This window comes from Leopardus geoffroyi, chromosome E2, assembly GCF_018350155.1.
Source record: "Leopardus geoffroyi isolate Oge1 chromosome E2, O.geoffroyi_Oge1_pat1.0, whole genome shotgun sequence".
NCBI lineage: Eukaryota > Metazoa > Chordata > Mammalia > Carnivora > Felidae > Leopardus > Leopardus geoffroyi.
This window is the reverse complement of record NC_059335.1, coordinates 36009451-36081539: the sequence shown is the minus strand read 5'-3', so window position 1 is coordinate 36081539 and position 72089 is coordinate 36009451. Positions and strand designations below refer to the sequence as shown.

The 72089-nt window shown below is 37.7% G+C and overlaps 1 long non-coding RNA gene across 1 annotated transcript; it reads left to right on the top strand.

The window, feature by feature from the left end:
- The first annotated feature begins 32220 nt into the window (after positions 1 to 32220).
- Positions 32221 to 45511, top strand: LOC123578414. Its single transcript, XR_006702379.1, has 2 exons — positions 32221 to 32345; positions 45362 to 45511. It is a non-coding gene; the product is annotated as an uncharacterized LOC123578414 (long non-coding RNA).
- The last annotated feature ends 26578 nt before the right edge of the window (positions 45512 to 72089 follow it).

Here is a 72089-nt window from a genome sequence, read left to right as displayed (position 1 = left end):
TGTCCTAATTACTGTTAAAAAGGTTTATTCAGGGGGTGGTGGCTGGGTGGCTCAATCACTTAATCATCCAGCTTTGCTCTTGAATTTGGGTCAGGTCACCATCTCACAGTTCATGGGATCAAACCCTGAATCAGGCTCTGTGCTGACAGTGATGAGCCTGCTTGGAATTCTCACTCTCCCTCTTTCTCTCCCTCCCCTATTGGCACTCTCTCTCTCTCTCTCTCTCTCTCTCTCTCTCTCTCTCAAAATACATAAATAAACTTATTTTAAAAAAGGTTTATTCAGGTATCTATGGGAACAGAGAAAAAAGGATCCAAATCTAGCCGAGTCAGGCGAGGTGTCAAGGAAGGTTTTTAGGAAACAGTGACAACCCTTGAGTTAGTTTTGAAATACAAGTGATCACTAGAGAGGAAACAAAAGAAGGGTCCCAGTGTTATGCAAAGGCACCTAGACTGGAGAGCTCAGGCTGTCTACTTGGCACTTCTCAGTGAAGAATGCAATATGCAAGCATGTCAGGGGGGAGCTGGCAGCAGTTGAAAGCTAAATATGAAAGAGTCTTGAACACTATGCTAAGATATCTGAACTTTACCTAGAAAGCAAGAGTCAGTCCCTGAAGGATTTGATGCAGGGAGACTGAATGATCAGATCTACACTCAGAGTCACACTGAAAGTGGCACTGGGAGGGAATAGAGGAGCACAGACTGAAAGGGAGGAACCACAGACCAGACCAGGCAGCCAGCCCTACTATTCGCCAACATCTTGCAATTTGAGAGTAACCAACACTCATGAAATGACACATAAATTACCACATATCCTGGGCCAAGTCTGAATGGGGGTGGGTAGGTGGGGAAAAGTGAAAGACAGTAAAGTGTGATTGGCAAAAACTTGCCATCTATTACCCTGCTGATTGACTCTCTGTGTATTGCTAGTTTTACGGACATTTCCCATTTGAGAATAAATCTAAGCCATGAGTCATCCCTCAATATCAGAGGGCAAGGAAAACAAACATAGGCCAAAGACCTCATTTGAATTGTTTATTTTTCTTAACTACCTAAGGATTATAGCCATGGGCTCTTCACTAACTTATAGGAAAGAAAATACAATAAGTAGACAGGTGAAGACTATTCCTTGAAGGGGTTCTGTGAAAGCAATCTAAAGCAAAGAGTGCTGTGGAGACATTTAATATGCATACCTATGTGCATATGTAACTAGAATAATGTGATCTGCTTCCAGAACTAAAGGCAAATTTCTGAAGCTCCCTCCCACGGTTCAGATTACAGACTACCATGAAGGCCCCCTCAACATGGGAGAGGGTCTTGTATAAAGGGGAGAAGGCTTTAGTATTTAAGGAATGTAATGTACGTATATGAGTGCTCAATATGTACTCTTAGGTAGTTAAAAAGCTACCGAAATATGCAATAATTATAATATTAATGACATGTATGTCCTGATTTTCTAAATTACCTAATGATGAGTGTTTACTATGTGCCAGGCATGGAGATAAGTACTTTCCACTCATTATATCATTTAATATTTAAAGTAGGTACTATTACAACTATTGTTGTATAGATGAGGAAACTAGAAGGTAGAGGAATTGTTGAAAGGCATCTTTGTTAACTGGAAAATAACAAAACATGGATTTGAATCCAGGTCTGTATGATGCCAGAAGCCATTCTGTTAACTGCCGCTTCACACTGCCTTATCATAGGGGAAGCTTTATAGTCTGGATCCTCCTAACTTGCCATTCATCCCCTTATGCAAACTTTCTCCCCTCAAGTAGGTCACACATTCTATGCCTTGACACTTGGATCCAAAAAAATTTCTTTCTAGGGTTCTTTGCTCCTTCTTCATTTATCTGGTGATCCTCCCTCAGATTCAGTTCAGGTATCATTAACCCCGAAACAGGAGTTCTTTACAAAACCAGTGAAACAAATAACCTAATTAATTAACCAAATTATTCCCTCCTCCACTTCTCATAGCATGAGTTAAATCATGGTTGGCATCAAGTCTAGGACATCTGAATAAACATGTATGGGTATAGAAATTAAATTTTTATATTGATTAACATAATAAAAATACTAACAGGTATCCCAGCCATACTGCTAAAATTAAAAATTTACAAGGAGTTTACAGCTGACAAATGTACTTCAAGAGTTTCATAGTTGTAGTCTGATTATTCAGAAATGTAAAAATCCACTGAAAAACCAAAGAAGAATGAAATTATCAAAATCACTCTTCTAGAGGAAACACTGGATTTATTGTACAATGTCCTTCAAAATCTGGAGATAACCATTTGAGTTTGCTGTATAAAGATGTAATGATCATTCATATGTTCTCAAGAATTGGTGAAAAAACATACCAGAAGATCCAAATACACTCAGACTGAAATGAGAACTGGAGATATTCTTCTCAAATCCCACTTTAAGAAAGAACTTGTTGCCTGGATACAAACACTGTGTTTAGCTGGCAGTCTCCAGCTTTCAGCTTCATCAAAGCCAGAAAAGTTCTAGGGTCAAGGTCTTACTCTTCGGGGAGCATCCCCCCTGGCAATGCCTGAGCAAAACAGTGGCATAATGGTCTAGCCATTCCTAATTTCTGCTCTAGATCTGTCTCCATGTAACTCCCCAATACACTTTTTGTCTTATTTCCCAGAGAATGCAACCTGTAAATATTACACAAACACACACATGTGTGTGCGCACACCACACACACACACACACACACACACACACCAGTAGACAGGAATGCCAAGGTAGAAATCCAGGCTCTCACAACACAATTGCTCTAGGGGGTTGAGAAACATTTTGAGAGTATCTCTCTTTGTAAAACCCTGCCCCACTCTAGACTCTAAAAAATAATGGAAATTTATTCTTCATTCTTTGCTCTCCTCCCCTCCACACAAGAGGCTACTTTTCTTGTCCTCATCATAGCTAGGGGTACAGATAAAAATATTTCACTTTGAAGTACTGTCCTGTGATGTGTTTAATTACTTTGCCCTCAGATTCCTTGTGTGTATTTAGAAAACAAAACTAAACTTAACTAAAGTAATGCCCAGTTCATGTAATAATATACCAAAATCTAGGCTGCCATCTAGTCTGCACTTAACACAAATTAGTTCCACTTTTTCCTTGAAGAATTACTGTCATATCATCACTTAATACTCAAATATTTCTGTTAATAATAATTTTCATAGTATTAAGGGTATCCTATTCTGAACCTCCTTCTCAGCTCTATATCTCTAATCTACGTTGATAATATCTGTGATTTATACAATTCATTAATGAAATTGACATAAGCAGATGCGATCTAGTTTGCGCATCAGAGCCCAATCCTGACTACTCACAAAAACCTCCCAGCTTTTCTCTCTATCCCCTAGCTGCTGGGCATTCAAAGTGATCCTTGAGCAGAAAGATGACTCTGCTCCTGCCCCAGGACAGCTCTTGTGTGTTCTGCAAAGAACACAGTGTAATCCTGTTGAAGTAGTGGGGCTATAAGCCTCCACTTACCTATTCACTTCTTTCCTTTCATTTGTTTGCTCCTTATTGCCATTCATTCAACAAAAAAATTTCTGAGACTCTGGGGCCCCTGGCTGGCTCAGTGAGTAGAGCCTGTAGCTCTTGATCTTGAGGTTGTGAGTTTGAACCCCACAGTGGGTGTAGAAACTACTTAAAAATAAAATCTTCAAAAAAATTTCTCAAGGGCACCTGGGTGGCTCAGTCGGTTGAGCATCTGACTTTAGCTTGGGTCATGATCTCACGGTTCATGGGTTCGAGCCCCGTGTCGGGCTCTGTGCTGACAGCTGGGAGCCTGGAGCCTGCTTTGGATTCTGTCTCCCTCTCTTTCTGCCCCGCCCCCACTTGCACTCTGTCTCTCTCTCAATAATAAAAAAAAAATGTAAAAAACAAATTTAAAAAAATTCTGAGACTCTAGACATGCCAGGCTAAGTGGGAATTCAGAATTTTTAAGGAGAATCCCTGCCTGCTGTGAGTTCACACTTGACAGATGATGACGAAGGTATTATTCTCCATTGTTGAACTAAGGAGAACTATTTTTTTTTTACATTTATTTATTTTTGAGAGACAGAGAGAGAGAGAGCATGAATGTGGGAGGGGCAGAGAGAGAAGGAGACGCAGAATCAGAAGCAGACTCCAGGCTCTGAACAAGCTGTCAGCACAGAGACTGATGCAGAGTTTGAACCCAACAACCTTGACTTAAGCCAAAGTCTGATGTCCAACCAAATGAGCCACCCAAGTGCCCCGAGAACTATTTCTTTTTAAATCAAGCAATCCTAAAATTTGTATGAAACCACAAAAGACCCCGAATAGCCAAATTAATATTGAAGAAGAAGACCAAAGCAGGAGGCATCACAATCCCAGACTTTAGCCTCTACTACAAAGCTATAATCATCAAGACAGTATGGTATTGGCACAAAAGCAGACACTCAGATCAATGGAATAGAGACCGACAACTGGACCCACAAATGTATAGCCAACTAGTATTTGACAAAGCAGGAAAGAATATCCAATGGAAAAAAGATAGTCTCTTTAACAAATGGTGCTGGGAGAACTGGACAGCAACATGCAGAAGGTTGAAACTAGACCACTTTCTTACACCATCCACAAAAATAAACTCAAAATGGATGAAGGCCCTGAATGTGAGACAGGAAACCATCAAAAACCCTAGAGGAGAAAGCAGGAAAAAACCTCTCTGATCGCAGCCACAGCAATTTCTTACTCAACACATCTCCAAAGGCAAGGGAATTAAAAGCAAAAATGAACTATTGGGACCTCATCAAGATAAAAAGCTTCTGCACTGCAAAGGAAACAATAATCAACAAACTAAAAGGTAACCAACGAAATGGGAAAAGGTATTTGCAAATGACATATCGGACAAAGGGCTAGTATCCAAAATCTATAAAAAACTGACCAAACTCCACACCCAAAAAACAAATAATCCAGTGAAGAAATGAACAAAAGACATGAATAAACACTTTTCTGAAGAAGACATCCAGATGGCCAACAGGCACATGAAAAGATGCTCAACGTCACTCCTCCTCAGGGAAATACAAATCAAAACCACACTGAGATACCATCTCATGCTGGTCAGAGTGGCTAAAATGAACAAATCAGGAGACCTTAGATGCTGGAGAGGATGTGGAGAAACGGGAACCGTCTTGCACTGTCGGAGGGAATACAAACTGGTGCAGCCACTCTTGAAAACAGTGTGGAGGTTCCTCAAAAAATTAAAAATAGATCTACCCAATGATCCAGGAATAGCACTGCTAGGAATTTACCCAAGAGATACAGGAGTGCTGATGCATAGGGGCGCTTGTGCCCCAATGTTTATAGCAGCACTCTCAACAATAGCCAAATTATGGAAAGAGCCGAAATGTCCATCAACTGATGAATGGATAAAGAAATTGTGGTTTATATACACAATGGAGTACTACATGGCAATGAGAAAGAACGAAATATGGCCCTTTGTAGCAACATGGATGGGATTGGAGAGTGTGATGCTAAGTGAAATAAGCCATACAGAGAAAGACAGATACCATATGTTTTCACTCTTATGTGGATCCTGAGAAACTTAACAGAAACCCATGGAGGAGGGGAAGGAAAAAAAAAAAAAAAAGGAGGTTAGAGTGGGAGAGAGCCAAAGCATAAGAGACTGTTAAAAACTGGGAACAAACTGAGGGTTGATGGGGTTGGGAGGGAGGGGAGGGTGGGTGATGGGTATTGAGGAGGGCACCTTTTGGGATGAGCACTGGGTGTTGTATGGAAACCAATTTGACAATAAATTTCATATATTGAAAAAAAAATAATAGCCAAATTATGGAAAGAGCCTAAATGTCCATCAACTGATGAATGGATAAAGAAGATGTGGTTTATGTATACAATGGAATACTACTTGTCAATGAGAAAGAATGAAATCTGGCCATTTGTAGCAACATGGATGGAACTGAAGGGTATTATGCTAAGTGAAATAAGTCAGGAAGAGAAAGAGAGATACCATATGCTTTCACTCATACGTGGATCCTAAGAAACTTAACAGAAGACCATGGAAGAGGGGAAGGTGGGGGAAAGTTGCAGAGAGGGAAGGAGGCAAACCATAAGAGACTCATAAATACTGAGAACAAACTGAAGGTGATGGGGGGGTGGGGAGAGGGGAAAGTGGGTGATGGGTGTTGAGTAGGGCACCTGTTAGGATGAGCACTGGGTGTTGTATGGAAACCAATTTTACAATAAATTATATTTAATGTAAAAAATAAATAAATAAAATACTTTTTGTCAAAAAAATAAATGAAATTATTTGCATTTTATTTCTTTTATAAATAAATAAATAAATAAATAAATAAATAAATAAATAAATAAATATGTTCCCAGTGTCCTCTCACATGCTGTATTTTAAAACTTTGCTAAGAAAGAAAGAAAGAAAGAAAGAAAGAAAGAAAGAAAGAAAGAAAGAGAAAAGAAAGCCTTTGCTCTACTGAAAATTTGGTATTTAAACAATGAACAAAATTGAAAACAACATAAGAAAAAGGAAGTTTGCCCCTCTACTCACCTCCTATCCTTGCTCCTCAGTTACAGTTACTGAAAGAAGTTGGTATATGCCTGTCAATAAATGTGTGTATATATATGTGCAAAAACATGTGCCCATTTACCTTTTACACACTCAAGAATATATTACAAGTGTCCTTTTGTAATATCTGTTTTGTATTAATCTATTAATATATATCCTATTGTATTATTAGATGTTTTCCTAATTTAATTGTACAGCAACATTTTGAGCTAGATTTTATTTCTCATCTCCATCCCCCAAACCTCTCCTCCCACTCAACTTGACACTTTCGTCTATAATAGTTTTTCCTCTGTATTAACCTTCTATTCCCCTTTGGCCAAAGAATCAAGTAATCATTACCTTAGGGGTAATTTTGGCAGAGAAAGAGAAAGAATATCAAATAGTCATCTTTGCTGTGTCCTTAGATTTTTCTTTTTAAAAACTGTGTCTGAAGTTCAACTTCTGTTTCTAGATTTTTCACTTCAATTGTACTCTTGGGGCAAGAAATCATAATGTCATCTCTCACAAGTACCTCATGATGACTTTCAGAGTGGTACAATTTGTCAAAAGGGCAAATTTGTATCCCCTGCTGACTCTCCACCTTTGCCCTGGCCACACTCCCACAATCCCTGTTCTGAGGGACACAGACATCGTCAGTCCTGAGCTGGCCAATTCATGCTACATCTTAAAATCTTTGCTTGTCCTTATTTCAGCTCCCTGAAAATAAGGCTTGTCCTCTAATGGAGCGCAGCAAAGAGTTTATAGTCCTAACCTCAGCTATAGCTCCACCTCCTTATCAACAAATAAAACAAAATGAGAAATAATGAAGAGAAAAGAACCTCTTTTCTTTTCTTTCCTGGGCCTTGGGAGCTGTGCAGAGCCATTAAATTAAAAAAAAAAAAAGTGGAAGTGTTACTTTTAACTCTGGAAATACTATTCACCTTTCAACACACAGACTCTGTCCTTGAACTTCAAAACTATGTCCTGCCTAAAAGACCAAAGGGTTTCTAAGGTAGACCTGGCCTCATGGTTCCTGAGCACTTTTCCTGTCGATTTACCATTCTCCTCTTTACATTTTTTTCTGTGTGATCTAAAGAAAGGATTGAACTAAAAGATAAGGAGCCCTTATAATAGATATTCAGAGGCATTTAAGAGGGAAACCCTCTGACACAGATCTGACATTCTCTCTCCATTTATACAATTGAGGAAACAAAGTATGTAAAGGTAAGAAGGATATATCAAGCTTGGTTTCCAGCCTGCCCACCAGGGGGATAAAACTCAGGCTTTCTAGTTAGTTACAGACATGTTAGTGTCTTCTTTTTTGGTTATTAGCATTCAGGTATATAGTAAGGTTACTGGAGACAAGATCAGACCATGTAACACATAAAGTTTTGTGAATAATTGATATCCTGGATATTAAATAAAAGATCATTACTAAACTAATGCAATAAAAACACTACCATTACTAGCCGCCCCCCCCAAATATATCTAAACAAAGAAGTATAATGGATGTTACCCGGCACCAGAAACGTAGTAGTTAACATAATTGAGGCCTGAAAACTACAGATGCACTATTGGTAGAATAATTGCAGATTGATGAATGGTAATTAACTACCCCTTTAAATCAAGGCATTCTAACAGTTGACTAACTATAGACACATCGCACTAGAACATCGTGCAGAACATATATTCATGTCTATTCGCCATGCCTGATGAAAATCCTAATAACCAAAAATGTTTGAGGATTTCTTAGACGTCCTTGGGGAATTCTGAGAATTTACCAGGTGGCATTGTTCTGACACATCCACATCCCAGCTTAGCTAAACCTATAATTCTATAATTTTATAATTCATAAAATTCTATAATTTTATGTATCTACATAAAATACAGTTATACAAAAGTATGTTATAAATACAAATACAACTTAATAACAATTATATTTATTGACTCTCTTCAGCACTGATAACACCTCTAGTACTTACCAGCTTTAGGCTCTTACAAGTTAATCATACACACTGTGGCCTACTCATCTATAAAATGGAGATGTCAGGGGCACCAGTCAGTTAAGCATCTGGCTCTTGATTTCAGCTCAGGTCATGATCTCACAGTTCATGGGATTGAGCCCTGCATCAGGCTCTGTGCTGACAGCATGGAGCCTACTTAGAATTCTCTCTTTTCTTCTTCCTCCACCCCTCCCCTGTTCCCTCTCTCTCTCTCAAAATTAAAAAATAAACTTTAAATACATGCATGTATATATATATATGTGTGTGTGTGTGTGTGTGTGTGTGTGTGTGTGTGTGTGTGTGTGTATGTATATGTATATATAATGGAGATGTTAGTTTCTACCTTTCAGACTTGGATTGAATGATGCTGTACTCTGGGCAATCAGACTTGCTATCTGGTACTCTCCAGCTCCATTCCATTTATGTGGAAGGAAGACCTTGTGAGGTTCTTCCACATGACCAGTGTCATCATGTGCAACAAGACACACAGTTATAAACTCTTCAAAGTTTAAGCTTCGAATGAGCAGGTAAGGAGAGACAGTCATACCTTCCACAATCACTATTAGCATAACCCATAATTATGGTATCAAACTATGGTACTCTTGTGCAACACTCTTGCATTGTATTCACCTTGAAAACTATGCTAGTGGAAAGTGTAACCAAAAGATCTGGAATATAAATCTTTGATACACACTAGCCTTGTGACCCAGAACAGTGATTTTTTTTTCTTACCTTCAATCTCCAATTATAGTAATAAGTGACATTATCTGCCTAGCGTAATGCCTGGGACAGGACAGGTGTTCACTTACGAAAATAAAAGGCAAAACACTAACCCTTTCAATTCCACATTGCCACAGTGCTTTAAATGTGTTGTCTTATCTTGCCTTCACAACAACCTTATGGGGTAGGCATGATCGCTTCCTGATTCATACAGTAGGGATACTGAGGCTCAGAGAGATTGCGTAATTTCCCCCAAGATCATGACAAAGGAGATTAAACTACACAGATTTAAAAAAAAATTTTTTTGAATGTTTATTCATTTTTGAGAGAGACAGAGCGTGAGCAGGGGAGGGACAGAGAGAGAGGGAGACACAGAATCTGAAGTAGGCTCCAGGCTCTGAGCTGTCAGCACAGAGCCGGACATGGGGCTCAAACTCACAAACTGAGAGATCATGACCTGAGCTGCAGTTGGACGCTAACCAAATGAGCCATCTAGATGCCCCTAAACTATGTAGATTTAAACTTCAGCTTCAAGAACTCCAAAATCTGAGCTTTTATCTACCATCATATACTTCTATGACTTACCTAATGAAAGAAATAAAATGAGCTCTCTCTCTACACAATAAGGCTTTTGTGTATATATTTTGTGTACATATATATGTAAATATATATATCTTTTATTAAGGAGAACTTCATAAATGAAAGGGATTATTATTATTACATGTCTGTGGGGACAAAAATATGAAAGCCTTTGGTGAGGGAGGTGAATTCCTACATTCTCTACAAAGTGTTGGATCTGCCAAGGCACCTCGGTGGCTAAGTAAGTTAAGTGTCCGACTCTTGATTTCGACTCAGGTCATGATGGTTCATGAAATTGACCCTGCTTGGGGCTCTGCACTGACAGCACTGAGCCTGCTTGTGACTCTCTCTCCCTCTGTCTCTGCCCCTCCCCACTGTGCGTGCTCGCTCTCTCTCTCTCTCAAAAATAAGTATTTAAAAAACAAAACAAAACAAAAAAGAAGTGTTGAATCAGCCTAAAACTCCTTAAGTTTTGGAAAAGGGTAACTTGTTGAGTCCCTGTCTGCTCCAATTTTTGAATGCAAAAATAAAGATAGTACATACTTCTCTGTCCCTTTAAACATCTCATACTATTTTCTTATAAGACTTAGGGAACAATTATATGACCTAGGTTATATATACTTTTTAATATTTAATCCTCATAGTTAAATTCAATATACTTCAATTAAAAATTAATTGAGCCTTTATTATTTAGCATTTGTGGTGTTATTTGTTCAAGACACACTGAATGACAAGAGTCATGTGCCTGCCCTCATGGAGTATCCATATTATAGATTAAAACCCCTCGCAGCAAAGCTTCAAGGTGGTATTATCAACTTACACATGAAACCAAAGCTAGAAACGTGTTTTTATAATCATAGGGCTGAAATATGTTGATATTAACTTTCAAAAACATTTGATTCCAATATGATTTTCACTACATACCCCTGTCTCATCAAGCTATTGGTTTGGAACAAAAGCAGGTAAGAGAATTTGGGGAGATGGCAGAGGGGCAAAAAAGAGTAAAGTAAAGCAGAAAATCTTTTATTGCAAGGCATCCTGAGCTCAGAAACACTGACTGTATGACCGATGGGTCATTTCTATTTGATGTCAGATGGAGGTGTTTAAATTCTCAGTTTCAAGATTGATTGAAAATCAGATCATATCATACTGTCTGCCCAATCTCAACTTTCAGGTATTAGTCTCCTCTTAACTTTTTTTTTTTAAACTTTCTCCTGCAACAAAAGAAAAGATCTATTCTCTTATTCTTCAAATTTCAATAGTTCTCTTTTGGGGATCGTAAGCAATTGACAGAAGAAACAAATGCATTTTTTTATAATGCACTTTCCTCTTAAAATGTGTGCTCTGTTGAGCAGTTCAGGACAAATCATAATACTGTCATCTCTCAAATATTTAACCAAAGCATTCGAGGAATTATTTTCAATGTTTTCCCAGATTACACAATTTCAGAAAACACTTACAAAAACTATGACTAGATAGTAAAAAACAGTAAATTTACTGACCACTTTTATCTATCTCCAGGGAAAGGACTCTAAGAAAAGTCCTTCATTTTTCCATTTTAGAAAATAACTATTTTATATGGCACTTGCCTTCACTCTAATTTTATACTGTCTTTTTATTGGTGATACTCACATCTTTTATTTGACTCCTCTCACAATTTCATCTTTACCCTGTTTTAACAATATGTGGGTGATGGGCAGTTTGCAGGGTGGGGATGGGGTTCTTCCCTATTTCAGAAGTTTTATTCAATGTATTGGGAACTCCTCTGGCTTCTCTCCTCTTACAACTGACTGGGTCCTTCTCTTGTGGATAAAGAGGACACACATGACTAGAGTTTGGAAGGATAAACTATGTGTGCATAATTTATCCCCTTGCTCCATTCTCTCTTCCTTCTGGGTTCAAGCTCTCTGCAGAAATCATATATTGTACTTTGCCCTTATGGGGTTGGGGTTTGTCCCAGACAAGTGTTGTGTGGGACTGGGTGATAAATTTATTTAATTTTCACTATTTGAAGGCCATTCTTCCCAGAGATAGTAGCTATATTCTTTAATATCAGCATGTTAAAGCATATTAAAGATGATATTTTTGTGCCTATATATCTTATTTCTTCATCTTATATAATTCATTTGGTGCCAAGCTATAATGGGGAAGAGCATTTCTATTTATTAGACCACTCATAAAACCTAAACAGAGAAAAACAGGCAAGAAGCATTCAGAAACAAAAAAAGGAGAATTTCCCCTTTGTATAAGCATCAAAATTCCAGAAAGAGTCCTATAGAAAAGGAAAATAGAGTTCATTAATCCCATCAGAAAAAACAAAAGAGTAAACATTTATTCCACTCTATTTTGTTTTGAGTTTCTTATTTTTATTTTTATTTTATTTTAGGGAGAGAGAGCACTAGTGGGAGAGATGGGCTGAGGAGAAGAGAGAGAGAGAGAAAGAGAGAGAGAGAGAGAGAGAGAGAGAGAGAGAATCCCAAGCAAGCTCCACACTCAGCGTGGAGCCCAACTTGGGGCAATCTCCCATGACCCTGGGATCATGACCTATCAAGAGTCAGACACAACTGACTGAGCCACCCAGGTCATCCCCAAAAATTGGGTTTCTAATGGTATGAGGCTGAGGATAGGGACTAGGAGAATAAAAGTATAACAAGCTAAAGGAAAAAAGATTATTCAAGTCCAAATTAGGGAGAAAACTGTTCAAAGTTGTCAGTAGATCACAACTGACAAGCAACGGTACAATAAATAAGAACATTTGCTCTGAAGCCATAACTCAAATCCTGGCTCTGCCACCAACTGTTTGGTCTTGGGCTTTTCATATTGCCTTTCTGAGCTTTAAGTTCCTCTCTTGGATAAACCATAGTATCCATTATATAGAGTAACTGAGAAAGTTTATTGAAGTAAATGCACTGAAACATCATGCATGAACATATTTAAATGTTGGATAGCATCACCGTTATATTAAGTAAGATTGGTTTGTTAGCAGTTATGTATCAAAAGCAGACGACTGATTGCTTTGGGCTTTCTTATCATTTGGATATGATAAATCCATAGCCAAAACCAAGAGGGAACTCAGTACATAAGACATATCAAAAAATATGGCCACAATGTTATAATTCCAATTTTTTTTTAATTTTTTTTTTCAACGTTTATTTATTTTTGGGACAGAGAGAGACAGAGCATGAACGGGGGAGGGGCAGAGAGAGAGGGAGACACAGAATCGGAAACAGGCTCCAGGCTCTGAGCCATCAGCCCAGAGCCTGATGCGGGGCTCGAACTCACGGACCGCGAGATCGTGACCTGGCTGAAGTCGGACGCTTAACCGACTGCGCCACCCAGGCGCCCCTATAATTCCAATTTTTAATGAAGTGATTATGTGTGAATTAAGACATTGTTTTATAAAATGTGGTGATATTTGGGGGCACCTGTGTGGCTTAGTCAGTTAAGCGTCTGACTCTCAGTTTTGGCTCAGGTCATGATCTCACAGTTCATGAGTTCAAGCCCTGCATCAATCTCTGTGCTGATGGTGCAGAGCCTGCTTGAGATTCTCTCTCTTGTCCTCTCTCTGCCCCTCCCCCACTCACGCTGTCTCTGTCTCTCTCAAAATAAGTAAACTTTTAAAAAAATATTTCATATCCCTAAGACTTTATCTGTCTTTTCCACATCTGCCTGAAAACTCTTTTCACATTGCAATCTTCTAGATAAGACCAAGTCCCAAAAAGCATGTATTTTCTGAAGCCTGACCCACTATCATTAGGGATTAAATTAGAAATTACTAAAGAAAACACAAATCAGAAAATAATAAGGACAACATGCATTAAAGAAGACTATCACATGTATCATCTTCAAATTTTTTCTTTTAATTCCTCCTTAGATTGGTTTGATACCACCATCAGCAGTATCCTTCTCCATAAATGATAGCAACTTTAGTGAATGCATTTGATAAAGACTTTGAAGCTAAAGTCTGACTGGAAAGCCAAATATGTGGAACATGTCATGCATGCTATTATCCATTTAGACAAGACCAAAAACATGCACTGGAAATGTCCAGGTTATGAAATAAATAAAACATTTTTTTTTTACTTTTCTAAAGTATATAGATTATTATAATACTGGGTATGTCTGTTCTTCTATCATGTTCCTTCTTTCTGACAGTAATTCTTCAGGTCTAAAGACCTATCTAACAAGTATAAAGGTACAATCTCCCTCAACAGACCTGCAAGATAAGCGCTTCATCCACCAACTCTTAGAAGATCCTTTAACTCCCAGTAGAAACCCTTCTAAGTAATTGTTAGACCCTAAAAATGCTTGAGAAAGCAAGTCATACTGAGAAAAGAAATTGGAGTAAATGACTTTATTTATTACACAACCAGGTAGGTAGCTAATGACTTTGACTAATTCCTGTATTTTGGGAGGCTCAGATCCCTAGACACTCAAAGATCCTCTAATACAGAGGAATTTTAACTAGGGGTCTGTAGATCCATAGAGAGTTGATAGATGAGCTTCAGATGAGCTATTATTCTTTCACATAATGTTTGATATTTTATATGTGTTTGCATGGTTTCCTTTATGAATGTTTCCAGGAATATTTTGTCGGCAATTTGGCACATGTTTCAAAATTAAACAAATGAATATAAAAATAAATCAAAAGGCTAAGTACCACTGAATTATAAGCTCACTGACCCCACTGTTACTAAGATCACTAGCTGTAAGTGATGAGGTCCTGCAAAATATTAAAAAACCCAAATTATTTCATAAATTATAGGAGATTAACTTCAGAATCACTGGTAGGAGAATTAATACTGAAAAACAAATACCTATGGTATTGATTTTTATCTATAAATAAAAACTACTAACTATAAATAAAAACTTTCTATGTTCATGAAAGTCCCCTGTTCTATCTACAAGGTGAGTTGAAAGTGTTTAACATAATTCCAAAACAGAATCACATGTTTCTCTTGATTCCATCAAGTAACTGGCTATGATTGAAAAATCAAATAGCAGCTACTATACACATCTTTGAATTATGGATATAAATCCTGACAGCTAAGAATCTGAAGTGTCTCAACTATGGATTGCAGAATTGCCATGTAAGTTCCTCCCATAGGTTTAAGGATTTGCTTGGGATAAAGGGAGAGTGAAATTTTCTGATATTCCAAGAATCTAAACTTGTAAAGGTAACTTTCTTCTCCCCTAGAAAAGCAGCATCTGGCATAACCACTGCTCTAAGCTTCAATGAGAAGAGAATTAAAAAGGAAGTGAGTTTCAAATACCCAGCTTCTGGTTGTAACAGCCATAACCACTTATTACATACTCTACTTTGCTTCCATAAATAACACTTCATGTAAAACATCAGGACTGTGTTTGGCACGGAGAACACAACCAATATCCAATAAATAGTAGCTTTTCTTGTCAACGATCTGTCATTCTCAAAATAATTCTATTGACTACAATATCCTCGTAGCTAAAGAAACTGCAATTTAGAAATCTTAGGTAACTTTAATTAAAGCACAAAGCAAAAAACAAAAAATTGCTATGCACCTAGACTGAAAGACAAGTTGCTTTAAGAAGAGAAGTGAAGACTAAGGTTTGAACACAGGAAGTTGGAGAAGGTGTTGGTCTTCTATATATGGGTATTGAGTAGATGTTCAGGCCTGAAATTTAGGAAATTAGGCTGGAGACAAAGACTTAGGAAATAGTTGCATGCAGGTTGTGGTGAAAGTAAAGGAAATGGTTAAAATCTAAAAAGGAGAATGGGGAGAAGATCACCAGTAACAGAGTATCAGCAGATATCAACATTTAAAAATGCTGGCAGAAGAGTATCTCATAAACTAGTTAAAGTAAGAAAAAACTCATAGAGGTGGGAGGGGGAAAAAGTGAACCTAGTATCAGAGATGCCAAAGGAAGTAATAGTTTCAAGAAGGAAATTCAACAGCATCCAATGCTACAGAAAAGTCCACTAAAAGAGAAATGGAGTCCCTTGAAGTTGGCAAACAGAAGATCATGCTCCAGACCAGTTCTAGTGGAATGGCTGTGAGGAAAAGCATATTGCAGTAGATTTAAAGTTTATGTATTTATCTTGAGTTAAAGAGAGAGAGAGAGAGAACAAGCAGGAAAGGGCTGAGAGAAAGAGAGAGAGAGAGACCGCCCATCACAAGCAGGATCTGCACTTTCAGCACAGAGGCTGATGCAGGGCGCAAACTCACAAATCATGAGACTATGACCTGAGCTGAAATCAAGAGTTGGATGCTTAACCAAGTGAGTCACTCAGAGCCCCCACACTGTAGTAGATTTAAATGAAAAATAGACAATGAAGTTGAGAATATTTTTTGTAGGAAGAGTTTGCTAATGACAGAAAAGAGAGAGATTGGGGGAGGGAGAGAGGATAGATGGGGAAAAAACCCCTCTCTGGTCTTATTTTTCTCTCATGCAAGAGGAGAAATGGACTGCAGTATATTGACAGGCTGTGGAGGAGAGGCAGATGAGAGAGAAAATTAAAAGGGCAAGTTCCTTTATGAGATACAAGAGATGAGTTCAACAGCATGGGAAGACAGATTAGCCTCTGTCCAGAGATAAAGGGCTTTTGATCTGAGCTGGAGAGTGAGGCTGCAGAAACATAAATGTCCACAACATGGTAGTGGGCATGTTCATGCCTTGTAGCCTCCATTTCTGAGAAGGAAGAAGCCAGAACATTGGCTGAGAGTACTATTCTAGAATAGCCAATCAGAAGGAAGCAATCAAAGCTTGGAACGGATGCTTTGGGACATATGGGAGGTACATGACCAGAGATATATGAAAGATTGTTGAATAGCCCTTAGGTACATCTGAAGATAAAGTAAACCTGAAAAACTGAGTAATTCCTTCTCAAAGCATAGCAATCAGTGTGTAAGAATTGAAAAGGCAGAGAGGTGTCAGACTGGTTATGTAAGGCTCAAAACTGTCCTGAAGGAAAGCATTATCATTTCTTTACACATGAAGAGACTGATGCCTTACCAAAGTAATGTAGATAGCAATAGGCAAAGTTGAGTTCTGATCTCATGTCCTCTGCTATGTCCACACTCCCTGCATGGGTGGTCATCCACGACATTAACCTGCACCAGTGGTTTTCAATAAGTATGCTCAGCTTGCATGGAAGACAAATATTTACCTTGAACAAGGGCTTTTAATACTTAAATGTTTCCAGAAAAAAAGTTGGCTCTAAGGACAATGGAAATGTCATGTACGTTATAAGGTTTGTCTGTGTGTGTCTATGCATGTGTGTATATGTGCTTGTGTGTGTATGTGTGTTTGTGTGTGTCTATGTCTGCATATGTGTTTAAATTCTTTTCTGTAAAATGTATCCAACATAGTGGACCCTACTTTACCTTCAACCAGAGGCTCCTTTTGTTAGATTTTATGGGGCACTAGCCATTTCCTTTTATTTACAAAGAATAAAGAATAAAATATCTTTGAATTTTAATCACCATTTTGTGGTTAAATCCCAACCCAATGGATTATGAGAACTTTGTCTCTCAAACCCCATCATTTTAAGATGATCTAAAAACTGTCATTTAATTAGGGGAAAAAAGATATTGTAATATACTTTTTAAGAGGAAGTTTTTAAAGTGATGACTTCTTCAAAAATCAGGTTTTTAGGGGCGGCTGTGTGGCTCAGTTGGTTAAGCATCTGGCTCTTCATTTTGGCTCAGATCATGGTCTCACAATTTGTGAGTTTGAGCCCCATGACATGCTCTGCACTGCCAGAGAGAATTCTCTCTCTCCCCCCCACCCTCTGCCCCTTCTGCACTCATATTCATTCTCTCTCTCTCTCTCTCTCTCTCTCTCTCTCTCTCTCTCTCTCTCAAAATAAACAAACTTTAAAAATAGAAACTCTAAAAAAATCAGATTTTTAGCTGATGTATTATTGGCTATAATGACCTCTGACATGCACAGGATTCATGTATTAGTCAAGATAAGGGATGTCTGCTATTAAAGTAAACAATCCCCCAATCTCAGTGGCTGAAGTTAATTTGTTGCCCACACAACAGGGAGTAGCTCTCCTGGTAGCTCTTCTCCAATGGTGATGGGAGGACCCAGGTTCTTCCTGTGTACCATGCATTACACGTGGTCTCCACAGTTGCTAAAGAATGGAACAAAATAGCATGGAAGCATGAATATCATATGCATGAGTTTATGACCAAGTCTATGAGAGGAATGCAGTCCTTGTTCCCCTCCATTTTGTTGGTCAGAACATAGTCATAGACCCCAATATAATTGCCAGGGAGCCTTGGAAATACGTCATTCTGTATGCTCAGGAGAATAAATAAGATTGATGAGCATCTAGTTAATCTCATCCACAAGTAGACTACTAGACATGGTAAACATGAGCAAATTTAAAGCTACACAAATATCTAACATTTCTGGATGATTATGTGTACTAAGAATGATTTTCAATGACATCTCTCTTACTTACAAATTATCACCTTCTATCTCTTTCAACATGGCCAGACTGAACAATAAAAAAAAAAGAGGCTAAAAGAAAATGAATTTACTGAGAATCAAAGTGAGGATACAAAATATCAGAAAGGTTAATGAAATATTCAAGACTATTAAGAAATAGAACTGATTTTCTGGATATGTCTCCTTTGGCAAGGGGAACAAAAGCAAAATTAAACTATTGGGGCTACACCAAGATAAAAAAAAATTGCACAGTGAAGGAAACTACCAACAAAACAAAATCTACTGAATGGAAGAAGATATTTGCAAATTAAATATCCAATAAGGGGGTAATATTCAAAATATATAAAGCATATATACAACTTAACACACACACACACAAAATACTCCAATTAAAAATGGAGACATGAATAGATGTCTCTACAAAGAAGAAATACAGATGGCCAACAGACATATGAAAAGATGCTCAACATCACTAAGCAACATGGTGCAATTGTAAATGGGATAAGTTCCTTGATTTCTCTTTCTGTTGCTTCATGATTGGTGTATAGAAATGCAACTGTGCAATTTCTGCACATTGATTTTATATCCTGTGACTTTGCTGAATTTCTGGATCAGTTCTAGCAGTTTTGGGTGGAATATTTGGGTTTTCTATATAGAATATCATGTTGTCTGCAAAAAGTGAAAGTTCGACTTCCTCCTTGCCAGAGAGGATGCATTTTATTCCTTTGTGTTGTCTTATTGCTGAGGCTAGGACTTCCAATACTATGTTGAATAACAGTGGCGAGAGTGGACATCCCTGTGTTATTCCTGACCGTAGGGGGAAAGCTCTCAGTTTTTCTCGATTGAGGATGATATTAGCATTGGGTCTTTCATATATGGCTTTTATGATCTTGAAGTATGATCCTTCTATCATCCTTACTTTCTTGAGGGCTTTTATAAGGAAAGGATGCTGTATTTTGTCAAATGCTTTCTCTGCATCTATTAAGAGGATCATGTGGTTCTTGTCCTTTATTTCATTGATGTGATATATCACATTGATTGTTTTGTGGATATTGAACCAGCTCTGCATCCCAGGTATAAATCTCATTTGATCATGGTGAATAATTCTTTTAGTGTATTGTTGGATCTGGTTGGCTAGTATCTTGAGAATTTTTGCATCCATGTTCATCAGAGAAATTGGTCTGTATTTGCCCTTTTTAGTGGGGTCTTTGTCTGGTTTTGGAATCAAGGAAATGCTGGCCTCATAGAATGAGTATGGAAGTTTTCATTCCATTTCTATTTTTGGGGACAGGTTCAAAAGAATAGGTGTCAACTCTTCTTTAAAGGCTTGGTAGAATTCCCCTGGAAATCCATCTGTCCCTGGACTCTTGTTTTTTGGCAGATTTTTGATGACTAATTTGATTTCTTTACTGGTTATGGGTCTGTTCAAACTTTCTATTTCTTCCTGTTTCAGTTTTGGTAGTGTATGTGTTTCTAGGAATTTGTCCAATTCTTCCAGATTGCCCAACTAGTTGGCATACAATTGCTCATAAATTTCTCTTATTATTATTTGTATTTCTGCAGTGTTGTTTGTGATCTCTCCTCTTTCATTCTTGATTTTATTTATTTGGGTCCTTTCCTTTTTCTTTTTGACCAAACTGGCTAGTGGTTTCTCAGTTTTGCTAATTCTTTCAAGGAACCAGCTTCTGGTTTCATTGATCTGTTCTACTGGGTTTGGGGCTTTTTTGGTTTTTGGGTTTTTTGGTTGTTGTTGTTTTTTTTTTTTTTTTTTTTTGAAAGCATTGATTTCTGCTCTAACCTTTATTATTTCCCATTTTCTATGATTTGGGGTTTTGTTTGCTGCTCTTTTTCCAGTTCTTTAAGGTATAAAGTTAGGTTGTGTATCTGAGATTTTTCTGCCTTCTTTAGGAAGGCCTGGACTGCTATGCTTCCCTCTTATGACCACCTTTGCGGCATCCCAGAGGTTTTGGGCTGTGGTGTTATCATTTTCATTGGCTTCCATGTACTTTCTAATTTTAACTTCTTGGTTAACCCATTCATTCTTTAGTAGGATGTTCTTTAGTCTCCAAGTATTTGTTGTCTTTCCTAATTTTTTCTTGTGGTTGATTTTAAGTTTCATAGCGTTGTGGTCTGAAAATATGCACAGTATGATTTCGATCTTTTTGTATTTGTTGAAGGCTGATTTGTGTCCCAGTATGTGATCTATTTTGGAGAATGTTCCATGTGCACTCAAGAAGGATGTGTATCCCACTGCTTTAGGATGAAATGCTCTGATTGTATCTGTTAAGTCCATCTGGTCCAGTGTGTCATTTAAAGTCATTGTTTCCTTATTGATTTTTTGCTTAGATGATCTATCCATTGTTGTAAGTGGGATGTTGAAGTCCCCTACTATTATGGTATTATTATCAATGAGTTTCTTTATGTATGTGATTAATTGATTTATATATTTGGGTTATTCCACATTGGGGGCATAAATGTTTACAATTGTTTGACCTTCTTGGTGGATAGACCCCTTAATTATGATGTAATGCCCTTCTTCATCTCTTGTTACAATCTTTATTTTAAAATCTAGATTGTCTGATATAAGTATGGCTACTCTGGCTTTCTTTCAGTGACCATTAGCATGATAGATGGTTCTCCATCTCCTCACTTTCAATTTGAAGGTGTCTTTAGGTCTAAAGTGGGTCTTTTGTAAACAGCATACAGACAGATCTTGTTTTCTTATCCATTCTGTTATGCTATGTCTTTTGATTGGAGTGTTTAGTCCAGTAACATTTACAGTGAGTACTGAAAAATATGAACATATTGCTATTGTGTTGCCTATAGAGTTGGAACTTCTGATACTGTTCTCTGGTCCTTTCTAGTCTTTGTTGTTTTTGATCTGTTTTGTTTTGTTTTGTCTTTTCTCCCCTCAGAGAGTCCCCCTTAACAGTTCTTTTAGTGCTGGTTTAGTGGTTACAAACCCCTTTAGTTTTTGTTTGTCTGGGAAACTCTTTATCTCTCCTTCTATTTTGAATGACAGCCTTGTTGGATAAAGAATTCTTGGCTGCATATTTTTCTGATTCAGCATATTGAATATATCCTGCCACTCTTTTCTGGCCTGCAAAGTTTCTGTGGATAGGTCTGCTACACACCTGATTGGTCTTCCCTTATAGGTTAAGGACTTTTTCTTTCCCTTGCTGCTTTCATAATTCTTTCCTTATCTGTGTATTTTGTGAATTTGACTATGATATGCCTTGTTGATGGTCAATTTTTGTTTAATCTAATTGGAGTTCTCTGAACTTCCTGGAATTTTATCTCTCTGTGTCCTTCCCCAGATTAGGAATGTTTCCTGCTATGATTTGCACACATTAAACTTCTACCCCTTTTTCTCTGTCTTCATCTTCTGGAACACCTATGATTCAGATGTTATTCCTTGTTAATGAGCCATTGAGTTCTCTAATTCTTATATCATGCTCTTTTGCCTTAGTTTCCCTCTTTTTTTTGTTTCATTATTCTCCATAAGTTTGTCTTCTGTATCACTGATTCTTTGTTCTGCTTCATCCATCCTTGCTGCCATGGCATCCATTCAAGATTGCAACTCAGTTATTGCATTTTTAATTTTGTTCTGACTAGCTTTTAATTCTTTTATCTCTGCAAAAAGGGATTCTATGCTTTTTATTTCAACCCCTGCTAGTATTCTTATTATCATGACTCTAAATTCTAGTTCAGACATCTTGCTTACATCTGTGTTAATTAAGTCCCTGGCTGTCATTTCTTCTTGTTCTTTCTTTTGGTGTGAATTCCTTCATTTTGTCATTTCGGAGGAAGGAAAAGAATTACTGCCGAGTTCTGTGGCTCAAGTTATGCAGACTATTGTGTTAGTCCTCAAATCAATTTTCTAGGTGTACAAAATGGTTTGGTGCTGATCTAGCTGCATTTTAGGGACCAAAGGAGCAGGGAACTTCCATGCTATTCCACCATCTTGGCCCATCCCCACTAAGCAATAGGGAAGTGCCCATTAAAATGCAAATTAAAACCACAAGATGTCACTTCATACCTGTCAAAATGGCTAAAATAAACACAAGAAAAACAAGTGTTGGTGAGGATGTGAAGAAAAAGGAGCTCTTGTGCACTGTTGATAATGCAAGCTGGTACAGCCCCTGTAGAAAACATTATGGAGGGTCCTCAAAAATTAAAAATAGAACTACCATATGATCCAGTAATTCCACTACTGGGTATTTACCCAAAAAAAAAATGAAAACTCTAATTTGGAAAGGTATATGCACCTCTATGTTTATTGTAGCATTATTTACAATAGCCAAGACATGATGGAAGCAACCCAAGTGCCCATCAACAGATGAATGGATAAAGATGTGATGATAATATGATATGTATATACAATGGAATACTATTCAGCCATAAAGGGAATGCAATCTTGCTATTTGCAACAACATAAATGGATCTAGAGGGTAAATGTTAAATGTAATAAGTGAGAGAAAGATGGATACCATGTGATTTCATTCATATGTGGAATTTAAGAACAAAACAAAGAAAAAGAAGAGAAAAAAACAGTCTCTTAAATATAGAAAACAAACTGGTGGTTGCCAGGGGGGTTGGGTGGGGACGATAGGTGAAATAGGTAAAGGCGGATTAAGAATATACTTATCATGATGAGCACTGAGTAATATATAGAATTGTGAATCATTGTATTGTACACCTAAAACTAATGTAACACTGTATGTTAATTATACTTGAATTTAAAAAAAGAAAGAAAGAAAAGAAATAAATAAAAAGCATAGATTCTCCCAATGCCTTTAGGAATCCAACAGCTTTACATGGAATCACAAGTATTAGAATGATTTCTCATGTTTAATTATCACCCACATTTGAAGGTTTACTTTAAGGAGTATTAGCACTTTCTTAGAGCTTTCACATATACTGTCCTCTATGTCCAGAATGTTCTTTGCTTAGCTGCATCTCATTCATCAAGTCCCAACTTAAACAAAGCTTCCCTAGAGAGGGGTCCTTTTTCAACCCTATTTAAATGCCTGTCTCACTTTATTTTCCCCCAGCATCTGTTTTGCATATTTACTATCAATATGCAATTTAAAACTGAGAAAGTACCAAAAAGGGGAATATCATGTATTCTCTACCTTTGTAAAAGTCAGGATGATGCCAATATCAGTCTTTCACTCCTTTACACCCAGGAATTCCCATAGGGGCTAGCATTTTGTAGTTGCTTGATAAATAAATGAATTAATGAATATATTGACAGGTTTAATACACAGTATTTCACAACAAATGTACTATAATTACCAATTAGGAAATAAAGGCCTAGAAAAGTAATGTAATTTGGCTGAAGTACACACCTAGTAAATGATGAATTTCTTACTTTGAAGCCCAGGATTTTCTGCTACATTACATGGACTAGAATATTCATTCTGGTGTTCATTACCTATTTACAAGAGTGTGCTAAATGAGGAGTCTTGGATCACTAATATGTTTGTTTATCAGCAGTAAATATGCCCAAGACAGAGATAGTTCTGTGTCCTACTTCAACCTTGCATTAATGCTAAAATTACACATACAATTTGATCTTTAAATTTCCTTTTAATTCCATGTGACCATTTTTGGAAACACAAGTTATCTGGCACATGGCTTGCTGTCACACATCAGACTGGGTTCCTTAGGTATCTTTGTAAATCCTTACAGTAGCCTTTGTGATAATTTTAAAGATGAAGAAACTAAGCCTCAAAGAATCTAACTGTGACATTTGAAAATGTACAAGTATGGTGGAGCTTAGATTCAAACTCGGTTCTGCATCCAGAAACCATGATTTTACGGTAAAGAAACACAGATTGTCTTTGGATCCAGGCAACCATCGCTGATACTCATAAAGATGAAGGTTTTGATTGTATTTGGTGATTTAAGTCTGACATGACACACACTATTATTACCTGCATTCACTACACTCCCACACTCACCACCTCCCAAATTTTGACATGCCTGAGGACAAATATTCTTTGAAGGCAGTGAAAGATTTATTTTCCATTTCATCTTTTGATATTCCTTCTCAGAAAACTTCTATTTGTGTTAAAACTATTAGATAAGCACAGGTAGGTGTGTGTGTTTTGATAGGTTTGTGTGGTGTTCATGAGCATATTTAACTCTTAAAGTTTAACAAGAATACACACCTTTCTGTTCCAAATATCATGAACCCAACTTTTAAAAGAAACAAAGAAAAACAGAAACACTGTCCATTTTCCTCTTGCATTTGGAGTTATATGTCAGACAGGTGTCTTAGCAACAAATGCATCATTCTTGTGACCAAGAACCTGAAAACCATGAGGAATTATAAGTCACAAGACTGCAGCTCATGTCCCAAGGAAAAGGGTTTGTGGAGTTGCCCAAGTACTTTTACTCAATGGCCTCTCCTTTTTAGCAGCAGCTTCTCTTGTAAAGTGATTATATACAAACACCACAGAAGTGAGACTCAGGATAAAGTGAATTAAAATAACTGAGGGGACTGTGGTCATAAAACCGCTTTTGTGTGTTTTTATTACATATTGAAAACAGATTAAAAGGGACTCATTGCAATGACTACAACTATAGTATCTTAAGTACAAATATTTTAAATCCTTCATTTTAGAGAACACTTGTATTATATTTTTAGGGTGAGACATCTAATGTATCTTTGCTTACCCATATGTTACTAGAAATCATTTATTACATTTATTTATTAAACTATTATTTCATTAGCACCTAGTTCATAGAGTTCCTCTATAAATGCTATGCTTGAGGTGGGCTCTAAGAATAAAATAAAGTTTCCACTTTGAGGATTTCACTACTTAATGGCACAAGAACAGGCACAAGAATGGATCATTGTTATTTTTTTAAATAGAAACCACTTTAAGCTAAATTAAGACAACATAGTGTAGCACTGTGTGTTAATCTTGGATCTGGCATTTACTTCAATGTGACCTTGGGCAAGCAATTAAAACTTGCTGTGGCTCTGAAGTATCCTCCACAGGATAGGCAAAAGATATTTTCCATTGATGTTAGGCTTCGTTACCCGACTGCTTTGGGTAAAGGGCCATTAGGAATCATAACATGAGCAGAGGCTTTATATGAGCTGTGTGCCTGGCTTGGACTCTCTCACTTCTGCCATCTGTCCTGAAGACAACATGTCTCAGGTGGTTCCAGACCCAAGGTGAATGAACAAAAAGGTAGAATAGATCTGAACCCCACACATACCCTGGAGCCAAGCTCAGCAGAGCATCAGGAGATATGCAGATTCTTAAACAACAAAATATATGCTTATGCCATGAGCCACTGAGATCCTGGGGTTGGTTGTTACCCATCAGAAGATGATGAATACATTATCAATCACTCTAAGGGAAAAAAAAAAGGTATTTTCAAATGAATAGAGGAGATTGGCTCTCTTTTCTTTCTATTAGCTTTCTGATGCTTGCATGTTTAGAAAGTGACATTTTTATAGCCTTTACTTAATATCAGTGTAAGATCTTACTTATGCTGAGATGCCTAAAATATGAAATTCACCATGTGCAAGGTAGATCATTACCTAGAACACCCAAAATTGCCACAGCAAATTTAGGAGAGAATATTCCAAAGAAACTTTTGAAAATCTACACTTGGATCATTAATATCTTATAAATAAATTTGAGTCCAATGTGGGGACTATTGGAGATGAAGATCTTTATGTGAATGTGGGTGTTGGATTAATTAATTGCCTCTATGGAGCTCTTCCTTGCTTATTTGAAATATTTTCATAAAATCAGGAAGAAACAGATAAAGCACCAGTACTGATCCCTCTGGAGAAGGCTATCTGCCTGGAAATAATGATTTGTGTTTGTTGGTTTAAAATTTTTACATTTTGAAACCTAATATTACTGAAAGGTCCTTGGCATATGCCAGTCAAAAACCAGGGACATTGTGTCCTTTATCTATCCCTCAGTTTCACTGCCTTCCTCCTCACGTTATCCATGCACATAATAAAACATTAGGAGAATTTTTAAAAAGGAGAGAGAGTGAGAGAGATTAAATATCCCAAAAGGTCAAAAATCAATGATCCTTTTACAGATGGGACTCTTGGGAAACCTTCATACTTTGCTTTTAGCCAGGGTTTCAGACTGCTTCTTGAATACTTGGTTTTTGATGATATAAATCAATAATTTCTTCAAGGGAGGTCCTCTAGGGACCAAGGGATGCTACCTTTGAAATATCAAATAATCTCTGCCAGTGCAGGAAGGGATTCTAAGCATATTCTGTGGTTACGCATTGCTATGTAACAGGCAAGAATTAAATTTCAAGAATAATGATTTTCACTTTAAGACACACAACCTCCTCCAGGTTGGCAAGTGGGTGGGAAATGGGAGCCCTTACATATTGCTGGTGAAAGGAAACCTTGATATTCTCTTAGCATACAATGTGAAAATTCAAACCATGAATGAAGAAAAACAAATTACATACACTTCAACCATTGGTAACCTAAGCAAATTATCTTTGGTGTAGTGAAAAATGGAATCTTATGAGCCTTCATTGCAATATCACTTATTTGGAAATAATCAAAAGTCCAACCATGGTAGATGGACTAAATTATCTGTACAAATTCATAAATCAGAAGACTACATTCCAAACGATTTTTGCAGAAACTATTGATACTGACTTGCATTTAAGACACAATAATATAGCCAGCTTCAAAATATGTTACCCAACATGCACGTAACAATCCCCTTTTTAAAAAGTATAATCAAACATGATAGGGGTGAGTAAAATGGAAAAAAATATTAACAGAGGTTATCTCTGGGTGTGGGATTGTGAATGATTTTCATTTCCTGCCTTGTGTTCTCATTTTGTTTCTCATCAAATGTTCTAAAATGAATATGCATATATTCATAATTAGATAGTATAATAATTGCTACTTTAAAAAAAATCCCTAAAGAAAGGTTTCTAAACCTCATCACTTGACATTGGGGGCTGGATATTTCTTTGTTGTAAGGGATAACCTGTATACTGTAGGATGTTTAGCAGCATCTCTGTCCTCCACTCACACTATGTATCAGTAGAACGCTGTCACACAAATACACAGTTGTGACATCCAGAAATGTCACCAAACATCACCAAATATCCACTGGGAGAGGGGAGCAGAATCACTCCATATTGAGAAATCACTATGTTAAAGTAGCCATGTAGGCATGAAATTGAGAAGTCCTTAAAGGTTGAATCTAAAATAAAGAACTGTTGGGGCGCCTGAGTGTCTCAGTCGGTTAAGCGTCCGACTTCAGCTCAGGTCACGATCTCGCGGTCGGTGAGCTCGAGCCCCGCATCGGGCTCTGGGCTGATGGCTCAGAGCCTGGAGGCTGCTTCCGATTCTGTGTCTCCCTCTCTCTCTGCCCCTCCCCCGTTCATGCTCTGTCTCTGTCTCAAAAATAAATAAAACGTTAAAAAAAATGTTTAAAAAAAATAAAATAAAATAAAGAACTGTTACTAATGATAATTTCTCATGTTCTTATTTGGTATCTAACAAAAGGCAGGAGGTAAGGTAGGAAGTGAGGGATTATGCAGTTCATTTAGTTCTGTCTCCTAGCTGATAGTGAGACGGAGTTAGACCTCAACAGGTGAAAACCAGCCTTGATAGCTCCAGTTTTCTACCCATTCGCTCACTGTTGTACTGCAGAGACCATGTGATAGTGTAAGGCCTCGCAAAGATACTCCCACAGGGCAGTGAGGCCTGAGGATGTGGGGCTGAAGAGCCCTAGCACCTAAACAACCAAGCCCTTCTCCTTAAGTGTTTTAATTACCTATAAAATGCAGCTCCTATGTCCCAGGGAGTTAAGGTGACTTGTCCAATATTACACAGCTAGATCTGAATTCTGACTCCAACTTATCAAGACGATTTAACCATATCAGGCTATCTCCTCAACTTCCTTCTCCTCATATGAAAAACGTGTATATGACATGGTAAGATACCCATTGCACAGGAGTGCTATGAGATGTACACAATCAAGTGCAAAGAACACTTTCTGGAAAACTCAAAGCACTGAAGAAATACCAGGAGGTATTCTGAATAATGTCACTATTTTCACTCTGTGATAGAGGTATTTCTAAATACTGCTAAAGCTGGGGAAATACATAGAACTTGATTGCCTATATAGAATAAAGAAGTTGGGTAAGAGAACAGTTTTTAGTGAGTGCCAGCCATTGTTCTGGATAAATCTACATGTGTTGTTTAAAAAATTGTTAGTGTCAAATGTCCAAAATGAACAACTTTTCCTTAGTGGTATCTTTTGCAAATAAATGAGAATGTGGGGAAATGTGTGTTAGGAACCTAGAAACTGAAAGACACAGGAATTCTACTAGCTAACAGTGGTGGTGGGAGGCTGAGGTTCTAAAACTAGACATCATTATGAGACACTTCCATTATTACTTCCTTTCTGCTCTAGAAATGTATTAATATAATATGTTTGACCAATCAAGATGGTGTTATTACCCAATTAAATTATAGTTATAATATCACCTTGCATTCTAAGTCTTTAGATCGGTGCTTTGTGCCCTTCACAGTATTTCTACATCCTTAAAACAGTACTGTGAAGTACTCAGGGCAATCTGGTTGCCAGAATTTCAGTGCTTATTCATGATAGACACATATCAGGGAAACATTCATCTGACATCTATACCCTTCTGCACTACATTTCCCTCTGCAATTGCCATTGGCCAGGAAAGGACACTCAAACATGAGTATATAATACCCCAGGGCTTACTACTTATCTAAAGTGGTGTTACAAATCTCCCAGCACAGTGAGCTGCATTCACTTGGCTATGTCACTAATAATCTCACTTACATTAAATTCATAGACCAGGAGGAAAATTTAAGCAAATTTTCCAGACCTTGATAAATGAAGCAGAATGTTCCCAGAGTGAGGCTCAGTGGAAGGTCATAAAACGTATCACTATAGAAAGCTAGGTCTAGACTTGGCTCTGAACTTCTTTTATTTCCTCTAGGAGACAATCTTTGCTATCCCCTCCAGGCTTTCATGTGTGATATTCACTCTGTCGAGAACACCACCTACCCCCTCCCCTCCCTTGCACACCTTACCTCAAACCACCTTCACCCATTTAACACCAGCATCAAAGTTCTGCTTTCAAGGCTTTCCAGCACATTCCTTAACTCAACTCCCAGGTCTGAGTTGAATTTCCTATCTCTGTACTCTAGTCTCCTCTTTTTATATTTACAGCCCTCTAGTGTAATTGCTGGTAACTTTGTTTTCCAAAACAAAGGAAGGAAAATTGTCTTATCTTCCAATATCTTGCACAGTGTGGCAAAATGATAGATTCTGAATGTAGATATATGGATGATTCCAATACACAGCCTAATCCATTTTATTATCCAGCTTTCTGATTTAGCTAGATTTTCCTGTTTAATTTATTTTTTTATTTTTTTTATTTTTTTCTTTTGAGAGAGAACATGAGAGAGGGGAAGGGGCAGGAGAGAAGGAGGGAGAGAAAGAATCTTAAGCAGGCTTCACAGCCAGATTGGAGTCCTACTTGGGGCTGGATCTCATGACTGTGAGATCATGACCTGAGCCGAAATCAAGAGTGGGACACTTAACTGACTGAGCCACCCAAGGGCCCCTAGATTTTACTTCTTAGAGTAACCCCTTTAAGACCTAGCTGTTTAAGACAATTATTTACTTAGCTCAGGTTCCTATGGGTGTGCTGAGTGATCATTCTGGTCTGGGCTGGTTCCGCTAATCTCTACTGGAATCCCTCATGGGTCAGTAGTTACCTGCCAGTTAGACAGATAATAGGCACAAGGTAATTGCTGGGTTCCCAAGAGCAGTAAAGGAGGGAAGTTCCCATTGCACAAGTATTTATCAACTCTCTGTGTGCATCGTAGACATCCCATTGGCTACAGGTCACATAACCCACATAAATTGGGGTGGGGGGAACAATGAAATGTGAAAAGATTAGAAACCAACACTATAGCCTCCCTACACTTTTGTTTCTCAATAAATCCTATAACTAATAATTAAATCTTCTTTTCTCCAGATACCCCCTTGTCTGCCAACATGAGAACCTTCTTTTCTTTATCAATAATAAATACAACTATGACTGTGTTCATTAATACTTTACAATGATTTACTCTTGAGAGCAAGTAGTGGTGGGGGAGGGGGCAGAGAGGAGAGGAAACAAGAGTTTGAGGCAGCTTGCTAAATACATTATGCATTTCCTACTAAGCCATTCTCCAGGAACAGAGAGAACTCACTTTACAAGATCTTAAAATACAGTCGTTTGTACTATCAAAGCAAAAATACGTCCCTTACTTGAAATATGTTGATTCCCTCCTCCCCTTCTACTTGCCCTAGCCTCTTTCCTTAACCTCTGATTAAATACATTTGTGACAATGAAATGTGCACCTCCAGCAGCGGCTTCTCAGTCACGAACTGAACGAGGACAACTTTTTTGGTAAAACTGATTAAAAATAAAAGTGTGTTATTTTGACAAGTTCCCTCCCTTTCCCCCACACACCCTAAATCCTTTTCATTATCCAGCTCTCCTTTCCCAAGAAATTACAGGGGGTATTTGCAGCCTTAAGTCTCTTAAGCCAACTTCAACTGACCATGTCAGCCTGTGTTCACAAGCTTATTTCAGAGAAGCCCCCGAAACATAGGAAGGATGTGTTTACTAGAATGTGGCTCCCTGGGGATGAGCCAGGCACATCTGTAATTCTAAGGAGAGTGTAATGAGGAAAAACTGGTGGCATCCTGAATGGCTCACAGCTGTTCTGGAAGCAGATAAATAAGATGCTCGACAGGAGATCCCTAATTGGAGCCAGTTTTTCTTAAGTGGATACACAATATGGTGCAAGATTGGGTGTTGGAATGCTGATAGTGTTGTTCACATGTAACTTAGTTTGTCTTGTAAACAGTTACCATTTCAAACGGTATTGCCTTCTTTTTTCAAAAAGGGAAAAAATGTTCACTTTGTCTTTTTTTTTTCACACTAATTAAAGGCAAGCTAGCATTGTTTTCCCTAGCGTTTTCTCCCACAAAACCCTCCTTAGTTTGTAGACTCTCTTTCTTTCCTTTATTCTTTCCTTCTCTTCTTTCTCTTTTCCTTTCCTTCTCTTCCGTGCCTCCTTCCCTTCCTTTTTTCCTACCTCCTTTTTCTCTCTTTTTCCTCCTCTTCTGTCTTCTCCTCTCCACTTTCTTCCCTCCTCCTTTCCTTCTTTCAGTTCTTCCTATCTTTAGAGGTACCAGTTCTTCTGTGCTGGAATCAAAAACAATGAATTAATTATTCCCTTTCAGACCCTGACCACCCAACCCTAATGCTGGGATGTGCTTGCTTCAAGATGGTAGCCTTGTGGTCCTTTTGAGAAAATGTCTGTAATATTTCACTGTTTGTCTGAGAAATGGATAAATAGCTTATAACAAGATGATAAGAGATTTCATAGACACAAAACTTTTTTAATATATTCCTCCTAACATTGTGTTGTTTCCAAAGCAACTGGAAATAGTTCTCCTTTTTTGGATGATCTGCCTCCTTTGCATTGGGGTAGGAGAAGCCACTGCTGTCATAAGGGACTTGACCTGCCTTGGACCCTAATATTAGCACCATTGTCCTGCAGAGAACTATGAGAACACTAGCTTAGAGACTATTTATCTCTAAAAAGAACAATTACATAACCAATACACAAGATAAAACTCACTTTCCTCATGCCTCCTGATGTTTGAGGTATGTGTGAGGAGGGAGAAAATATCCAGAACTTTTTCAACAGGGGGCACGCCTCCCTTCCACGAATGGGGCCTTTTACTAGTTCTCATTAGGTAAAATAAGAAATCCCTCCCAACATAGGACATTTTTGCTTTTAGAAATATTAATTGCCACTGCAATATTTTTTATTTTTCCCTACAGGACAGTATATATCCATTCTATTCAGAGCATTTCAACCCCTCACTCCTGGATGAGATACAGTCTAAATCCCATCATTGAAACTACATGTGACAAGCAAAGCTTCAACCACCTAGGCCATATTTTTCTCTGGTAAATAGAATGTACTAGAATGGTGATATTTTCATAGCTTCCTGGTCTCCCTGTGCCCTGAGTTTGGAAAGGTAGTGGGGATTCCATTCTTCTATTCCTTGAGTTGTGTATAGAATGTGGAGGCAGAATTAGTTTCTGTGAGCAAATGTAACTCTTAAACTGAATGGGGATTTATGACAAGGAAAAATGGCATCCTTATGGCACTGACATCTTTTCCAGGTTCCCATGTGAATTATTATATGGGAAGGTAGAGTAAAATAAAACTAACTTCAAAGCAGCAATAAAGTCCACAGTGTTCACTCATTCATCAATTGCCAAGCATCATTGGAGTCCAAGCACTGCTAAATGCTAAAGATTGCGATGAGGAAAATACCACCTTGCCTTAAAAGTTCCACAATTAGAGCCTGGAAACTAGGGTCAGAGGAAGAAAGAAAATGCCATTGGGTGCAGTTAGACAACCTTAATGGTCACTCTCAAAGTAGCTCCTTGTGATTTGGGAGACAAATTCTTTTGTGGGCAGCCATAAATTTTATGCAGGAAGTGCCTGCAACCTCTGTTCATGATACCTCAAGCCCAGGGAACACATTAGACAGCGTTAAACATTTTAAATATTTATCCAAACTGATGATGATTTCTCTCACATGGATTGGTTCAATGAGAAAATATTTATACTCCTATAAGATCTTGACAGAAGGAAAGACAGAGTCCTGGATCCTGATAAGATGTTGATTATGGCATGATATTTTAGAAAAGATCCGATTTCCAAGGATGGTTGTGGGTTGAAGGGTACAAGCTCTAGCACTGGATTAGCTACAGCCAATCACCAACGTGCTGATACATAGAAATCCAGACAGGTTTAAGAAAAGTATTTCTGATAAAAAATAAAATTAGGGGGCGCCTGGGTGGCTCAGTCGGTTAAGCGTCCGACTTCGGCTCAGGTCATGATCTCGCGGCCCGTGAGTTCGAGCCCCGCGTCAGGCTCTGTGCTGACTGCTCAGAGCCTGGAGCCTGTTTCAGATGCTGTGTCTCCCTCTCTCTCTGACCCTCCCCCGTTCATGCTCTGGCTCTCTCTGTCTCAAAACTAAATAAACGTTAAAAAAATTAAAAAAAAAAATTAGAATAATGTCAGTCAAGGGATGAAAGGATAGCCAGTAAGGCAGAATTTGTGAAATTCTTTTCCTCTATCAGTCATTAGCCATAAATATAATACTCACTTCCCCTTTCTCTGGAGGCCAGAGTATAGAAAGAGATTTTTCTTGACACATCCTTCTCAACTGAAAAAAAAAAAAAAAGGCAAAATTTAAAAGAGCTCACTGACAGATCATTTTCAATGAAAATGTTGCTTTGTCTCTAAAATGAGAAAAATCAAATTCTAGATTGCTAACCTCACAAAGGGTGAGGCTCAAATAAAATTGTCTCCTAATATATATTTGGTGGTGACCATACATCAGCGGAACAACTTTGTTTAATACTGTCAATGGATCTGTGATACATACATTATTATGACTCCCGTATACAAATGAGGAAACTGAAGCTAACAGAGAATACATAGCATGCATAAAGTTAACACCTAATAAGTGGCAAAACAGATATTAGAATTCTATGTTTTATGAAGTTGCATGAATTGGCTACATGAGGGCCACAATCTGCCTTTAATAAAACAATAAAGTGAATGTTGGCTCCACTTTAATTTTAACATTCTCTGATGAGTTAAAATTAAAACAAGAACACAAGGACATTTATTATTAATTACACCTTCATTCATTTTTCATTTGGGTAGACATAATCAAAAGCTAAGTGGTGACTTCCTTGTGCACTCATTTTTATAGGGTGTTTATAACTCTTTTAATAATGCAAATATTTATTATGGGCATCCCTGGAGAATCAAAGGTGCTCGATGAAGGGATTTCTAAATATCACGATCCACTGCCGAGTAAAAACACCAGGATGCTTCTACTGTGTGAAGGGTCAGAGCCACAGGGTCTGTCAGAAGGGTCACTCAGCACAAAAACAAGGCAGAAGGTTATCCAGTTTCTGGAATAAAGTAGCAGCAGGTATCATCTTCACCAACAGAGAGGAAGCTTGAGGAGAAGTTCAGGGTAAGCAAAACTACATCACAGGCCAGAAATGGCACCAAAGACAATTATTACACAATGGACTTGAATACTATACAGAATCAACTTTCTAAGTATTACTTTCCATACAAATTAATTCAATTCAGCTTTAATAAATATATGGGGATTTACCATATATAAACATGATTCTAAGTCCTGGAGACTTCTTAAAATAATGACTTTTGTCCTCCTGCAAAAATCTTAGTCTAGTGCTATAAGTAGGCAAAGTAGATGGCTCAGTCAGTTTAAAGAGCCCAGGGTGGCTCAGTGGGTTAAGCATCTGACTCTTGATTTTGACTCAGGTCATGATTCCAGGGTCATGGGATCGAACCCCACATCAGGATCCATGCTGAAACATGGAGCCTGCTTAAGAGTCTGTCTCTCTCTCTCCCCCTCTCCCTCTGTCCCTGCCCCACTCACTTGTGTGTGTGCACATGCATTCTCTCTCTCTAAAAATATAATAAATAAATAATAAAAATGAAAAAGAAGTAGGCAAAGTTCAACTCACTGAAGGACTTGCCTTCTCTGCTAAAGATTTGAGACTTCATTTTTATAGAAATGTTAGTTAAGCCACTGAAAGTCCATTTTCTTAAGAAAAGCATGTAATTCTCTGGTAGAAAATATAAAATGGAGTGTGGTAGGCTACATATCTGGAATCCCCTTAGGAGATTATGGCAATGGTCTAAGCAAAACCTCATGAGGATAGCATTGTAGCAGCAGCTACAGGGATGCAGTCAACACAATGGATTTGAGATATTTTTGAGGTTAAAATGAGCTAGAATTCAGGAATTATTGATGTGAGATATAAAATAGAAAGATTTAGACTGACTGTAACTTTTCTGTCTCATGCGTCTGGGAAGATGATAATAGAAAAAATTGGAGACAGGAAATAGAGAAGAAATGATAAATTATTGGTTATTGAGAAAGGTGTTGAGCTCCATGTTGGACATGAGTCTGATGTGCCCTTGGGCATCCTCAAAAAGATATTGTGCAGATATTTGAATATAACATAGTATCTCTGAATATTAGGTATAGCAAGTTACAACTTGTTCCCAACATCCATTCTTTTAATATATTTTATGAGTAATTGCTCTAACATATGAGCCTTATTAGCAGAAAACTCACATCCTAACTTTTGAGTTTCCTCTACTTTTTGAAGCCTCTGAGAAATTTGGGAACTTAGTCCAAAGGAGATCAGTCACAATTCCACATGCCAAGCAAAAAACATGGTTGGGTCATTGCACTTCATTTCTCATGACTGCATGATATCTCTGGTCCCTCTTGGCCCAAGAGATGATGTTTTTCCATTGCCAGAAAAAGGTCTCTGAACAAGCCTGCAAGGAAAAATGCTTCCTCTTCTCCAAAGCTAAACTTCTCAAAGGCTGATGCAAGCTGGGACTTCCAAGTAAAGATATTCAATGCATTCTAACATTATCAACTTACTTCTCTCCAACCCCAGTTGTGCCAGGTAGCTCATTACCAAAGAAATTATCACATTAGTTTCATATTGAGTCAAAACTGCCCTTTTTCAGGACCTCCAGGTCATTCCGCTATTCCAAGTGATCCAATCTATATATCCCATGTTCTCCTGAGCAACTTCTCTCTTTCCTTGACAATAATTTTAGTTGAAGCTATTCTGGTTAACAGAGAAACAATAGCCTGCTATGAAGTACAGAAAAAAAGAAGATAGGCTTTCAATCTTTTTCTTCCCAAAAGTCAGCAGGACTGCTTCACAGCTTTGCCTAGCTGGACTCACAGAGGGTAACATCCATGATCAAGCCAAAAAAGTTCCAGATCCAACTATAATTCCATGGGAAGTGCTCCTAATATTATTTTTTATCACTAAGAGAGAGCAGATTGACCCCTAACTGGAAAATACTATATACATAAGCTTCTGCAATTGACAAAGATATTGTTTCAAGACTTTTTCCCTTTGACAATAGACAAGACAGTGGAGAGTTCTATACAAGTGGCTCCTGAATACTTCTTTATTCTCTTGTTTTCTGCCAATGGACCTGCTGGCTGAGGAAAACTGTGGTTTCCTAATGAATGGGCCTGAATAGAATACTCATCCCTTCTGTTCCTTTGTAGCTCAAACTCCATACTAATTGAACATATATGAACATATATATTGAACAACTAGAGGAACAAGGGCTATCACTTCATAAGCAGCTCTAATGTTCTCATCACTGCCCTCAGCAACCCACACTGTTGACTAAAAGCTTCTGAGAGGTGTGTTTGTGCATAAGCAAAAGCTGGCTACATTAAGAAGGGGCTACATTGTCTTTCTGAAAACTACCTGAATCTTGACAACTAAGGCAGCTCCATTCTATTTTTCAGGAAAACATCCTCATGGTACAGACAATAGAGAGAGCAATTCTGCATAGAAAAGAGGAAAATGGACTTGTGAAATGCAGAACATGTCTTCTTAGCAGGAGCTTTGGATTCTCCAACTACAGAGACAGAACACTGCAAAAAAAAAAATTCTAAAAGAAGGGGTTGTATACGATGCATATTGATGTTTGAGATTTAAAACTTGATACCCTTTATTTCAGCAAATACTCCATAAATCTCCTAGGCAAATCATTTCCAGTTCCTGGATCTTCTTAATTGACAGTTAGCTCTTCTGTGAAGCCATGTTTGCAAGTGTGGGCCATCTGACAGTGTGCACCTTCCATTCAAGGAAAGTCTTCTGTGTCTACTCTAATCTGTCTTCAACAAAGCAACAAATTCCTATTTAAAACTATTTAGCTAAATACTCCAGAGATCAAATATAATTTCCTGCAGTTGCTCTCACACTGTCATAACTCTAATTACGGCACTGTTGGGAATACTCGCTTTCTTAAAAAATGTAAAATGCAACATAAAAATTTATGAAGCAAATTATTGCAGGTATAACTGTTCAAGGGTGTAGTGGTCTCTTTGTAACTCCGTTTCCTCGACCAGTGCCCTTTTACACTTCGTTTTATAGTCAATATGATGCCTCATTGAAAAAAGAATATTAAAAATAATTTATTAAGATTAAGTTGCTTCTTTAGAAGGCACGATTTTATCTTTTTCATTTTATAAGAATCCCATTTTAATTTGCTTCCTATGTCATCTCTAGTATGAGATTAAGGATTTAATGGAGTAAGGATTGAAGGCTGATATCGATAAGATGAATAATTTTATATTTGAAGGATTGGTTTGTTTGATATAGGAGAAAATTTCAATGGCCAATTATCCCTGGACTCCATTTAGTACAAAGTGCTGGCCAAATAGTAATTCCCATCCATCACTTACCAGCGTGAATTAGAAAACGCATCCCTGTGATTACTATTGATATATTAAAGGTATCAGATAGAAATACTGTTTTCCATTCCACAAAAGCAGAACAGATGCTTTTCCTAACAAAGCTAATTTTTAAAAAATATTAATACCTCAAAACACAGCTCTCTGAGTATACATAACCATGTTGGCCATGTATTCAGTCAACCCTACTTATTAATCATGCCATGCCTTATCTATTGTCTGCTACTCTCTGAGGACAGTTGGTATGCTCAGTCATGCCATGCTTTGTTTGAGATCCTTTATGGTTACATTCAAACAGCAAAATTAGAACAGGCTTTAGTGCTTAAAATAAAAATTAGTGAGATTTTATTTCAGACTTTATTAAAAATGATTAACAAAATTATCAGAAAGAATGTTGACAAAAATGAAGGCAGAGTGACTACTATGCTCACACAAAGTCATACGCATTTTTTGACTTGACATATGCTAAAAGCGTGTGAATAATTTGAGGCCATTTCTAAAGTGACCTAGAATCAGAGACAGTGAGGCAACCTAATCTAGAGGGATATAAACAGATGGCCCCTAAATCCCAAGGAGAGCAAATGCTGTGTCTAAGTTTATGCAGAAAATGAATGATAAAACTGGCCTGGAACTCAGATAAAGAATATTTCATGTGAAAGCCTTTCCCAACTCTAGAATTCTCTGCTTTTGTGTTAATGCAGATTGAGTGTTATCACAGGGAAAAATAGTTGAATAAAGAAGGTAAATTAGTCATGCACATTAGTAGGAATTATTTAATATACATTTGTGATTCAATAAATACACAGAGAGACAAACTGAGAGAAACAGAAACACAGAGAGAGAGAGACAGAGACAAAGAGATACAGAGACAGAGAGACAGGCAGTCAGCCCCTACTTTTGAGGAAGCTTGTTATCTAGTGGGACATAAAACAATAACACATGAATTATAATGCAATGAGGGGAGAATTTAGGCTGTTACAAAAACACATCAACTAATCCCTTATCCAGACAAGGGTGGATCTTAAGAGAAGCTGATATCTAAGCTAAAACTTAAAGGATGAATTAGAATTAACCAGAAAGAAAAGAAGGAGGAAAGAGTGTTTCATATGCATTCAAAACTCTGGGAAAACCCAGGAATATCTTTGCTAGAGCATGGCATTGTGGATGGATCAGGGAGTAAGAACAAGAAAGAAGAGACAAGAGAAGAAAGCATTAGATTATGCAGGAACAAGCAAACCACGTTTAATACTTTGGACATTATTCTGAAAGTAATGGTGAGCCATTCAAAAGTTAGGGTAGAGCAGAGCATTATCATATATGATTTTCCAAAGAATTTTCTTGTTGGATTGGAGGGAAAGGCAAGTCTTAAAAGACACAAAGATGAGTTTGAAGGCTAATGAAGACATAAAGGCAAGAATGGTGGTCTAGAAGAATCATGTCACTTTGGATAAGCAAAATGAATTTGAAAAAATATATAGGAAATAGAATACACAAAACTCATTGATGTGCAGGGTAAGGAGTTAAGGATGAAGTCCAAGTTTCTTGACCATACAAATGGAAGATGACTGGACAATCCATTGAGAAAGGCATGTCTGGAGGAAGAGCTCTTTTCTGGAACAACTGATATGCTCAATAATGACATGTTTTGTTTGAGGTCATTTGTGCATCCCAGGAGCTACATATCCAGAGGGCACAGCTGGAGGTATACATGTGGAACTCATTACAGAGATCTGGGTAAGAAATGATGATTCAGAAATAACCAACCTAGAAACAGTAATAGTAATTAAAAGCAAAGTCAGTAGTCAAGAACACCCAGAGAAAGTGCAGATCCTAGAAAAACAGCATAAAGCAGCCAGTTTCGCTTATTCAGAAAGCTGACTTATTAAAAAAAAAAGGGGGGGGATGTTCCTTACAGAAGAGATTCTCTACAGATCAAATTCAAAAAACAAAACTTTTAGTTCAATTTGTGTATTGGTCTAATTAGTGAGGGTTAGTCTTGAAAAATCTCTTTTGGGGGGAGGAGAAGGAGGTTAAAAATAATGCAGAATACTGGGCTCTAATTTGACTCTTGGATTTAATGCATGTGACAACTTGTCGAAGTTAAATAGCCTTCTGGGGCTTAGTTTCCTCCTGCATCAAAGAGAAAAATAACCACTAACTCAGAAAATGGCTATAAAGATTAAGTTTTGTTGGAATTGGCAGAGCCAGAATCACTTCACATAGAACCTGGCACATGATAGGAGTTGAATCAATGTTCGTTATCATTCTTTTCATTGGTTTATCCAGATGGGCCAAGTGAAATAATAAAACCTGTACACTTTATCTAATTATTTTATATATGTAAATAAAAATAAGTTTTAAAGTGAGATTCAAACTCATTTGTTGAATCAGTTTCCACATATTTGAAGAATATTTGCTTTTTACTCCAGCTCTGAAAGAAACAATTGTCTACTTATATTCAGGGTCAACTTGGTTTCATGAGCCATAATAGAGCCAGTGTTTGCAGTTCATTGAGTTAGCTACTGAGTAAGCCAAATCACCCACTAAAATGCCATGGTCTGGTTATTTAAATTATACAGATTTAATCAACTTAAAAAAATGAAATACAATTGCATTCTGGATTATAGAATTGAATTTGGCATTTTACATTTTGATTGTTTTGCTACAGGTTTGAGATTGGTATTAACAACGAAGGAACATATCTGCTATTCAATTTATAATACTGAAAAATGAAAACGGGTTATTTTGTGTGGTCCAGTTTATGCACAGTAAATTCAGGATTTTAATTACAAGGTTTTAAAATAGGAATAACTCAAGTTAAAGGTTCATTGCTTCTCAGTGATCCAAGTCCTGGGTTTGAGGAAGTCATTTCCACAAAGGATACTAGATCAGTGATTCTCAAATCTCTCTGTTAATAGAGCAACTGGAAATTATGATGCTTTGCAGAACACCAGAAATAATAAAATGTTAAACTTAAAAATAATTAAATACATTTCCTTATTTAAACTGATACCACCTTATATTAGCAGGAGATAATATACACTTGGTTAAGGTCACAGGGTCTAAAATCAGACTGCATTTAAAAATTTTTTTCTAGTGTTTATTTTTGAGAGAGAGAGAGAGAGAGAGAGAGAGAGAGAGAGAGACAGAGTATGAGCATGGGAGGGATAGAGAGAGAGGGAGACACAGAATCCAAAGAGGCTCCAGGCTCTGAGCTATCCGCACAAAACCTGACGAGAGGCTCCAACTCACTAACAGAGAGTTCAGGACCTGAGCCAAAGTGGGATGCTTAACTGCTTAACCCACAGAGCCACGCAGGTACCCCGAGACTGCATTTTATAAACAGGAGCACTGAGACACAGATAAAATAGGCTCCGTGCCCAAATTATACAGTTACAAAGTGGCAAACCCAAAATTCAAGCCCAGGTAATATTAATAGCAACTCCATCAAAAAGTGTTTGTAAGACTTTGTAAGTCATGGGAAGTGTTTGGTGCAGTGCCTGCTATTGACATTTATTGACCCTTTACTAACATGGGCAAGACACTGTACGATATTTAAAAAAAAAAAAATAATAACGGAGGAAAAGATAAAAGTGAGGAAATTCCATTTAATATATAATTGTCATCCTGAAGTTTGGGGAAAGTTCTCTTTTATTTAATGACAAAATAATATTACTGCTATATTCTCACATGGTTACTAGCATACCAGCATAGGAAATACAGGCTGCCTGATTGAAAAAGTGAATTCCTTTTTTTTTTTTAATGTTTATTTCTTTTTCAGAGAGAGAAAGAGAAAGAGCGTGTGTGAGTGGGGGAGGGGCAGAGAGAGAGAGAGGGACAGGATTGGAAGCTGGGCTGTGGCAGCAGTGAAGCAGGATACCCACGCAGGGCTCGAACCCAGGAACTTGATGATATGACCTGGGCTGAAGTTGGACGCTCAACCAATGCTCAACCACCCGGTGCCCCTGAGAGAGTAAACTCTAAAGGGAAATTGCCTGGAATCTAAACATAACACTGACAGTTAACAGCTGTGTTACCTTAACAAATTACATACCCTCCCTGGCCTTCTGTTGTAAAATGGAGATAATTAAAATACTAATTTGGAGAGGATTAAGTGAGTTGATATGTTAAATGAGTGTACAATAGTTCCTGGAATTAGTAGAGACTCATTTAATGCCACTTGTTGCTATTATTACTCTTTCCAGAAGAGTCCTCATACAGAGCAGACTCAGTGTAAATTCAAAGATAAAGACTCCATAGCTGACCAAAACATAACATACATACATACATGGACATATAAATCAGGAAACTACTTTTCCACTGTGAATAATTCACATAATTTAAAAATCGGGCTACTTTTATGGTTTTAAATTAGAATATAAAGGAATATGCTAACAAACTTTTTTTTGTGTGCAGACTACAATGATATAGAAAAAAAAACCCTAAAAGGTACAAATGTTATTATAAAGAAAAAATGGAATTTCAAGTACATTCTAACCTGGAAAGGCACACACATACACACACACACACACACACACACAAACTCTGTGAGTTTTGCTCTCCCTTTCAGGATCTCTTTTCTCCTGATTTTTCACATCTGCTTTTTCCTCACCCTTCAAGTCTTGCCTGAATACCACCTTCTCAGGAAGAGCATCCTTGATCCCTGTTTAGAAAAAGCCTCCCTTTTTCATTCACAATAGCACGTCCATTCTGTTTATTTTCTCCATGACACCAACAATAGCTAATTATTCTATATGTTTGATTGCTTTTTTTGTTTTGTTTTGTTTTGTTTTTTAGCATCCCTACTAGAACAAAACTCATTTAGGAGTGGGATTTCTCTAAATTGAGTCATTGCTCATTCATCAGTTGCTTAATCCAGTATTTGGTACATATTGGCAACTAACAAATATTTGATGACTAAATTAATAAGGGAATATTACCTTTATATTCCCCTCATATTGGGTACTTTATCTGCAGAAAGATCCAATAATTTGGCCCTGAATTACAAATACCAGCTTTGGACATTTCTGCTGAGACTTCATGGACTTCTTTGGCCAGCCAGGAGCTCAGGAAGAAGAGTGAGGTGGGCGGGGCCTAAGAAAAGGGAGAGAGGAGGTCCCTGTGGTGAGAAAAGTAGCGTGGACACACAAGGGAGTTCAAACAGAAGTCTGCACGCACTGGAGTCATTAGAGCCACTATTAGCTCCTGTCTGATTGTGGAATAGACCCTTACATGTTCTGTCTCAGATTCCTCCATTTGACAGCCATAGAGGTCTTCCTGAGCAATCTCACCAAGTTTGCCTGCTCAGGGCGCTCTGCAATGGCTCCGCAAGACCTTCTGGATAAAGCACAAGCCTGTGGCAGAAACATCAGGAAGGGCCTTCTTCATCAGCTGCACAATTCTCTGGTCTTTTCCTTCACAGCTTCAGCAGGGACTCAGAACCAGTAGGATGGATGCATTAGGTGGAACATTTGCCATTCCAAGAACTTCCCACTCTCCCCCATTTATCTGTGGCTTTGCACATACCATTCTGCCTAGAATATTCATCCTTATCTTTCAAAATAAGCACCTCAGGTTCAGAATGGAATACCACAAGACATTTGTCCTTCGACGTGGCTTACAGATATACTTCCCCGTTTTTCATAGCTATCCTTTGGGTATGTATCAATGAGATGAAACACACACATGTACACAAAGACCCTTGTTAAAAAAGGAGCATTAGGCCTCTGAGGAAGTCTAAACATTCATAGTCAGAAATACAAACCACTGTCCTAGCTACAACATAATCTGTACTACTTCCTTGGTTATCAATTGAGACAGCAGATTACATTCTTATGTAGAGTGCTAATCACTTCCATATTTTTCAATATTATGCTCTCCAATTACGTCCTGAGGCTTCTCAGTGTTCTTTCCACTACATAGTCACCTATCCCTTGATGGCCATCCACTTGTCAAAATACACAAAAAATTGTCAGAAGCTTCAAAATTAGGATTGTTGCAGTCATCATCACTGTTCTTATTGTTTCTCAAATGAGTTAAAAGTTTGGTACAGGACATTCTCTATAGTTTCTGAAGATACAAAAAAGCACATTAAGGCTTCCCCTATGCATTCACATTTCAATATTCAATAACTGAGAAGCCAAATATAAGTCATTGTAACCCACATGAACCAGAAAAACTGGAGAGGGCAAAGGAGTATGTGAGAAGAAACGAATGCATGGAAACATATGTGACAGTATAAGTGTGCTTGTGTATGTGTACTTGTGTGTGTGTGGGGGGGGGGTATATGTGAGCTGTATTAATGTAAAAAACTAGACAAAATTGCATATGCAGACATATACGTTTAGGTCTGTATATATACGTATACAGCTATATGCATACATATATGTGTACACACACACACACACACAAATTGATTCCTCCTATTTGTAGGAGTTATGCTTTATAAAGCTTCCATAAACACTGAATTAGCAAAATACTGGACCATTGCTACTTGAGTAAACACAAGATTAAGTTCCTGTGAGCATCCGGTCATGTTTTCATCAACTGATTAATACATATACTTGTTTGATGTGTGTTTCTGCTTAAAGACACCTTATTTAATATGTACTGTTAATTTATCAACACTGAACACACAACCAACAGCTCTGCAAGTCATGCATGAATGAAGTTTATCTAACACATGTATTTTCTCTCTAAGACACATCCCAGCCTTCTTGCCCTTTGGCAACACTAGACAGCGCTTCAGTACTATGCTTAGGGGCCATCTTAAACTGCAAAATCATCAACAAAAGTTACAAAAATCAAGCACTGTAGCACTAAATAGATCACAGAAAGGTCTCGTTTACAGTATTAGAGCTGAAACAAGAAAGCAGACAGTATGGACTTGTTGAGCATCAGCTAGGAACGTGCAGTGCACATTGGGCAACTCAAATGTTTTTGCTGCTCACCACAGGTGCATGTCTACAAATGGCCACAAAAGCACGTCAAGTATTGATTTAGGGGTTACAAATATATTTTAGCGAATAGGTGAATGGACAAATACAAAATCTGTGAAGGAGGAATGATTGTCATGTGTGTATGTGTGTGTGTGTGTGTACAGAAAGACAATCTTCCATATGAATGACATCTGTAGGGTCAATGTTCATCTTGTATCTTACTTACTTAACACATAAAAGAACCTAGGAAGTATGATTAAAATAAAAGAAAGAACAGAAACCCTCACATCTTTCCCAGGTAATCAATTTAATCATGGTCCTTGAAATGGTGGCTAGAGGCTTATTTTAGAGAGATTAGGTTTCTATTACTTCTCCTTCTTTTCAAATGTATAACACTGCTTCTTCCTGAATGATAAAGATACACAGAATCATTGGTAAAATATGGAAAAACTCAAAAACTATAAAGTGCAAATCACCAGTTTTCCTATGATGAAAAAAAGATCATTAAAAATTTGCTGCATTTCTTCTGTTTTTCTTTTCATGCAATGCATATACAGGTGTGTAAACATTTTTAAAAATAAATTGGAATTATACTGTTTTCTATCCTTTTATTGTTTTTTTTAGTATTAATGCTATATCGACATCCCCCTCATCATTGTATTTCATCTTACAGATTCTTCCTGATCACGCTTTTCTGACGGACATACACATCTGAGACTGCACAGTTCACTCTAGAATTCAGCAAACTGCTTTAGCTGAATAAATGCATATGACGGCCTCTACTGGGGAGACTTAGAAGAAAAAAATACATATAAAGACTGTACTGCTAGACTTTTTTCTTTAATTTTTGTATTCCTTGAGAGATCCTCACTTAACTAAAGAAGAAGAAGAAGAAGAAGAAGAAGAAGAGCAGAAGGAAAAAAAGAATCATTTCCAAAGGTGTAAGAAAGCTTACCCTAAAATAGATTGCCTATATCATAACTGACCTTTGCATAAATGCATGCATTTCATAGCAATTCGGTTCAATCAAATTTCATAAGCAGACATACTCACACAATTTAAACAGCAGAATTAAAGTTTTAAAATGCACATTTTAGTAACTCTCCAAAAGCCAAAAAGTTCAATCTTCATGTTCAGTCTCTTAAGATATTGTTTTCCAATACAATGAAAGTTAATGGTGGACTTTTCTATCTTTGTGAATTACAAAAGGTATTCTAGGCTGGAAGAAAGGAGCAATTCCCCCTCTTTTGTTCTCCGGGCTGTGGCAGGATTATCTTACAACAGGCGATTACTAAACAAACTTAATCAACTACAAAAATATATAACGCTATCATAGCAAAATTCTCAGATAGGCTCAATTGATACTTAAAATTTCCAATTTTTCTTGTTTAATATTTTAATCTTTACCCTAACAAGAAGAAACTACATATTTTTAAAAAAGAAAGAAAACTGAGATAAGTATGAATAATTAAGTGAATTGAGTCCACTTCTTAAAATACCATTAGCACATACATAATTTGTTTATTATGTGAAAAGAATTAATTAACTCATAAGAAAGTGTTACAGAGGGAAAAGTTAACATGTCATATGCTGACATAGTCTAGATTCTTTGAATGCCTTTTCAACTGCCTGGTGGTCATTAGGAAAACGCTGAGATTAAGACAATTTTAGGCTGTTAATCCCAAAATATATCCAAAAAGTTAATTATTAAAAATTATTCACATATTGAAATGTACTAAATTAACATGGGAGTCATTTTTATTAAATATAAATTAAAAGAAATGTTATTTCTGGTACCCCCCCAACATGAAAAATAATACTATTACTGCATTTAAAAGTATTTAAAATCTTATTGCAAATGGCATTTGCCCAGATTTTAGCTCAATATAACTGGGTTCAAAACCAGACTGGAAAATCCCAATTCAACAAGCCACAAAAGGTACTGATTTCCTTTGTTGCTAGAAGCCTTCTTGCTCCTCTCAAAACACTCTTTTGCCATCAATGGCTCTTAAAAACTTTTAACAAAAGTTATTCTACCCAATCAGTGCAAGCATTTGCTCTTCATCTGGGATATCCCTGTATAAAGGATAGTTTAGACCCACACTGTCTTTCAAACAACAAACCACAGGCACACTCCCCTAGATTCTAAGTCATTGTCAGTGGTACTACCACTGAGTGTTGTTTTTACTCTCAAAGGAAGAGGCAATAAAGTATATGCCTTTACTCCCACTAATCATAATATTTAACATTTATCAGGTTCTTATCCAATCTGGAGCCTTTCCCAAGAAGTTGACACATTTTATCTCATTCCATGCTCACAAAATCTATACAAGATAATTATTTGAACTGTGCCTCTTTGTGAAAGTAAGTTAAAACCAGTAAACCTTCATTTGCCCATATGTAAAACGGGGAGCTCATTAGTAAGTAAGGTGATAAGGTAGTAGAAAGTGAGAGAGACACAGTTCAAATCCAGGCCCGTAGGTCCTATTCCCAAGCCTGAACTGAACCTGACTTGGTCTTTAACGCTTTCAACTGATTGACTTTGGCCAAGTAAGGAACCTACCAGTTTTCCCATCTGCACAATGGAAATAATGTTACTCACTTTATAGGGATATTGACTGGATTAAACGCCATAGAGGGCATGGATCACACATCAATTCATGTGGCAATCCTTGGAGCTCTACACATACTAATTCCCTTACACAAAGACCGAGGTTATCAGCCTCATGACTGCCATTAGCAAAATAACCGGGACGTATGGCATAACAACTATGTGCGCTACACATAATGAAAACACAACCAAATATTTGAAATCAACACCGCCTTCCACACGCCAGGTCATATGTTCAACATGTTGGTCAATGATGAGACTCCTGATGGGACCGGAAATGGTTGATGATCACAGAGCATAACGCTGACAGTCAAAGGGTCAGCTGTACCAGATGAAGTGAAACAGGCAACGCAGACTTGAAGGCTATTGCAATTAGGGAGAGAGGCAGAGCTCAGTCCGTGCTCAACTCCCCTGAAACAAAGAATGGGAGAATTTTTAAGTGCTGGGGTGAGGGGGAGAACACAGGCCGTCAGTCAGTGTTTGCTAATTGGCCTTATCTAAAACAACACTTTCTCAAATCTTTGTGACAGAAAGTAGTTTTACAACTAGGAGCAAAGCATCCATTGAAAGGAGGCTCCTACCCTCCCGCAGAGCCTGGGAAATAGGGATGTTATATCCCTTGATGTTTACATTTTCAAAGCGAGGGCTCCTACATCCTTGAGAAAGACTTTCCTGGCTTATAAAACTGGCAACAGGCTTTTTAAAAAAAAAATGCTTATATCTCAAAGAGGCAGGGAAAGAATTTACAATCATAAGTTTTCTAAAGTAAATGCTCTAAAGAAAGTCAGAGCCTAGAGTTAGGAAAAAGCCATTCCAAACTTCAGTCAAAGGGAGGGGAACATTCAGGCCTTCTTGGGCAGGGTGACACGGATGGGGCAGCAATGGGGAGACGGAAAGCAGCTCCACTTTCCACCCACACCCTGCACTTTGAGGGCACTCCGTGCCAAGAGCCATCTTTTCTACTTTTGTTTCCATAGCAGGTACTTCTACCAAACAAGGAGGTTGGGTCTCACACGTCATTTCAGATGAGGAGAAAATAAACAATAGGAGAGGAACTTGATTTAGTGACAGAGTCACCAAGGTCCTTAAATCAGGTAATTATACAGCAAACTGGCCTCAAATTTAGGTTTAACCTACACTCTGGTGCTCGTTATACAATACCACAATGACATCCATAAGAATATTCCCAAAAGGAATCAACAATTAAACATAAATGAATGGAGTATGTATTAAATAAACAATGGATATAGCTAAACAAAAATTGCTTTTACGTTTTTGAACAAATCTACATTGTATGCCTTTCTCAGTAGCATCTTGATTTATGGCAATGTTAGTTTGGTACGTAAGCTCCATCTTACTACATTTCAGTTAAGGAAGAATCTCCGAATTTTCTAATTTGTGTTGACTAGAAGTCTCCTGTGGAGTCAGTCTTGCCAGTCGGTTTATTAGTTAATTAACTGTCATCTTATACTTCATATTCTAAATTCCAGGCATCCAAAAGAGCTCACTCTAAGATTCTCCTATCAGGTACCTGCATAATTAGTCTCATTTTAGAATACCTATTATTCAGCGCACAATAGAACAGACAATTAATTTGGACCACATGCAATTACGCTGAAAGGTCAGGTGCTACCCATAATAAAACTCTGTTCAAAAGTGTGTTTGGGGAGAGCATTAATATGGTTATCCAGAGACTTTAAGGGGCAGAAAATCTCCAAATGCAATTAAATGGGCTGTAAAGTAATCACTTGCAATTTTTCATTTTTAAAGCAGGAGACTTTTTGAATGTTGTGCAAAATGAATACTTCTAAGACCAATCAAATTTGGGGGATTTATATCAAGAGGTGACAAATTCAGACCCTAAAGCAGAAAGCACATTATTTGGCCTGCAACTTCCTGTGTGAGTTTCAAGTTATAAAGAGCTTTCATGGAGCAGTTGTTAGAAACCCCTCAAATACAGTTAATAATGAAAGTGCTGGCTTTATCCATCTTGGGTAATTTGAACTTACATAGCCATAAAAATTACAGTTAGAAGTGTGGATGTGTGGATTATAAAGTATCCCCAGTACCCAAATGTCCATGAATTTATAATTCTGTGTTCTTCAACAATATTATGTTTGCCTGTTAAATGCAAATTTTTGAAGTAGATTTCACTCTAGAGGAAGTTCCAAAGATACCTCTGTCACTATTAAAGGTATATGTATATTTTACAGCCCTAGGCAGGTTTATAAAATGCTCATTGTTTCCTCCACATGGAGAAGATTTTGCTGATAAAAGAAAAAAATAGGGAAGGGACCAAAAGGCAGAAAACTATAGTAAGAATTGACAGCAAAACACTTTTCTCTGTACCAACGAAACACAGCAATATATGTAGACACAAACAACATTGTGGTTTAAGAATAAACACGGAGAAATGTTTACAACATGAGTGATGGAGGTATCTTTAGCTGTTTATTTCTTAGCAACAAAGAGACCATGCATCTGGAATTTTTATAGATTTAGCCTTCATTCAGAAATTACACATGCATTAAGCACCGTAATGTAGTAGTGGTTGTGTGAGAGAAAAACATGGTTAAGGGATAGTCATTACCTCAATGATTTTCCTCTAGAATGGAAATACTGAGAGTGCATTGCCACACAGGATAAATGCTTGCACTCTGAAATTAGAAGAAGCTAAGTTTTGACTTTGGTCCAACATTTTTACTAGCTATATGACTTTGGGTAAATTCCTTAAACTTTATGTGCTACATATTTTGTATCTGTAAAGTGACAACTTAACTAATAGTAACTACCAGGTACTCGGAATTGCTAGAGGCAGGATAATCAGCTCAAATGTGCTTAAGCAAAAGGAACATTCATTTGCTTATATAACCAAAATGCAGAGAGGTAAGAGGGGAACTGTCCTTGAGAAGAACTAGAAGTTAGGACTCAAAATCCTGTGAATTTTGGCATTCAGAAGTCCATCCCTTTATTCATAACTAGTGCATTCTCATCAGGACAATTGTCTCTTTCTGTTTCTCAACCTGGTGATATTGGTAGAGCTCCCATTCCACCAAATCAAACAGAAGATTCTATGTTTAAAGTACAAAATTAGACATCAATGTGAGTATTTATTTAGAAAAGGTCAATGCAAATAACCTGAAAGTTACCCTTCTGTAGGTTCTTGGTAAATCCATCTCTTACTAAATCATAAATTCCTTAGGAACAGAGAGCTTTGCATCTTTAACCCATTGAACCAATATTCTATTTACCAAATAGGACCTACATCGCGTGCGTGTGTGTGTGTGTGTGTGTGTGTGTGTGTGTGTGTGTGTGAAGAATCCTGGCCATATCAATCCCCACATGAAAACCTCTCAGTCTTTATATTTCACAGATTACAAAGTGTGATCTCTTTTGTCCAGCATTCAAGATCCCTTGAAATCTGCCCTAAAGTCTACCTTCTCAGTCCTATATCCTCTTCATACACTGTTCACTTCAGTTGTGTCTAATTAACTGACATACTCCAAGCATGCTGGACACTTCTCCATCTCCAAGCTTATGTTAAGTATTTACTTCTCCCTGATGTGATTTTTCCAATTTTTGCATTTCAGAAGTCCTCCCTATCCTTTGTGGCCCAGCTCAGAGACAATCTCCAGCATGGAGTGTTTGTTCTCAGATGCACCTATTGCAAGTTATTTGGACAGCATAGCTAGTACCTACAACATCCCAAGTATTTGAGTGAAAATGATGAGCAAGATACACTTCTTCCTTCTAGAAGCTCACAGTTTAATAGGACAGATGTTTCTATTACAATAGGATGGGATCATAAGGAACTAGTATAGAGCACAACAGAGACAACCCGATCCAGACTGGGGAGAGCAAATCCCAGGAAGGCTTCCTGACAGATGTCCAGTGTGCCTAGTGTGCAACTATTGCTTTCCTTCTGCTATGCTCCTCTTAGATTCCCTAAGAGAAGCTCAGTGAGGGTCTGCAGTCATGCTAGATTTCTACACATCTGGCTTTTAATTAAAATATTAGTAATTACAGGGGCGCCTGGGTGACTCAGTCGGTTAAGCATCCGACTTCAGGTCAGGTCATGATCTCGCAGTTCACGAGCTCCAGCCCCACGTTGGGCTCTGTGCTGACAGCTCAGAGCGGGAACCTGCTTCAGATTCGGTGACTCCCTCTCTCTCTGCCCCTCCCCCACTCACACTCTGTCTGTTTCTCAAAAAATAAACACTAAAATATTTTTTAATATTAGTAATAACATTAGTAATATCAGTAATAACAACAACACAATAACCAGCATAACTATAACCGCAATAAACTTGTCAGTTTTGCCCATCTTTGTACCCATTGCTTTCCAGAGATCAGCTCATTTAATCTTGCACAGTTGGGTCTCTATGAAGAAATGTAAGGGCCATCGCTATAGCCGTACCTTCAATATTACAGGCCGATCTAATCAGAGAACTCCTTCAAGCAGATATAGGATTGCCTCAGGGAAGGTCACATGAACTGGGCTAGACCAATCAGATTTCATCCCTAGGACTGCTGCGTGATTCAGAACCCTCCAAGCCTTTGCTCCACCTACTTTGTTGGCTTCAGGAGCTATCTCTGCTGCATCCACCTGCTAAACTCTTGTTCATTTCTCAAAATGTGGCTCTGATTTCTCCCCGTGATTTATTCTTGGACCCTCCCACACACTGTTCATCTTTTCCTTTTTGACCAGTGCTGTTTCTTAAACCCATTTCCACTAAAGCACTTCCTGTATGGGGTGGTTGCACATACACTGAACACTAAAACATGATCTGCTTGAAGGTAGAGCCCAGGGCTTATTTATCTTTTCATTGCTAGTGTTAATTCCAGTGCCTAGCATGTGTGTGTGTGTGTGTGTGTGTGTGTGTGTGTGTATATATATATATATATAGTGAAGAAATGAATGGTTAAATGAATAAATGAATGAAGCTATAAGGCTCAGTTACATACAATTCCCTATCACACTTATCAGCAATAAATAGGTTTCTAGAGAAAGGTAATCTTATGTTAATTTCTTAGGATGCCTTGGATCATTTTCGCCTATATGTGGGTTTCCACTGACCACCCAATACTCCCACTTGCTTGTTTTTCTTTTTTGTTCTCCATTTTTCTGTTTTTCTTTGCTGCATTTAAAAATATCACAATTGTTGGTACATTCCTGCCAAAGTTTGTCATTCATTCCACCCAACTTATGGAATAACTGTGTTGAAGTGTAAAAGAATAGGGGTCTCATCCTGCGTCCTTCCACTAACTTTCTCAGAAAAATATTAGAGACTCTTGGTGCCAACCATCTCATTTAACAGCAAACTTAGGGGAAAGATGTCAGAATCATGGGCTTTTATCTGTGTCTCATTGTTAGTCTTCCTGAGTGTGAAGGAGAATATTTGGATTACTCTGAATGAAAGACAGTGAAGTAGATGTCTCTGACACATGAATCCACCGTATCGGAGTTTCTTAGCAATGATAATCCTGTCACAGCTGTTAGAATTTATTCCTTTATCCATGTGACATTTTAACAGAAGACAAATCCAAGTTATTATAAACAGATATAAACCATTCAGTCCAAAATGGCTTGTATTAGCAACTTCATCCTGCTGACAAGCCTTGTTTCAGAAATTTGTAAACATTATTCTCGAGCATTTGATTTTTTCCCCTCTACAAAGTTGAACCTGCTTCAGGCTTTTGTTCTATAAAATTCAAAACTTCCAGTTTAAAATGTTTATTTAATTATATCCTAGGATGTAAGAGATGGAAATACATAGCCATTTAACTAGCTAAGAGATGGAGTGAAAGGCGGGTGGCTGTTATTTGCTTGATTTGAGTGTACTCTCAGTACCAGTGTCCTTAGTATCAAACAGGAGAGGGAGCTGTGGAAATTGAAGAATAAATTGAATGGATATTTGGGGAAGGTATTTTAGTGGGAGGAGAGTAAGAGCTTTCAAGTAAATTACTAGTGTGTATATATTTCCCCGATGACTCTGAATTCTTTATTTGAACTGACATGGGTTGAATAAATATATTACTATCCTCCTTACCTGATACAAACAAGAAACAGACAGGAAATGTGTGAAATTTAAACAGAATATGAAGAATAAACACATGCTGGAGAACAGCCTGCAGTTCCCAGGTCTATGATGCTGAAGTATCTACGGATACATATCCACAGCGCTACATATTCTTATTTATTCTTATTTCTCTTCCCCTGGTGGGTAAGTGCTCAGCTAATGGAGCATTGATGCTTGCTGAATGAATTATAAAGAAGAATGGCTTTTTCCCACTTTGGATAGGGAGACCTGGGTACAAACCAAAAGCAATGCAGTCAAAGCTATTGTAAAGGTACAATAAAACGACATGTGCCAAACAGCACTAATAGGTAGAAATGCCTAATGTTTTTTTAATATTTTTTGAGAGAGAGAGCAAGAGTGCAAGTGGGGGAGGGGCAGAGAGGGGGACAGAGGATCCAAAGCAGGCTCTGGGCTGACAGCAGCAGACTCTGAACTGATAGCAGTGAGCCCAATGTGGAGCTTGAATTCACAAACTGCAAGATCATGACCTGAGCCAAAGTCAGATGCTCAACCCACTGAGCTACCTAGGCATCCTAGAAACACCCAATATTGTGTGGAATTGTCATGGTACAAGTACTGACGTACTTGTACATGGTAGCCACATAGGCAGAATTTGTTTACAATGAAATATAGCCAGTTGAGGTTTTCTGATTTTATTGAGCAGAAGGATGATTTGAAGTTAAGACCAATAAGAAAGGTGGCACCAGATCAGTCAATCTGCAATCTGCTTGTTTCCAAGTTGTCCCATAGCAACAATGGTGTCCACCATTCATTCCCTGGCTGAGAACTTCAGTTATAGTATGTTTCATGCCCAATCATGGACAGAATGTGGCTGATTCCCAATCTCTCCAAGGAACCATGTAGTGTCCCTGGGCTATCATAGGCGCTACAAAGCCAGCTTTGAACTAAGACAGTGGTGCTCACATTTGTTAGTCATGCCACCATTTGATTAAATATGATTTTAAATGTAAATTGAATGCCTAAAACATATAAAGTGAAGACATGGATCTGATTGATCCTGAGGTACTTAGACCAATCTTTTACCTCCTCCCTTCTGTCTGAGGAAAGCTGTGCAACTGTTAGGCATATCTAAACTGCCTAAGTTATATCAGCTATGAAAAATTTACTGCCCGAAGAGCCCACATTCATACTGAAGACTAACATGATGAGAGGACAACTGGACCGAAATAAGAGATCAGGGTTTAAGTCCTGGATCTAACATGGACCTGATAATGAAGAGGAACCATTATAGAGTCCAAGATAAATATATGTTAGGAACCATGCTCACTTTTATTTTCAATTTTTCTTCTTTCCACCATAAAATGTACTCACATTTCCTCAAGGGTTAAATAACTTGGCCAAGGTCACACAACAAGCAAGTGATCCAAATAAGACTACAACTTGATCTTGCCAGATGAAGCCAAATTCTCATCAAAGAATATCCATTCTACGGGGTACCTGGGTGGCTCAGTTGGTTAAGTGTCCGACTCTTGATCTCAGTTCAGGTCACGGTATCACAGTTTCTGAGTTAGAGCTGACAGCACAGAACCTGCTTCAGATTCTGTCTCTCCTTCTCTCTCTGTCTCTCCCCTAACTCTCTCTCCCAAAAATAAATAAATAAACTTAAAAAGTAATAAAAAGAATATCCACTTATATGTCTATCAATAGATGAATGGATAAGGAAGATGTGGTATATCTATATCTATGTCTATATTTATATCTATCTCTATCTATCTATATAATATTACACAACCAGGGCACCTAGGTGGCTCAGTTGGTTAAGCGTCCAACTTTGGCTCAGGTCATGATCTCATGGTTCGTGAGTTCGAGCCTCACTTTGGGCTCTGTGCTAACATCTCAGAGCTTGGAGCCTGCTTTAGATTCTGTGTCTGTCTGTCTGTCTGTCTGTCTCTCTCTCTCTCTCTCAAAAATAAACATTTAAAAACAAATATTACACAACCATAAAAAAGGATAAAATCTTGGCACCTGTGACAACATGGATGGACCCAGAGAGTATTATAAGTGGAATAAGTCAGACCAAGAAAGACAAATACTACATGATTTCACTTATATGTGGACACTAAAAAATAAAACAGATGAATAAACAAGCCAACCAAAATCAGAATCAAACCTATAAATACAGACAACTAACTAATGGCTGCCAGAGTAGAGGTGGATGGACACCTCTGAGAGGGTGGACAAAATGGGTGAAGGGGAGTGGGAGATACAGGCTTCCAGTTATGGAATGAAGAAGTCACAGGAACAAAAGGAACAGCATAGGGAATATAGTCAATGATATTGTCTTGGTGTTGTATGGTGACAGACAGTAGTTACACTTGTAGTGAGCGTAGTATAACATTTAGAGAGGTTGAATCCGCATATTGGGCACCCAAAACTAATGAAACACTGTATGTCAACTCTACTCAAATTTTAAAAAGTTGAAAAGAAAAAGAATGTCCACTTATAAAATTCACAAATGCTTATTCAACATTTATCTTGGAAGAGATATCTTGATTTGGAGGTTTTATTTTATAAAACAAAAAAGGGAAGCAAGGAGGGAAACAAGGGGTGAGGAAAGAGGGGAGGAGGGGGGAGGGAAGGAGGGAGGAAGGGAGGGAGGAAGGGCGGAAGGAAAGGGGAGAGAAAAGGAAGGAAAGAAAGAAGGGAGGGAGGGCATGAGTAAGTGAGGGAAGGAAGGTAGTCTTGTATGAGATAAGCAATGATCCTAGCCAAGGAAATAAAACGTAAGGCAACTATAAGAGACTTGGGAAGCTCATCACACATTCCAGATTAATGCATGCATGTACAGCAGAGATGGAGAGGGCCCAATCCACATACACATCTCTGGCTAATGGAACCTGGTTGCACACACAAAGGAGATGAAATAAAACCCAGTAGAAACTAAAAGTCAAGCCAGACTTAAATATGGGCTGGTGTTTGAATGTACCCCTGAGCCCACTCACAAATGCATCATCAGAGAGTGAAAGCCTTGCTGGCTCAGTCTTCGAGCACAACCTTTGGCCAATTTTTCTGACTTATCGTTAAGCTATACAGACATGAGGCAACCCCTAGGAAGTCAAACTTTAAAATAAAAGCAAGAGAAAAAAACAGAGCAGAGGTATCAGTGGCCACACATCACAGGAAAGATAAACTTTATAAATTTAGTTCAGGCAAGTTACTAAACAAACAGCAACAAGTCTCAAAGGGTAAGCCAGAGTTTTTGCAATATATTATCCAAATGTTCATTTTCAGCAAAATATTATGAGACATGTGAAGAGACAAGAAAGTGTGACCTATATTTAGAAAAAGTAAAACAGTCAATAGAAATTGTCTCGTATCCTCACATGCTGGATTTAGCAAAAACTTCAAAGAAGCTATTAAATATGTTCAAACCAAATAAGACTACATTTAAATAATTAAAGGAAAATATAATGACAGTAATTCAGTAAACAAAGAATCACAATAAACAGTTAAAACCATTTAAAACTATTTTAAAAATACAGGTTCTGGAGTTAAAAACTCAATAGCATTAATCTACAGATCAAGGATGCTCAGGGAGCCCCAAGTAAGATAAATATTAAAAAAGATCCATACCTAGATGCATCATAATCAAACAGAGAAAATCTTGAAAGAATAAAAAAAAATGACTCACCACAGAACAAAATTTGCAATTTTAATACATATGTAAGAAGAGAACAAAGGTGCCCTAATCTTAAAGAAACTAGAAAAACGAAAGCAAAGTCCAAAGTAAGCATAAGAAATGAAATAGTAAAGATCACAGTGGAAATCAATGAAATAAAATACATAAAAACAACACACAAAATGAGTACAAGAAAAAACTATTTTTAAAAGACCAATTAACAGGGTGGTGTGGTGGCTCAGTTGGTACTGGCTCAGGTCATGATCTCATGGTCATGAGATACAGCCCGGAGTCAGGCTCCGAGCTGGGTGTGAAGCCTGCATAAGATTCTCTCTCTCCCTCTGCACCTCCCTCACTCATGCACACACGTTCTCACGCTCTCTGTATCCCAAATAATAAATAAATAAGTAAATAAGTAAGTAAGTAAGTAAGTAAGTAAAAAGACCATTTAACATACTCTTATGCAGAGCAATCAAGAAAATGAGAGAGGACTAAAATCACCAAATTAGAAATGAAAGAAAGGATCATTAGTTACCCTGCAGAAATTAAAAGATTATAAGGGAATATTATAAACAACTTTCTTATTTAGACAACTCGAATGAGATGAATAAACTCCTAGCAAAACTCAAATGACTGAAGCAGGGCGGGAGGGGTTGGGGGGGGGGGGGAATGGAACATGTAAATAAATTGAATTTGTCTTAAAAATCTTCCTACCAAGAAAAGCACATAAAGTTTGACTGGTGAATTCTAGCAGATATTTAAAGACAAAAATGATGCTTCACAAATTCTTTCAGAAAACAAAAAAGAAGAAAACACTTCCAACTCATTATTTGGTACTAGTTTTAGCTTTCACTAACAAAGGCCTCAAAAGAAAATCAATAGTCCTTGTGAATATAAACACAAAAATCCTTAACAATCACAAACTGAATTCAGCATATAAAAATGATGATATGCTATGACTAAATGAGACTTATCCCAGAAATAGCAGACTGAATTGACATCCAAATTTCAATTAGTGGTACAATACTATATGAATAGAATAATGGGCAAAAAACACAAGATCATCTCAACAGATGCAAGATAAACACTCGACAAGTTTCCTGAAGTATGTTATCTGTGAGCGCCTGAACTGATGGAAGATGTCATGGAGGACAGGCGGATTAACAAACTGGCTCTAAAAGAGAAGTGGTAAGTGCTCTATGGTGACAATGTAGACTCCTGAAAGGCAAAGAGGTAAGGTCTACCTCCGAATGGGAGATCCCGGCTGAGTTGTTCCCACTCGGAGGATGACACAGTGTTAGAGTTTGTGGATGGGAGGATCCACTAAGCCTGGCCATTAAAGTCCTTCCTCATTTTACAAGACTTCACACCTAACACAACTCCATCCCAGAACTGGTCTCAGGTGAGGCTAAGCCATTTAGTCCTTCAGAATCCCAGACACTCAAATAATTCTCTTTTATTCCCCATAACTCCACTTCTACTTTTATTTATTTTTTCAAAGTTTATTGAGGTATAATCAACAAATAAAAATTGTATGTATTTAGGACGTTGCAATGTGATGGTTTACGATACATATTGTAAAATGATTAACACAATAAATTTATCACCTCACATAGTTACCTTTTTTTTTCTTTTGATAACTCTCACCACTAATTTTAGACTGCAAACAAAGGGATCTTTGGGCTCCCTTTCTCTAGTAGACAGAGACTACAGAACATTTTAGTACAAATTCAAGTTTTATCATTTGCAAAGTACTTGAAATAACCATGTCTGACTCTATGAACTTGACTTTTACTTGTCTGTGACCTTACACCCTCCAAACTTCAGTCTCCACATCTGTAAGGTGATGGTTATAACAACAGTACCTGCCCCAAAGAGCTATTGGAAAGATTAACTGGAATGTTGTATACAAGTGTGTAATTTATAAGAGTTACATGTTATGCACCACTAGTAAGAGTTAAAGTAATTAGTTATTTTGTTATTAGGTGCCATATTAGTCCCTGAATGTTAAAACTTTATACATGGCCTTCGAGGATCTTTATAGTCTGGTCTGAACCTTTCTTTTTAAATTAATCTCCTACTAAATATCTCCATTTATCCTGAACCCCAGCCTAATTGAACCAGTCAACCCTACTTGGATAGTGTATAACATAATTGTATGGAAAATATTATGGCGGGGCGCCTGGGTGGCGCAGTCGGTTAAGCGTCCGACTTCAGCCAGGTCACGATCTCGTGGTCTGTGAGTTCGAGCCCCGCGTCAGGCTCTGGGCTGATGGCTCAGAGCCTGGAGCCTGTTTCCGATTCTGTGTCTCCCTCTCTCTCTGCCCCTCCCCCGTTCATGCTCTGTCTCTCTCTGTCCCAAAAATAAATAAACGTTAAAAAAAAAAAAGAAAAGAAAAAAGAAAATATTATGGCATCAATAAAGTAAAACAAACAGTTTCTTACACATTACTTTGCATTGAGCAAAATGTAATTAAAGTGATTTAAAGATACCATGAATTTTTGACAGCTGTCTCCCCAGGAGGCTAGCCTGATGTGATATTAAAATATGTTTCATTATATCTGGTGGATATTCAAGAGGAATGCTTTTTGCAATTCAAAAGGGACAAAAATCTCAGAATAAAAAATTCATTTTCAATCCCTGCAGAGTTCATTAGGAACAACAGAGTGCTAGAAATTAAAACATTTAAATGTGTTTAATAAGGTTCTATAATGGAATGACATTTATGTTTAGATAGATTTTCTCCTCTCCCCCACCCCAATCTTTCTCTTTTATCCCTATAAATTCTATGCTTAGGGAAAAGGTAGCTGCTGATGTGATTTAATTGGTTAATTATGACTAGATTCACCAGCAAAGTGGAAAGTTGAAGCAATTATCTAGATTATTAAAGTTTTGAAACCTTTCCCCTCAATACCTTGATATTCCAGTCAAAGTGGGTTGTGATTGTTACATTAATTGAGACCAAACTGTTTGCAGTTGTGGAAATGTGTATGCCTGAAGAATAAAATTGGAGTATTTAGGCAAAAATCAGTTGATTCAGAAGCAGAGATTAAGGCAACTCAGTTAGAAAGTTGCTTAAAATTGTAGTATTTTCTCATTCTTCCTCATACACTATTTAACTAAATTACATATAGAATATGTAATACATATATTACTGAAAGAAAAAATATTTGTGCCTAATTATCCATAGAATTGACTTGAGGCCATTTACCAATGGTGTTTATGGTATTTGTTTTGAAATGTTTAAATGGTTTTGGAAATTTTTTAAAGCTTATTAAATATTTACTATAATTACTCAGACCAAATATATACTAGTGTATGGAGACCCTCAATATTGATCATACCTCATTCCCTGTGTCTTGGTGTAAATGTAGGCTGAATACATTGGACAACTGTGTACATAAAATGTTTCTATGGCATATTCCACCTCTAAATTATTTATCTTTATACAACCAGGAAAGTTTAAACATAAATCAAATCCAAAGAATAAAACATATGTACTTTATTTTCCTAACCTTCTTTTATTATATATCTTCTGTATTGTACCATTTTTAAATATCACAGAAAAATAAACTTCAATAATCACATTGATTATAATCATCAGAATTTATAATAATATACACAAAATCTTTATCCTATCTTTATTTAGTTCTTTTATAGCCCTCCAACTTAGTTTATTTAAAGCTGAACTTAGTTTAAGGGAAAGAAAAGATATATTATCCACATACCTGGCAGTTATGATTTGCCAGTTTGTACCTCATGTAACTAAATTTTATTATACACACACTTGTGCACACGCGCGCGCGCACACACACACACACACACACACACACACACATACTTTTATTATTGACCAGTAGTCTTAATGGTTGTGAAAAGGTCTGGGACACATTTTAGGCCAGACTTTTGAATCATAGTCTCATCAGAAATTTGTCTTTCTCATTCACCATCTCTTGACTCTACATTCTATTGTATTAGCTTCATGCTCAGAGTCTGCCTCTTCATGATGCCTTCTGGAATCTTGAGGTTTATAAAATCCCATTTCAGTAGTCCCCAAGTAAAAACAAGTGCCTATTTTTAAAAGTACCAATAGGAGCTCCAATATTAAATTGCCCTGAACCGATAAAGGTCCCAGTTGCCACGCCCCAACCAATGCCAGTGTGCATAAAGGTGTAATACTTGACTTATATGTTCACTCCTGGACCCAGCATTACAATGAGCCTCACTCAATACCTGCTAGGTTAGTCAGATTTTGCTTGATTATCATGCAGTAACAAAGACTTTAAAATCATGTCTTATAACAACAAAGCTCTATTTCTCATTCACTTTTGCTATCAGCTACAGGTAGAATGTATCGACTTCTGCCCATATGTCTTCTTCATTCCAAGATGTAGGCTGAAGGAGCAGCTATTATTTAGGACATGCCATCTCCAAGGTAGAAGATACAGAGGACAAAATGTTCTTTCTTGTAAGTGGTTGCCTGGCACTTGCATATGTTACTTTTACTCACGTTTTATCGGCCAAAGCAAGTCACATAACAAAGCCTAAGAATGGAGCTTACTCCTCCCACAGAAAGAAACTACAATACGATCTTCTACATACAAAGTTAAAGGGCTGGCAGAGGTTCATTCCCCAAAGAGACCTCCAACAGGATTACACCAAATATCCCCTGTGATCATTGATTCTTATAGTTTCAAGCTCCAAGTGAATTTTCAATGCAGAATATCTCTCTATCCCAAGAGACCTAATGTTAAGGACATCTATGGGAAAGATTAGTCAGAATGTTGGGCATGCCTTCCAGACTGAAGTGTGACTGCATTTAAACACAAGGGGGAAAGATGCACTTTGGAGCTATCTAGAAGCAAAATGGGGAAGACCCAGAGTGGATAATCGGGCTACAAAACTTAAAAGATGGGTGAGAAAGGGCAGGGAGGCAGACCTGCACAATTTGATGTAGCAATGAGGAAACAGCACACAAAGAAGGCGAGGCAAAAGGGCGCCTGGGAGGCTCAGTCGGTTAAACATCCAACTTTTGATTTTGGCTCAGATCATGATCTCACAGCTCATGAGATCAATCCCAGAATCCCAGGGGTTCTCTGTCTCTCCCTCCCTCTCTCTCTCTCTCTCTGCTCCTCCCCCACTTGCACAAGTGCTCGCTCGCTCACGCTCTCTCTCGCTCTCTCTCTCTCTCAAAATAAATAAATAAACATTTAAAAAATGCAAGGTGAAAACAGGAAAAGTGGCAAGTTAAGGACTTACCTCCAACATAAAGTTTTAAAGGATCTTGGCCCACTTTAGCACCTCTTCTAAGGTAAACAAAACATCATCAAAGCACTATTTTCTCCAGATTCCTCCACAACTTTTTCCTTGGATCGAGGGACTGCTCTCTTTCTCATTCCCCATACTTAATCTCTAATTGTTCTAACTAATTAGTTTCCAAAATCTAATTGATCTAACAGATCTATGTATCTGATTTCGCTCCATTTATTGCAATGCAATAGCACCTTTCTTGTAGTCAGTTGACCGTACATAAGTCTGTTTCTACACTCTCTAATTTTTTTCTACTTTTCTATTCTTTTATTCTTGTACCAGTGCCATACTGTCTTGTTTACAACAGCTAGAAATTTTTGATCAAAATGGCACCCTCAGATTAATTTAAGCATTGGTCCAATTAGTTATTCCCACAATGGAAAATTGCTTACAATTAAAGAACTAAACAGCAGCAGGCACACCATCCACGTATTGCCAAACAAGACACTTATGCCTAACAGTAAAGCTTTTAGGAGAGCAGGAATTTGATTGTGACAGCTCTCCATTTAAAAGTATTCACATGAGGCTGTCAGGCTCTAGGGTTACCATGCTAATTCTGCTCTTAAGGAATCATGGTGATGAAAGAAAAGCACTCTTAAGAAGAAAAATAATCTTTCTGTTCTTGCAACTGATTGCTGATGGTGTTTACATCAGAAAATAAATAAACGTGGCCAACTTGAAAAAGGAAAGCTAAAAATAAACAAACAAATGGCTGCTCTTTTCTCAGTGGGACCAATAATTACAGAACCATAGAGTTTGCTCTGCTACCTGCATCACCCATATTTCATAATCAACATTTTGGGGGGCATTTAGTACTTTTAACTGATTTCCCATTGATCTGATTCCTCCAAGGAGTTATATACTTCCATGATGAGTTTGTTTATTTGTTTTTGATTGCCAGCAAGCTGCAAACAATAATACTTCTAAACATCTGAGTTAGTTGTATTTGGCATTTCTCAAACTTAGTGTGCATTTGATTCACCTGAAGATTGTTGTAATTCGGACTCTGATTCAGCAGGTCTGGAATGGGACCTAAAATTATGCATTTCTAACAATGTGGTCTGATGTCAATGCCTTTGACTCTAATTCATAATAAAGGCTTTGTAAATTTTTTTTTTATTTATTTATTTTAAGAGAGAGTGTTAGGGAGCGGGAGGGAGAGACAGAGAATCCCAAGCTATCTGTGCTATCAGTGCAGAGCTCAAGGTAGGGCTCAAACTCATGAACCATGAGATCATGATGTAAGCCAAAGCCAGATGCTTAACTGACTGAGCCACCCAGGCACCCCCATAAATGTTTTTTTAACTGAGCGACTGAATTAAAAATTAAACCTGATGTAGGTTATATATTTTTACAAATAGGAGGTAGAATATATAGATAATTCAAGTCTTTCCTTTTCCACAAACTATTATTCAGAAGAAACTAAGATGGTTATTTTATTTAGACAGTAAAAAGTAAGGAAATATAAATATAATATGGTTAAAGAATAAATCACAGTGCCAGGCACAGAGTAATTACTTTCTGTGTTATACTTATTGTTCTCACTTTTACTTAGTCTACAGACTTTTATTTAGTCTATACATGTATTTTTGTATTTCTTAACCATTCAAAGTCCTTCTGCCATTGCTACATTTTATTTCCCTTAGACCCTACATTTTTTTAAATCTTCACATTACCATTTCCTTCCACTGTTCCACAGGTGACACTTTGTCTTTGAGCAGATGCTTCAAAGGATGGCCCCCTAGTTCATTTAGAAAGACATACTAAATCTTTGATAAGGCCTTGAAAAGGAACAGAATCTTTTAATGTCTGATCAAACTTTAGTAGCTGACCTATTTAATTGGATGGCCAAAGGGAATTGGGGACGGGGGGTGTCAAAGACATTGAATGTACCTTAGTGAGATCTGGATTATAGAACCCTTGTGTCTCAAGCCTTCTAACTCGCATTCTGGAATTATTACAATGCATTCTTTTCTTCAAAAATAGTAGGTATTCAATAAATGTTTGTGAAATAAGATAAATGCATGATTAATTTTGTAAAAGAATATAAAAATCTTGCTTCCAAAGTTCACTTCAAATTGGCCATCAGAAAGTGAACACTAATGGTTAAAAAACTAACAACGCTTTTGATTCTGAGCCCTCTTTTATGTGTCATCATTGGGAACCAGGCTCATTCTTTTTCCCTAACAGACACTTGTGGACTTCAATGTCTCTGGGAGGGTAGAGTAATTTTAATATTTCCAAGTATAGGACAATTGATGTAAATTTACTGTGGACATCCTAGGTGATCAGGCTTTGCTTTCCTAAGCATCCTCTTCAATGACAAGTACTCAGTCACACCCTAAACCTAGCCATGGGAGAGAGAAAGGGAAAGGGAGAGAGAATGAGAGAGGATGCTTACTGATATAAGAGCAAATCCTGATGTGTCTTTCCCAGCAAACATGACTCACCCTATGTAATAGGTGTTAAGAACATATTATTTGGGGCCAGAAAAATCTGTGCTCATGGTGTTACAACTTGACCTTGGATAACTATCTTATCTTTCTTGAGCTTCATTTTTTCTTCTGTAAATTGGGATAGATATACCACTTTGGAAGATGATTTGTGAGGATTAAATATTATAAGGGGTAAAGAGGACTGTACAAGTGCTCTCCAGAGAAACAACCAATAGGAGATATAGATAGAAAGAGATAGGGAGGGAGATATAGAAATATAAATGAGAAGGAATTGGTTCATGTGGTTACAGAAACTCACAAGTCCCAGGATCTGCAGTAGGCAAGCTAGAGACCTTGGAAAGCTGACGGTTCTGCTCAAGTCGGAAGGGGAGGAAAAAATGAGGCCCCAATTCAAAGGTAGGCAGGCAGTTCTCAGTCAGCTTTTTTGTTCTATTCAGACCTACAACTGATTGGATGAGGCCCACCCAGATTAGAGAGGGCAATCTACTTTACTCAGTCTATTTATTCAAATGTTAATCTCATCCAGAAATGTCCTCAGAGATGCACCCAAAATAATGTCTGACCAAATGTCTAGGCATCCTGTGGCCTAGTCGGTTTGACACAACAAATTAACCATCACAAACACTTAGCATGTTACCTGAAACATCCTAAGAGGAATAAGTAAGAACTCTTACCAGGATCTTGAATTCAGCCTTCATGACTTTTGAGAAGACTTAATCCATTCCCTTTTGGTTAAAAAACTCATCTCCCTCAGTTCTACTGTCCATATAATGCTTTAATGTTCAGAGTCCAACTAGGAAAGTAAAGACCACTCTAAAGCTGAATGTTTAGAGCACAGAGAATTTAACGCAGAGAGCCGTATGGGTAATGGAAGACCAACCAGGGAGACAAACCAGGGCATGGCGGTGCAAGAAGGCAGCACTGCTCCACTCCTGGCCTGGAGGGACACCTGCCCCACAGCCTGTGGACTCAAGAGTACATTAGGCCTCTGGAAAAATCTGGCAGCACAGAGATGTGGCCCCCTGCCACAGGAGAGAGGGAGCACAGCCCTGGCTTCACCCTGCCTCCTGCAGCCTGACCTCTGACTATCTCCCTTTCTTAATCCCCTGATCACTGTTTTCTGGTAGGGATCGTGGCATCTCAAGGTGTCTGGTATTTTTAGCCTATTTGAGTTGTATGCTAAAATGTCCTCAAAGACCCACATTGTGGATTCTAGCACGTGATTTTCTTGTAAGAAAAAGCACAGCTTAGATACGTAATATCATAGATCTTTAACTTGAAACCAGTTACTGGACTCCCCAGTTCCATAGGGAAATAGACCTATTTAATGTTCAAAAAGGATAAAAGGTGGCTCAACATTTTTACCTTCCCAGGCCTGCTCCAGCAGGCCTCTTTTCCTAACCTCTTTTTTCTTGTTTCCCCGCCCCCCCCCCTTTGGTCACCAACTTTGGTTCATAAGTAAACACGATATATTCGTTACTGCTAACTTTATATGATTACAGTGAATACAGTATCCATAATTTAAACTTACATGATTTTGAATGCTTCTCATCTCCAAAGTGTTATTTTTTTTTTTTTCCTTAAGACATGCCTCTACTTGCTCTGATCTGGTGCTGAAACAGCTAAATATAGTAGTAGAGGAAACAGTGCTTCCTGACTATGCTGTAGAGCAGGGTTTCTTAATCTCAGCGCCCCTGACAATTTGAACTGGATAATTATTTGTTATGGTGACTGTCCTGTATGCGTAGCATGTTCAGCAGTATCCCTGGCTTCTACCCACTAAATACCTATAGTACTCTCCCCAGCTGTGACAACCAAAAATGTCTCCTGATATTACCAGGTAACCTCTGGGGGAACAACATCACTCCCAGTTGAGAATCACTGCTATAAACAGAAAAAAAGAACAAACCAATATCTGAAGAGTAGCACTATACCTACACTTCCTAATTTTATTTACTCTTCCTAAGAACATTCTAAGACAAGCAGTAATGTCCCTGCTTGAGAGAAACTGATCAGAGCCAATGCAATAATGTGCCTATGGGCTCGTCATCCCAAATGAGCAGAGATGACTGAGACTGACTAAATCCTCTAGTCTCTGCTACCTGAAGGTTTGCCTACTATCTCATGAGAGCCACCCATCTCTGTGATTCTAAACCCCTTCTTCCTGACAAAAATATACTTCACAAGACATATTCCCATAATGGCCAGTTAATTTTGCTGTAATTCTACACATTCACCTTAGTCAAAAAGATATCTCGAACTTAAAATATTAAAGCAAATAACTGACTACAATAACATGTTTTAAATACAGAATGCAAATTAATCCTAAACATTAATAATCTTTAGTTCAGAGAGTGTGTGCCTGTATTAATCTTCTTTTCCACAGTGCTTGCTGATGAAGGACTTGTATTTGGTTAAACCACATGGAGATCTGGGTAGGACCTTTATCACTGAAAGGTTTCCTACAAAACTCTGTTGAAAAAAATTTTGAGGGGTGCCTGGATGTCTCAGTCAGTTGGGTGTCTGACTTTGGCTCAGGTCATGATCTCACTGCTTGTGAGTTCGAGCCCTACATCGGGCTCTGTGCTGACAGCTCAGAGCCTGGAGCCTGCTTCAGATTCTGTGTCTCCCTCTCTCTGCTTCCCATCCCCACTCACACTCTCTTTCTCTCAGTCTCAAAAATAAATAAACATTAAAAAAAATTTTTTTAATATTTTGAAAATCTGAGGCAGTGACTTCCCACCTTCTAGTCCCCACAAACTAAGACTTTCTCAGTCTAAGTAAGTAACAAAGTGTGTTCAACAGAACTCTAGATTGACCCATGAGATATATCTGCTTCCTCTTTGGGTCTCCCTCTCTCTCTGCCCCTGCCCAGCTCATGCTCTGTCTCTCTGTCTCAAAAATAAAATAAAAGCATCAAAAAAAGTTTTTTTTAATAAATAAATAAATAAATCTTAGATAAATATGTTTGAGTAATGATTGAAAACTGCAATAGTTCATCTTGTTGTGTTGCATATACATTTAAGAGGAATACTTACTAGACTGGTGTCCTAAATTTATGTGACCATAACTTGCCCCTGTCTATATTCTGAAGAAATTAGTGCTTTGAAGAATGCAATTTGGGAAAGACCGCACTGCAATTTTTCTTCTAAAAAGTTTTTATTTTGTTCTTAATGAAGTCCTCTAGAGCTCTCTGTCCCTAATTTTTTCATTTATTTTTATGGCAATTTTCTATACCTATCCTGTTTCAGAAAATATTTTAAATAGAACATAAATCACTTTTGACCTAGCCATAATCTGTGAAACCTTTGAAAAATCAGATATAAGCATAGTTTATCCTTTTCAGACAAACAGTACATAATGTTCAAACTCCAGTCCCAAGCAGGAAAGCTTACTGTCATTTTTCCCATTTTTAGTTGACAGTTTCTCCAGCAGAAACCTCCCCCCACATACCCACAAGATACAGGGAGATATACTATCAGTCAGAACTCATCTTTGGTCATAGCCAATAAGCTATCAAATATATACTTCCTAGTGAAAAGATATGGAGATTAATTTTTAAATACATTCAAATGGTTTACTATCCATTGGCACATTCTGTCTTCACTGATATGGATGATAAGGGCTTATGAAATCATGAATATAGAATTTATACCTCAACACAGACATTTCTATTTGAAAAGAGTGCTAAGAGGATAAACACATTTTAGCTGCCCAGTTAGTAATATCCAGCAAAAACAAGAACGACATCCGAGCTCAAGCAAAGTCTTAAGCTTCTGTGAACACAATCTTCATATTTACAGAGGTATGTAGTTGGTGGTGAGTCCTACATCACCTTTCAATTCCTTCTCCTTGTTGAGGCAGGGTACAGAAGGTGATAAATTTCACTATTCAATTCCAGAGAAAGACTCATCTAATATGATAATAGGAACCCAGTTTTGTTTGCCTAGAATCTATATGTCTTCATTACTGCATCTTACAACGATGGCTGGCTGGATGTTCACTCCATTTGAAAAGTGTTGTTTGCTTACAATATGAACCATGTGGCATGGCAGGGGGTTATTTATTTAATGAAAATGAATTATCTGCTTGACTAAATTATTACTTGAATTATTACCTGTGCCAGTAATAAACTTACTGCTCATATACCATTAATATTCCTACTGTGGAAAGTGCATTGTACTGTTTATTACATACATTTACTTTTTAACCTCCCTGTGGTTATGGTAATTTAATATGTTGACCTTACTATTCAGATGGTGAACTGAGGCATAGAGCAGTTAAATAGTGCCCAAAGTTATACAGGCACTAAGTGTTTGAGATAGGATTTGAACCCATACAGCATAACTCTAGAGCCCGTACTCTTAACCATGACTTGATCACAGTAAGAAGCAATTGGATGTTGTTCATGAATTGAGTGGCCAGAGTAGAATGGGGTGGAATGGCTTCTATTTCTAATGAGCAAACTTGTAAGAAGAAATAAGGAATCTATTGACCAGAAGAGTAAACACTTAATACCAGAAAGAGGGAGAAAAGTGATTTTTTCAGTAAATCCTAAGTTGATTTTGAAATAAAGGTTAAGGATGGGTGGCAATTATGGTAAGCACATTTAGGAATGGTAGTCAGTTCTAGACCTTGCCTGCCACTGACTACCTGTCATATCTTAAACAAGTCACTTCCATATGACGGCTGCCTACTAGCAAGGATGATGATGAAGGAGGAGGAGGGGGAGAAAGAGGAAAGGGAAAAGGAGGAGGAGGAGGAAAGAGGAGGAGGAGGAGGAGGAGGAGGAAGAAAAGAAGTTACTTGTCTCTAATGTCTCTAATTGCTTTCCACGTTTTTGCATTTATATTCCTATGGAAAGAATCATATGGAAATAGTTGTATCATTCAGGAATGATCTGTATTGCAATCTCAACATTCAATTTTTAATTGAATTCAAAACAAAAAACAAACTCACATACCTAACACAGAAATCACAATTTCTGCTGCAATATTAAATTACTTGGAACTTTGATGAGTCATGCCATAATTCAAGTCTTCATCCCTTCAGTGTTCTCTTTCTGTAACTTCGAATCTGCTTTCCATTGTTGCTCCTTCTCATCAGTGACTAAGCAGTTCTCATTCTCTCACCTATCAATCCTCTTTCTTGATTCTGATTCTTCTTCTACCATCCCATGTTCTCTCTCCCCTTCCTCTTGTTTAAACCTCCCAGAAGAATTACTGACACTCATTGTGTCCATATCCCAAGCCCTCTTTCATTACCCCCACCTTCAATTATCATACATTGCACTCTTCCAATGAAGACACTTTTTCCAAAGGTCTTCCAATGGCTTTCTAACTGATATGAACAACAGAATTTTTCCCAATATCACTCTCCTCACCCTTCTTATATTGGGAGACTGTCTTTCCTTTCTGTTTTTCATGGCCTCTTCTACTCCACCATCTCCAAATCAGTGGAAGTCCTAGAAATGTGCCCATTGCCCAATGCCTCTGGGGAGGGCCTCTGAAATATATATCCCAACTCAAATCTCTACGAACATGTCATGCTTACCCTACTTCAGAATCAATTATTTGCTACACATTTGCAGATGGGCATTCACAAAACCTCCCTTTCTTCTCTACATTTTCATTTAATTTTTGTCAGCTTCATCCTTCTAGTGGAAAAAAAAAACAAAAAACAAAACAACAGAAATCTGGTAGTCACCTTCATTGCCTAGCTATTACTGTCCCACACTTCAATCAATAAACCTTGATGATTTTATTTCCATCATATTTCTCAAAGATTTATCTTCCTTGCCATCTTAATTTTTATTGCTTTAGCTTAAGGAATCATCATTTTTTTCCTTAGACCACAAATTGTTCTTTTTCCCTCCAGACAAGCTCATCTTCCTCTTCATCAGGGCTTCTGGAATCATCTGTAAGTCTGGAGAAGTCTGGAATCATCTGTAAGTCTGGGGGCTGAAAGCTACTGGTTTTCCAGGACATGTTACAAGCCTTTTTCAGAAGGTGATGAAAATCTCTGTGAAAAGGTTTCAAGCATAAAAGTCATACGCTCATAGTTGGCTTTTATTCTTGCCACTCTGTTGCTCACATTTCACATTCCCACAACAGAAAATGTACAGTGATGTTTTCCATCCTCACATCTGTGCTGGTTACTCTATCTTTCTTCTTCCAATTTCCCCCTTTCCTCCTGTCTTGCTTTGGGAGACCTAGGTTCCCACATCCTTTGGCCTTATGCTGGGTTCAGCCTATGGGAAATTCTAGAACATCACAGAGCTGGAGGAGAGAGGGAGATCAGGGTATTTATCTCCCTGGCTTCTTCCCTACCAGGTCACAGTTTGTCAATGGCTTTGTTTCCCTGATAAAGACCATATTCCTCTTTGGAACCATGGCTAAAGGTCTTATTCAATTTAAATAAAAGTTCCTCCCTTTGGTCCCTTCGAACCTAAATGTGGCAAGACCTTCTAGCTTTACTTGACCTAAGGATGGTTCACCATTCCTTCTTGATCTTCCTTAGTCTCATATTTAGATTCATAAATAGTCTCTTTGTTAAAGTTTCTTTCATCACCCTACTAAGTGTTCTACCTTCTGGGACACTGACTTCTACAGTGCTGTTGACTAAAACATGTTTCTCCACCTTCCTTCCCCACTCCCTTTATAGAACTAGTTCATATTCATCCTTTGATACACATCTCAACCTGAGAAGCCAGAAAAGTTCATCTGGAAGGAAAAATCTTTAATATGTATGCCAAATGCTTTCTGGTATCTCTGTAATCATACTTATCATTCATTATTTTAAGATCTATTTCCCCCACTGTAAGGTGGAATTCTTCAAGTTGAAGTTACAACCAGTAATATTTCTTTTGTATACTTTGTTTCTAACTCACTGTCTCATATATAGCAAGTTCTGGTTGAATAATTATTGACAAATGTTTTGATCCTAATCCCAGTTTGCAATGGCCTCAAGTGATACTGTCTTCCTCTCCTATAATACCTTCTGCACTTTTGTCTCACTTTCCAATAATTGGACATCCCTGGGAAATCCTCTGTGATAATGGGCATTCATCTTTCAAACTGAAAGTATCACTGGAATATTAAGAGGACATTAATCATTTATATATTGGTATGAATTAATTCAATAAAATATTTCTATTAAATGTCAACTGATATCTGCAATAGTGATAGAATAAGACATTCAATTGGGGTTAGGCAATCATTATTTAGTGCCAGTAAGCATTTCTAAGTCTAGGTGGGGCACAGTGCAGTATTTTAGTGATGGTCCAATGGTCAATAGTGAACCC